The sequence below is a fragment of the Oncorhynchus clarkii genome, chromosome 31, assembly GCF_045791955.1.
Source record: "Oncorhynchus clarkii lewisi isolate Uvic-CL-2024 chromosome 31, UVic_Ocla_1.0, whole genome shotgun sequence".
Lineage (NCBI taxonomy): Eukaryota > Metazoa > Chordata > Actinopteri > Salmoniformes > Salmonidae > Oncorhynchus > Oncorhynchus clarkii.
This window is the reverse complement of record NC_092177.1, coordinates 18,067,774-18,139,862: the sequence shown is the minus strand read 5'-3', so window position 1 is coordinate 18,139,862 and position 72,089 is coordinate 18,067,774. Positions and strand designations below refer to the sequence as shown.

General features: G+C 44.4%; 2 protein-coding genes across 5 annotated transcripts; both read left to right on the top strand.

The window, feature by feature from the left end:
- The first annotated feature begins 21,495 nt into the window (after nt 1-21,495).
- LOC139391009 (family with sequence similarity 149 member A) lies at nt 21,496-41,980 on the top strand. Of its 4 annotated transcripts, none has more exons than XM_071138470.1 (16): nt 25,843-26,108; nt 26,837-27,197; nt 28,325-28,414; nt 28,717-28,849; nt 29,204-29,346; nt 29,559-29,690; nt 33,750-33,911; nt 34,085-34,278; nt 34,515-34,669; nt 34,871-34,974; nt 35,215-35,460; nt 35,811-35,937; nt 36,301-36,423; nt 37,699-37,777; nt 38,832-39,002; nt 40,101-41,980. In XM_071138470.1, exons 2-16 carry the CDS (start codon nt 27,052-27,054, stop codon nt 40,175-40,177), a joined length of 2,082 nt encoding a protein of 693 aa, XP_070994571.1. In that variant the 5' UTR covers nt 25,843-26,108; nt 26,837-27,051; the 3' UTR covers nt 40,178-41,980. The 4 variants fall into 4 exon arrangements, 3 of the variants coding, with proteins under 3 accessions (XP_070994572.1, XP_070994571.1, XP_070994570.1); XR_011629557.1 differs by having other exon boundaries at nt 25,918-26,108; nt 35,811-35,944; XM_071138471.1 differs by lacking the exons at nt 25,843-26,108; nt 26,837-27,197 and adding an exon at nt 21,496-21,787.
- A 202-nt stretch (nt 41,981-42,182) lies between these two features.
- Nucleotides 42,183-48,019, top strand: LOC139390601 (cytochrome P450, family 4, subfamily V, member 2b). The gene is made up of 11 exons (XM_071137826.1): nt 42,183-42,575; nt 42,669-42,781; nt 43,013-43,098; nt 44,049-44,239; nt 44,357-44,426; nt 44,527-44,653; nt 44,881-45,057; nt 45,280-45,382; nt 45,566-45,700; nt 46,296-46,475; nt 47,442-48,019. Exons 1-11 carry the CDS (start codon nt 42,383-42,385, stop codon nt 47,603-47,605), a joined length of 1,539 nt encoding a protein of 512 aa, XP_070993927.1. The 5' UTR covers nt 42,183-42,382; the 3' UTR covers nt 47,606-48,019.
- The last annotated feature ends 24,070 nt before the right edge of the window (nt 48,020-72,089 follow it).

Below are 72,089 nucleotides of genomic sequence, written 5' to 3'. Positions count from 1 at the left end.
TCTGATCTGCTATTTGTCAAACAAATCTGAAAAGATTTCAGCATGGGCCCTCAGATCCTCAAAAAGTTCTACAGCTGCACAATCAAGAGCATATTGGCTGGCTGCTTCCCCGCTTGGTATGGCAACTGCTTGGCATCCAACTGCAAGGCGCTACAGAGGGTAGTGCGTATGGGGCCGAGTTCCCTGCAATCAAGGACCTCTATACCAGGTGGTGTCAGAGGAAGGACCCCAAAATTGTCAAGGACTTCAGCTACCAAAGCCACAGACTGTTCTCTCTGCTAGTACAGCTGGTACAGCAAGCCATACTAGTGTACCAAGTCTGGAACCAACAGGACCCTGAACAGCTTCTACACCAAAGCCTTAAGACTTCTAAACAAGATGACTTACTAGCTAATCAAATGGCATCCCATGGTGGACATGGTGGCTGGTTCATTCCTGCAGCCCTGCAGCCCAGCAGGGAGGTAATGTTCTGTGATTGGGACATGGTGGTTCATTCCTGCAGCCCTGCAGCCCAGCGGGGAGGTAATGTTCTGTGATTGGGACATGGTGGTTCATTCCTGCAGCCCTGCAGCCCAGCAGGGAGGTAATGTTCTGTGATTGGGACATGGTGGTTCATTCCTGCAGCCCTGCAGCCCAGCGGGGAGGTAATGTTCTGTGATTGGGACATGGTGGTTCATTCCTGCAGCCCTGCAGCCCAGCGGGGAGGTAATGTTCTGTGATTGGGACATGGTGGTTCATTCCTGCAGCCCTGCAGCCCAGCAGGGAGGTAATGTTCTGTGATTGGGACATGGTGGTTCATTCCTGCAGCCCTGCACCTCAGCAGGGAGGTCATGTTCTGTGATTGGGACATGGTGGTTCATTCCTGCAGCCCATCAGGGAGGTAATGTTCTGTGATTGGGACATGGTGGTTCATTCCTGCAGCCCTGCAGCCCAACAGGGAGGTAATGTTCTGTGATTGGGACATGGTGGTTCATTCCTGCAGCCCATCAGGGAGGTCATGTTCTGTGATTGGGACATGGTGGTTCATTCCTGCAGCCCTGCAGCCCACCAGGGAGGTAATGTTCTGTGATTGGGACATGGTGGTTTATTCCTGCAGCCCTGCAGCCCAGCGGGGAGGTAATGTTCTGTGATTGGGACATGGTGGCTGGTTCATTCCTGCAGCCCTGCAGCCCAGCAGGGAGGTCATGTTCTGTGATTGGGACATGGTGGTTTATTCCTGCAGCCCTGCAGCCCAGCAGGGAGGTCATGTTCTGTGATTGGGACATGGTGGTTCATTCCTGCAGCCCTGCAGCCCATCAGGGAGGTCATGTTCTGTGATTGGGACATGGTGGTTCATTCCTGCAGCCCTGCAGCCCAGCAGGGAGGTCATGTTCTGTGATTGGGACATGGTGGTTCATTCCTGCAGCCCTGCAGCCCAGCAGGGAGGTAATGTTCTGTGATTGGGACATGGTGGTTCATTCCTGCAGCCCTGCACCTCAGCAGGGAGGTCATGTTCTGTGATTGGGACATGGTGGTTCATTCCTGCAGCCCATCAGGGAGGTAATGTTCTGTGATTGGGACATGGTGGTTCATTCCTGCAGCCCTGCAGCCCAACAGGGAGGTAATGTTCTGTGATTGGGACATGGTGGTTCATTCCTGCAGCCCATCAGGGAGGTCATGTTCTGTGATTGGGACATGGTGGTTCATTCCTGCAGCCCTGCAGCCCACCAGGGAGGTAATGTTCTGTGATTGGGACATGGTGGTTTATTCCTGCAGCCCTGCAGCCCAGCGGGGAGGTAATGTTCTGTGATTGGGACATGGTGGCTGGTTCATTCCTGCAGCCCTGCAGCCCAGCAGGGAGGTCATGTTCTGTGATTGGGACATGGTGGTTTATTCCTGCAGCCCTGCAGCCCAGCAGGGAGGTCATGTTCTGTGATTGGCACATGGTGGTTCATTCCTGCAGCCCTGCAGCCCATCAGGGAGGTCATGTTCTGTGATTGGGACATGGTGGTTCATTCCTGCAGCCCTGCAGCCCAGCAGGGAGGTCATGTTCTGTGATTGGGACATGGTGGCTGGTTCATTCCTGCAGCCCTGCTGCAAGGGGTAACAAACTCATTCCATGGAGGGCCTAGTGTCCGCGGGTTTTTGTTTTTTCCTTTCAATCAAGACCTAGACTACCAGGTGAGTGGAGTTCTCTACTAACTAATTAATGACCTTAATTCATCAATCAAGACCTAGACAACCAGGTGAGTGGAGTTCTCTACTAACTAATTAATGACCTTAATTCATCAATCAAGACCTAGACAACCAGGTGAGGGGAGTTCTCTACTAACTAATTAATGACCTTAATTCATCAATCAAGACCTAGACTACTAGGTGAGTGGAGTTCTCTACTAACTAATTAATGACCTTAATTCATCAATCAAGACCTAGACAACCAGGTGAGTGGAGTTCTCTACTAACTAATTAATGACCTTAATTCATCAATCAAGACCTAGACAACCAGGTGAGGGGAGTTCTCTACTAACTAATTAATGACCTTAATTCATCAATCAAGACCTAGACAAACAGGTGAGGGGAGTTCTCTACTAATTAATTAATGACCTTAATTCATCAATCAAGACCTAGACAACCAGGTGAGGGGAGTTCTCTACTAATTAATGAATGACCTTAATTCATCAATCAAGTACATGGGAGAGCGAAAACCCGCAGACAATCAGCCCTCCGTGGAAGGAGTTTTACACGTGTCTTAGGGAGCGAAAGCCGGCTCAGCTGGGTGTAAGAATGCGTCTCAAATGGCACCCCATTCCCTATATAGTGCACCCCTTTTGACCAGAACTCTATGGACACTGGTCAAAAGCAGAGCACTACAAAGGAAATAGGGTGCCATTTGGGATGTGGCCAAAGAGTCCCAGTAATACCCCCTATACATCCAAGCACTCTCACTCACTCATCCTATAGGCTTCAGATCACTGTGGGCCCATCTAGACAGTAATAATGTTAGACAGCTCAGTCATCTGAAGGGTAAACAAGTTAGGAATGTACAGAGGCTGGATGATCACTCTCCCTGGATACATGATCACTCAATAAGCCCCTCTCTCTGTCTCCTTGTTTTGAAGACAGATATTATAGTCTGTTTTACACGGAGTGTAAAAAATATTAGGAACTCTTTCCATGATGTAGACTGACCAGGTGAATCCAGGTGACCGCTATGATCCCTTAATGATGTCACTTGTTAAATCCACTTCAATCAGTGTAGATGAAGGGGAGGAGACAGGTTAATGAAGGATTTTTAAGCCTTGAGACAATTGAGACATGGATTGTGTGTGTGTGTCATTCAGAGGGTGAATGGGCTAGACAAAAGATTTAAGTGCCTTTGAATCGGGTATGGAAGTTTTGTGTCAAGAACTGCAATTCTGCTGGGTTTTCCATGCTCAGCAGTTTCCTGTGTGTATCAAACATGTTCCAAAGAACATCCAGCCAACTTGACACAACTGTTGGAAGCATTGGAGTAAACATGGGCCAACATCCCTGTGGAACGCTTCCGACACCTTGTAGATGTTCACGCCTCGATAAATTGAGGCTGTTCTGAGGGAAAAGGTGTTCTTAATGTTTTGTCCACTCAGTGTATATGCCCCTTCATGCCAGTTATCCTCCCCTCAGATATCTAGCACCATTTTAAACCAAGGATGCACCAGTCAGGCAGCACATTCTAACCCAGTACTACTCCACCTGCTGATTGTTATCCTTCATCATGACAAGGGCATTTTCTGATGGGTTACACAACAAGTTCCCATGTTTGGATCTTGAATTGAGTTTCGATTCAATTGTGCAATCACTTCCCAAGGCAGGACCTGTATATAGCCTACACGTCATCTTCAAATCCTAACCTATATATCATCTGAGAGTATTACGACATCTCTAAATATACAACCTGTTTCTTAGCACTGCTGTGTACATTAGTAACTAAATACAGGCTTCTGGATGGATATGAGCGCAGCTGGGCTGGCTCCCTACGAATCCAGAATCCAAGGCCCATACATTAGAACATGGTGCAAGCCAAGATATATAAACAGATGCAGTGTCTTTCTTGTATCTGTTACTGTTGGCGCTCCCGAGTGGCACAGCTCTCTAAGGCACTGCATCTCAGTGCTAGAGGCATCCTAACAGACCCTGGTTTGATTCCAGGCTGTATCACATTTGGCTGTGATTGGGAGTCCCATAGGATGGTACACAATTGGCCCAGCATTGTCGGGCTAGGCTGTGATTGTAAATAAGAATTTGTTCTTAACTATTTGCCTAGTTAAATAAAGGTTAAATAAAAAATAACATCTTTATAGAATTACAACGTAGTACCCTACATACCATTATGTTTAATCTCTGTTGTTGTAATGAACCCTAGAGATGAACTTATTCTCTTCTAGTTTCAGTATTACTGTAATGAAAATACCAGATTGTCTGCATAATAAAATAAAATTCAGCTCAGACATCCATAAATACCCCATTAGACATGCCACCAGGGGTCTCTTCACAGGCCCCAAGTCCAAAATGAATTCTTGGCAACGCAGAGTACTATGCAGAGTCATGATCCAATGAAACTCCCTTCCATCTCCAATTACTCAAGCAAACAGCAGAATTACCTTTAAAAAAAGATTAAACAACTTAATGGAACCGTGGGGACTGTGAGGGGACACACAAACACACGAACACTCAGACACACTCTAACGCGCACAATTGTTTTTTTACATCATTTTATTATTATTGTTTGTATATTGTTGTTTTCAATTTGTGTGACTGTCCTTGTTTATCAGTGTATCAGTGTTTTGTGACTTGTTATTGTTTTATGTTTTTGTGTGGCTGTCCTTGTTTATCAGTGTATCAGTGTTTTGTGACTTGTTATTGTTTTATGTTTTTGTGTGGCTGTCCTTGTTTATCACTGTATCAGTGTTTTGTGACTTGTTATTGTTTTATGTTTTTGTGTGACTGTCCTTGTTTATCACTGTATCAGTGTTTTGTGACTTGTTATTGTTTTATGTTTTTGTGTGAATGTCCTTGTTTATCACTGTATCAGTGTTTTGTCACTTGTTATTGTTTTATGTTTTTGTGTGGACCCCAGGAAGAATAGCTGCTGACTCTGCAAAAGCTAATGAGGATCCAAATAAACAAATAAATATTGACTATAGTCGCACATTAAAACGCATGGTGTCATTTGAACGATCAGTAAACAATTCCTCACGTTCTCAGGTAGAGATGCTAAAGTGAAAAAAATGGTAATCTGGATTACATCTCCACACTGGAGAACAGGAAGAAAACAAGTCTGTGTCATGTCAACATGTTGAAACCATACTTCACCCGCTACCATTGGGCGGAGAAGTCGGTGGAAACCGGTAGAGATGTTCTCTAAACCTAGAGTCCGAATTGAGTCCTAAGTCCCCTGTGCTTGAGTCAGAGTCCAAGTCGGAGTCACCAATGGTCGAGTCACTAGTTGAGTTATGAGTTCCTATGGCTGAAGTCCCCATGCTCGAGACCTGGTCCAAGTGCTCCAGTCTGAGTCACTGGGTGCACCTTATCTCAAAATAAAGATATAGTGTAGTGGCAAGAAGGATTTGGTCAATAAATTGTTTGCTATCCATTTTCCTTTTTTTTCTGTGCCACAAAATGTTTGCATATAGGCAACTGGTAATATTACCAGGCCCACGTTCAGTTGCAAAACATTCTTGAAAGCTGCAGATAGAAATTTCATGAATAGAGCCAATGTTATACCATATTCAACATGTCAGAGAGGCATGTTTGTTCTACATAGAATATTTATTTCTGAACGTTCCAAAACGTTGCGCCCTGCTGAACACACCCCAGGTTGTTAGCTGTAGCTAGCTAAAGAGGTAACATGAACAAACAAGATGTAGCCTAAACAAGGTGCGGTCTGCAAGTACCCACGTTTTAGAACGGCCCGGGATATGCTTTATGAATGCAAAATACGACCTGCCAATGCACAATAGAAAATAAAAAAACATAGCGCCGGTATTATGGGTAATATCTTTTGAACGGTAATGGCTAGAATCATGCCGTTTTCTCAGAGGAAAAAAGGGAGACTTGGCTAGTTCATTGGCTTGAGACTGAAGCTCAGCTGGTTCTCAACAGGCTGCTTGCCAAGTCACTAAGCTCTCTGTATCAACTGTAACATCCTGTTTCACCGACTTGTGGCTGAAGAAGAACATGGATAACATAGTTAGCTGGGTTTTCAGTGCATTGGCAAGACAAAACAGCAGATTCACCAAATTATATTTTGAAAGAGGATGTAAAGTACTTTAAGCATATGTTTTCGTTTGTCTCCATCTCCACTAACCAAAGCTAATTGTATGGATTTTCCCCCCTATTAATAATGTAAAATTAGCAGCTGTACAGAAAGACTCATGTGAAGGCCAAATTACAGAGGAGGAACTTCTTGATGCAATTAAAGCCTTTAAGTCCAGGAAATCTTCAGGGCTAGACGACGTACCAGTGGAGGTATTCCAAACATTTGTTGATATACTCAGAGGGCCATTATTAGCATGTTTTAACCACTCCTATATAAATGGTATATTATTAAACACTCAACAAGAAGGTCTACTTTCACTATTACTGTAACGGCTGATCTCTTCCTCTGAAGAGGTATAGCAAGGATCGGACCAAGATGCGGCGTGGTAAGTGTCCATGTTTTAAGAAGAAAAACTAACATGAACACAAAATACAAAAACAATAAATGTGATCAAACCGAAACAGTCCCGTGTGGCACAAACACTAACACAAGAAACAATCACCCACAAACCAACAGTGAAAAACAGGCTACCTACAGTGCCTTGCGAAAGTATTCGGCCCCCTTGAACTTTGCGACCTTTTGCTACATTTCAGGCTTCAAACATAAAGATATAAAACTGTATTTTTTTGTGAAGAATCAACAACAAGTGGGATACAATCATGAAGTGGAACGACATTTATTGGATATTTCAAACTTTTTTAACAAATCAAAAACTGAAACATTTGGGCGTGCAAAATTATTCAGCCCCTTTACTTTCAGTGCAGCAAACTCTCTCCAGAAGTTCAGTGAGGATCTCTGAATGATCCAATGTTGACCTAAATGACTAATGATGATAAATACAATCCACCTGTGTGTAATCAAGTCTCCGTATAAATGCACCTGCACTGTGATAGTCTCAGAGGTCCGTTAAAAGCGCAGAGAGCATCATGAAGAACAAGGAACACACCAGGCAGGTCCGAGATACTGTTGTGAAGAAGTTTAAAGCCGGATTTGGATACAAAAAGATTTCCCAAGCTTTAAACATCCCAAGGAGCACTGTGCAAGCGATAATATTGAAATGGAAGGAGTATCAGACCACTGCAAATCTACCAAGACCTGGCCGTTCCTCTAAACTTTCAGCTCATACAAGGAGAAGACTGATCAGAGATGCAGCCAAGAGGCCCATGATCACTCTGGATGAACTGCAGAGATCTACAGCTGAGGTGGGAGACTCTGTCCATAGGACAACAATCAGTCGTATATTGCACAAATCTGGCCTTTATGGAAGAGTGGCAAGAAGAAAGCCATTTCTTAAAGATATCCATAAAAAGTGTCGTTTAAAGTTTGCCACAAGCCACCTGGGAGACACACCAAACATGTGGAAGAAGGTGCTCTGGTCAGATGAAACCAAAATTGAACTTTTTGGCAACAATGCAAAACGTTATGTTTGGCGTAAAAGCAACACAGCTGAACACACCATCCCCACTGTCAAACATGGTGGTGGCAGCATCATGGTTTGGGCCTGCTTTTCTTCAGCGGGGACAGGGAAGATGGTTAAAATTGATGGGAAGATGGATGGAGCCAAATACAGGACCATTCTGGAAGAAAACCTGATGGAGTCTGCAAAAGACCTGAGACTGGGACGGAGATTTGTCTTCCAACAAGACAATGATCCAAAACATAAAGCAACATCTACAATGGAATGGTTCAAAAATAAACATATCCAGGTGTTAGAATGGCCAAGTCCAGACCTGAATCCAATCGAGAATCTGTGGAAAGAACTGAAAACTGCTGTTCACAAATGCTCTCCATCCAACCTCACTGAGCTCGAGCTGTTTTGCAAGGAGGAATGGGAAAAAATGTCAGTCTCTCGATGTGCAAAACTGATAGAGACATACCCCAAGCGACTTACAGCTGTAATCGCAGCAAAAGGTGGCGCTACAAAGTATTAACTTAAGGGGGCTGAATAATTTTGCACGCCCAATTTTTCAGTTTTTGATTTGTTAAAAAAGTTTGAAATATCCAATAAATGTCGTTCCACTTCATGATTGTGTCCCACTTGTTCCCACTTGATTCTTCACAAAAAAATACAGTTTTATATCTTTATGTTTGAAGCCTGAAATGTGGCAAAAGGTCGCAAAGTTCAAGGGGGCCGAATACTTTCGCAAGGCACTGTATGTATGATTCTCAATCAGAGACAACTAACGACACCTGCCTCTGAATGAGAACCATACTAGGCCGAACACAGAAATAGAAAGACATAGAAACACAAAACAGACTGCCCACCCCAACTCACGCCTTGACCATACTAAAATAAAGACAAAACAAAGGAAATAAAGGTCAAAAGGTGACAGTACCCCCCCAAAGGTGCGGACTCCGAACCTGAACCTATAGGGGAGGGTCTCGGTGGGCGTCTGCCCGCGGTGTCGGCTCTGGCGCTGGACGTGGACCCAACTTCAACATAGTTTTGGTACGCCTCTTAGCCCGCCTCCGTGGCCTCTTTAGAGCGGCGACCCTCGCCGCCGATCTTGGACTGGGGACCCACGCCACAGGTCCCGAATGAATGGTAGACTCCGGCAGCGCCGGACAGGCGGTAGACTCTGGCAGCGCCGGACAGGCGGGAGACTCCGGCAGCTCCTGGCTGACTGGCGGCCCCGGCAGGTCCTGGCTGACTGGCGGCCCCGGCGGCTCCGGGCGGCTCTGGCGGCCCCGGCGGCTCCGGGCGGCTCTGGCGGCCCCGGCAGCTCCGGACAGACGGGAGACTCTGGCGGCTCCGGACAGACGGGAGACTCTGGCGGCTCCGGGAGAGGAGGAAGGCTCTGGCAGCGCTGGAGAGGCGGGAGCACCTGTAGGGATGAGACGAAGAGACAGCCTGATGCGGGGGGCTGCCACCGGAGGGCTGGTGCGTGGAGGTGGCACTGGATAGACCGGACCGTGCAGGCGCACTGGAGGTCTTGGGCACCGAGCCTGCCCAACCTTACCTGGTTGAATGCTCCCGGTCGCCATGCCAGTGCGGCGAGGTGGAATAGCCCGCACTGGGCTGTGCAGGCGAACCGGGAACACCATGCGTAAGGCTGGTGCCATGTATGCCGGCCCGAGTAGACGCACTGGAGACACCATGCGTAAGACTGGTGCCATGTATGCCGGCCCAAGGAGACGCACTGGAGACCAGATGCGTAAAGCCGGCTTCATGGCACCTGGCTTGATGCCCACTCTAGCCCGGCCGATACGAGGAGCTGGAATGTACCGCACCAGGCTATGCACCCGCACTGGGGACACCGTACGCTCCACAGCCTAACACGGGAAGTTGGCGCAGGTCTCCTACCTGGCTTTACCATACTCTCTGTGTGCCCCCCCCAATACATTTTTGGGGCTGACTCTCGGGCTTTCATCTGCGCCGCCGTGCTGCCTCCTCATACCAGCACCTCTCCACCTTCGCTGCCTCCAGCTCTGCTTTGGGGCGGCGATATTCCTCTGGCTGTGCCCAGGGTCCTCTCCCGTCTAGGATTTCCTCGCATGTCCAGGAGTCTTGACATCGCTGATGCTGCTGCTGTTTACCACACCGCTTGGTCCTTGGTTGGTGGGTGATTCTGTAACGGCTGATCTCTTCCTCTGAAGAGGTATAGCAAGGATCGGACCAAGATGCGGCGTGGTAAGTGTCCATGTTTTAATAAGAAAAACTAACATGAACACAAAATACAAAAACAATAAATGTGACCAAACCGAAACAGTCCCGTGTGGCACAAACACTGACACAGGAAACAATCACCCACAAACCAACAGTGAAAAACAGGGTACCTATGTATGATTCTCAGAGACAACTAACGACACCTGCCTCTGATTGAGAACCATACCAGGCCGAACACAGAAATAGAAAGACATAGAAACACAAAACATAGACCCCAACTCACGCCCTGACCATTAAAATAAAGACAAAACAAAGGAAATAAAGGTCAGTACGTGACAATTGCTGAAACAGGATCCAAGTGGTAAATATAAAGATCCAGTTCATGAAAAAAATTTGGAGACCTCTTTCATTTCAGTGTTGTGATGCAAAAATTCTAGCAAAATGCTTAGCGCATAGATTTAAAAAAGGTATTGGGGGATATTATTCATCCTAATCAGATAGATTTTTTACATGGACGATACATTGGAGATAATATAAGACAAGTACTGGATAGAATACTATGAAACATCTGGGAAACCAGGTCTGGTATTCATAGCTGACTTTGAAAAGGCCTTTGATAAAGTATGAATGGAGTTAATATATAAATGCCTGGAATATTTCAATTTTGGTGTCCCCATACTCGGGGATGTGGACATCTTTCCCGAAAGAAAGACATTATCTCACTCCAGTAAATGTTAATAGAAAGTTTGCAAAAATAGATAAGATCTTGGAAAGGAAAATACCTGTATATTTGTGGGGGAAAAAATCACTCTGATTAACTCGTTAGTCATATCCCAGTTTACCTATTTGCTTATGGTATTGCCTACACCTAGAAAACTATTTAAATTATATGAGCAAAAAATATTCAATTTTATTTGGAATGGCAAATCAGACAAAATTAAAAGGGCTTATTTACACAATTAATATGAATTTGGAAGGCAGAAATGATTCAATATTAAAGCATTAGACCTCTCACTAAGGGTGTCAGTCATACAAAAGTTATACTTAAATCTGAACTGGTTCTCTAACAAATTAGTAAGAATGTCTGACCCCATGTTCAAGAACGGCCTTTTTCCCTTTATTCAGATTACAACCTCTCACTTTCGGTTATTTGAAAACGAAATCTCCAAAATATAGTTATTTTTAAAACAAGCCATAGAAAGTTGGTTACAATTTCAGTTTAATCCACCAGAAAAGACAGAACAAATAATACAACAAATATTGTGGTTAAACTCAAGTGGAAGGGGAAAAAGTGAGGAACATGTCTTTCGGCCCTGCATTAAAGACCAACATTGGTTAAAGAAAATGGTGGTAAATAAAAAGATACACCAGTTTACTTTAAGGACAATTTATTTTTCACAGCTGTGCCATATAGATTGCAAAATAGATTTTTGATGTACCGATTCCATGGCACATGGTTTATGAACTGATACACAAAACTAAAATTATTATTCAAAATTCTTGCAACCAATAGAATGTTATGTATATGGGGGAATACAACCTTCCCAGCTCTGCAGATTTTGCTGCGAAGAGACAGAGTCATTAGATCATTTATTTTGGTAGTGTCCATTTGTGGCTTGTTTTTGGTCACAGGTCCAGGAATGGCTGAAGAATTGCAACATTTACCTGGAGCTAACGCTGCACATAGCAATACTGGGTGATTTGATCGATCAATAATATAATACTTTTAGCAAAAACGTTTATCTTTAGTTTACAATCTGTAGAAACTATGAGAATAGAAAGGTTCAGTACTTTTGTGAAACATCACATCACACCTTAAAAATATATGACAAATAGAAATCCAATATGGATGGTGTTAAGAGATAGATGGGAGGGGTTTAATGGAGCTTAAGGGTGGAACTAATAACAACAAGATAACAAATGTCAAATATACTGTGTCTGTAAATAGGTTCAGAACTTTTGTGAAACAGCACAGTTAAAAATATATGGTCAAATTGAAATGAAACTGGATGGACATCAGAAATAGATGGGAAACAAGCTAAATGTCTTCTATGCTGCTTCAAGGCAGATAACACTGCACCAGCTGATCCGGACGACTGTGATCACACTCTGCGTAGCTGATGTGAGTAAGATAGGTTAACATTCACATGACTGCTGGGCCAGACTGATTACCAGGATGTGTGCTCAGAGCATGTGCTGACCAGCTGGCAAGTGTCTTCACTGACATTTTCAACCACAAGTAGACCACCATAGTCCCTGTGCTCAAGAATTCCAAGGTAACCTGCCTAAATGCCTACCATCCCATAGCACTCATATGTGTAGCCAGGAAATGCTTTGAAAGGCTGGTCAGGGTTCACATCAACACTATCATCCCATAAACCCTGGACCACTCCTATTTACATACCACCCCAACAGATCCACAGATTATCCCACATACCCAAGTCTACAACAGAGTACACCCACCACCCCCTCACCTGGCAGTAGGCTGATGGGCTTAATACAACAGAGTACACCCACCACCCCCTCACCTGGCAGTAGACTGATGGGCTTAATACAACAGAGTATACCCACCACCACCTCACCTGGCAGTAGACTGATGGGCTTAATGCAACAGCTCAACGTCCCAGTCAAACTGATGGCCTGCAGTCAGAACAACATTAAGATGAAGACAGAGCAGTCTGAGAGGGAGTTGAACAACTATGAAGGATTCTGATAGCTTGTGGTGCCAGTGAGAATGCATACACAGACATACTGTACACACTCAGAGATTGATACATATGTATATACAGTGGTTCTTCCTTTAAAAGTTGCGGCATACTGCAGCATAGCTTGCGGGGTGCCGTGGAATTCTATGGCACGTTGTTTAAGTGTCAGCCATTGTTGCTAGAATGACGCAATTTACCACAATCTGCCACCATTTACCACAAACGGTAAAATAAGCTCAAAACTTTTAAAAGAAGAACCACTGTATGTAAAGAAACACACTTAAACAGAAGACAGCACAGAAAGACGGTAACTGGAGCAGCAAGGATTGGCAGCCCGATCTGCATTTTCCGAGAGGAAGAAACCCACAACCAAGCTACTATTCGACCAGGGGTGCCTGAGAGGGGGTAGGATAAGCACCCCAGATGAACGGACAAAAGGACACCGACTCTTGGCAAAATAATAATGACTATGAGTACAGAATGTGGTTGCAGCATGATCTGCAAGAACCTGCGTGGCCTCAAAATGTGTGCAGGTGGTGCATTCGACAGAGTGCACAGGAACCACTTCTGTTGAGACGCAGGAGGAGTCATGGCTCAAACTCACCCCACAGTGCCAAAACCTCCAAATACTGAAAGCAGCTGAAAGCGGCTAAAAGTGGCTGAAAGGGGCTGAAAACTTAAACTCCATGCAGACCACCAGAACAGTGGCGGGTTAAGTGGCCTTTAGCCAAAAGGGAGAAAGAGTGGATCCAGATTCATGAAAAAGCTAACCAAGTCCTTGAAGCAACAGCCAAAAGGTGAAGCAGATAGACGTCTCCAGACAATGACAACAATCATTGTTACCCTGGCTGCAGAGAGGTTTGACACGGAGGAGAAAACAAAAGTGAAGGCCCCATTCACCATGAACAACAGAGCGGAAAAGATAAGTCAGATAAGAAATCCTGACGAACCATCAAACAGGCAACGCGTCAGTACAGCACTAAGTTTGAATCCTACCACACCAGCTCCGATTTGTCCTATCGGGCCGGACCTACCTGGTCGGCCTACCTACCTGACCTACCTATCTGGCCAGCCAGCCGGACCTACCTATCTGGCCGGCCAGCCTGACCTAATTGACCTGCCTGGCCGCCCAAACCGGACCTATCTGGCCAGCCATACCGACCCCACCTATCTGGTCGGATAGATCTGGCAGGCTGGCAGGCCAGCTGGATCTATTATCTGGCAGGCCGGCCGGACCTATTTGGCTGGACCTACCTGGCTTAAGACAGTACATGTTCAGGCCCGTCTGAAGTTTGCTAGAGAGCATTTGGAGGATCCAGAAGATGGTCAGATGAAACCAAAATATAACTTTTTGGTAAAAACTCAACTCGTCGTGTTTGGAGGACAAAGAATGCTGAGTTGCATCCAAAGAACAACATACCTACTGTGAAGCAAGGGGGTGGAAACATCATGCTTTGGGGCTGTTTTTCTGCAAAGGGACCAGGACGACTGATCCGTGTAAAGGAAAGAATGAATGGGGCCATGTATCGTGAGATTTTGAGAGAAAACCTCCTTCCATCAGCAAGGGCATTGAAGATGAAACGTGGCTGGGTCTTTCAGCATGACAATGATCCCAAACACACCACCCAGGCAACGAAGGAGTGGCTTCGTAAGAAGCATTTCAAGGTCCTGGAGTGGCCTAGCCAGTCTCCAGATCTCAACCCCATAGAAAATCTTTGGAGGGAGTTGAAAGTCTATGTTGCCCAGCAACAGTCCCAAAACATCACTGTTCTAGAGGAGATCTGCATGGAGGAATGGGCCAAAATACCAGCAACAGTGTGTGAAAACCTTGTGAAGACTTACAGAAAACGTTTGACCTCTGTCATTGCCAACAAAGGGTATATAACAAAGTATTGAGATAAACTTTTGTTATTGACCAAATACTTATTTTCCACCATAATTTGCAAATAAATTCATAAAAAATCCTACAATGTGATTTTCTGGATTTTTCTTTCTCATTTTGTCTGTCATAGTTGAAGTGTACCTATGATAAAAAATACAGGCCTCTCTCATCTTTTTAAGTGGGAGAACTTGCACAATTGGTGGCTGACTAAATACCTTTTTTGCCCCACTGTCTGAACGGGAGCGCATGGTATCCCAAACACTTTTAATGACAGTCAACTAGGCCGGACTCCTCTCACTGTCCCATAGCAATCCAATCTACTGCTTCTGATTGGTTTCTACCTGACGCCCTGCCGCTCAAATGCGGTTCCTTTCTAGGTCTATAACCTTCAGTGGCGTATCTCCTAAAGGATGATCAATGTCCAGTTTGTTTGCCTTTTGTTTGGCGTGCATACTAAAATGAAAATGCATTACACATTTAGTTGACATTTGTTTTAGTTATTGAGCGCTGTGGCACAGAGCGTTGCGGCTGTGCGGGGGGTGCTGCGCCTAGACTCTGGGGTCTTCAGGTAGCCTACATGTGGTGACACGTGCAACACAGCACCAAAACAAAAGTGCTTTTTGCGTCTCATGTTTGAGAAATACTTTAAGCTGCAGTCAGCGGCTTAGCCCAGCACAAAACCAATCAGAGTTCTGGCCTTGGCTTCCCCGGAATTAAATCAAAGCAGATGGGGATGGCAGTAGAATAGCCTACATTTGGAGGTGTTAGTTATTAGGCCTAATGGCAGTGCTCAGCTCAGTGAAACGCATGGCGACTGGTGATGGTGAAGTAATGCCCAGTCCATTGGCCATCGAGGTAACCCACCTGCCTCTTATAAGACCAGATATTCAGAGAGTGGTGTGTGCGTCAAGGACCATTGCAGAATAATAAGTCTGCAAGAACAGAATGCAGCATGGGATCCTGAGAGGAGAATATCAATGGTAAAAATGTATTTTTGCTCTATTTTTTTGCTCTATCTATTACAATGTACTACCAGTTTACTGGACATGACACATTCATCCACTCAATGTCAATCCACTGATCTTGTCGTTCCGCCAAGAAAGTGTCAGTTGGAATGTGAAACAGGAATCTGATATGATGACACCTCATTGTTTCACAGCCTGAACAGTGGCGTTCCAAGCGGACTACATTGCATCTCTGAACCTCTTGATAGACATGTGTTTAACATATCAGCTAATCACATCATATGATATAGCAATCTGGTGCCCGACTGTGTAGTCAATGACATGGCACGCAACCAATAGTTGATGAAATACAAAATCTGCAATGTAATCGGCCTGGAATGTAATGAATCATGTCCTGGGTTTCTCAGTTGGTAGAGCATGGCGCTTGCAACATCAGGGTTGTGGGTTTGATTCCCATGGGGGACCAGTATGGAAAAGTATGAAAATGTATGCACTCACTATACGTTGCTCTGGATAAGAAGTCAAAAGTAAAAAAGTAATACACACCTATTATAGAGTCTGCAGGTGAGCAAGAAGAGGGTCAAAGAGCCAATCAGCCCAGTGCAGGGTGGAGTAAGTCTAGCAATCTCTCCCATGCTAATTCCTGAATAGGCTTAACAAAGATGTAAAAGGGAGGCCACTCAGGCCGGGCAGCAGCACCTGAAAGGGAGGGAGCAGTAGGGATCCTCCCCAGGGCTGAGTTATGGCTGTATTGATTTCACCATGACCTCCCCCCCCCCCCATGGTGAAACCATCCATCTCACATCTCCACCTCCCCGGCGGCAGGATTCACAGCTAGCTTCAGCCTGGCTCGGCTGGCTTGGACGGCTCCTCTGTCACTATTTATACCTGCCCACATAAATAAGCCTGTCACTTAGGCACTCTGAAGGACCAGAGAGGGGGAGGGGGTCTCTCTCCCACTGCTGCACCTCCCTCCAGGGGATCCTACCTGAGTCAAGGATATAGTGCTGTGAGAAAGTATTTGCTTCCTTTCTAATGTTCTCTACTTCTGCATGTTTCTGATACTGAATGTTATCAGATCTTCAACCAAAACCTAATATTAGATAAAGGGAACGTGAGTTAACAAATAGAACAATGACCTACATATTCACATTTTTTCATAATCAAAGTTATGCAACACCCAATGCCCCTGTGTGAAAAAGTAATTGCCCCCTTACACTCAATAACTGGTTGTACCACCTTTAGCTGCAATGACCACAACTAAACACTTCCTGTAGTTGTTGATCAGTCTCTCACGTCGCTGTGGAGGAATTTTGTCCCACTCTTCCACGCAGAACTGCTTTAACTCAGCGACATTTCTGGGTTTTCAAGCATGAACTGCTCGTTTCAAGTCCTGCGACAACATCTCAATTGGGAATAGGTCTGGACTTTGACTAGGCCATTCCAAAACTTTAAATGTGTTGCTTTTTAGCAATTTTCATGTAGACTTGATTGTGTGTTTTGGATCATTGTCTTGCTGCATGACCCAGCTGCGCTTCAGCTCACAGATGGATGGCCTGACATTCACCTATAGGATTCTCTCATACCGAGCATAATTCATAGTTCCTTCTATTAAGGCAAGTCATCCAGGTCCCGAAGCAGTAAAGCATCACCAAACCATCACAATACCACCACCATGCTTGACCGTTGGTATAAGGTTCTTACTGCGGAATGCAGTGTTTGGTTTTTGCCAGGCATAATGGTCCCAAAGTCGTCCAAAAAGTTATACATTCAACAGCCTAGATTGTATTTTTTATTGATTCTAAACAAAATAACTTTTTGGGGGAGGGGGGTCCTCATACGCTTACAATTATGTTTTGATTCTTGCTTGAACAGTCGCTAAGATTATATTTGTTTGTGATCTTAGCAAAATAACTATTTTGGATGCAACAGTTGTTAGCTAGAATGCTAACGCTCATTGATATAGGCTGTAGCAAAAGCTAACCAAAGAGCCATTTTACTGGTGGAAGTGTTTTTTTAAGTATAACGCAGGGGATTTGCGATGATGACACAAACATTATATTAAGCAGGACATTCACAAGAGCCTTAAAATCCGATTATAATCCAAAAGTGGTGTGAAATGCACTCATAAGCAACATGTAAATAGAGGCTTTTTTTTGCTGGGATTCCAGAAGAACCCAACCTCGTTCTGCCACCAACTTGCTGCAATGTTTGCAAACACAGAAAGCTCTATAGCTCCCCCTGGTGGTCAAAGGGCTGCATATAATTTTTAGGTAGGCTACTGTTTAAACCATTAACAGTAAATGCAGAGGTTGTTTGGTTTTGGGTCTGCCTTATATTCTTCCACATTGGCTAAAATAAAAAGTAAAATTATATAATTCAGACTATACATAGGTCTACCCTAAAAGGTATAATACATACAGTGCCTTCGGAGAGTATTTAGACCCCTTCACTATTTCCACATTTTGTTAGGTTACAGCCCTATTCTAAAATTTATTAAATTGCTTTTGTCTAATCTACACACAATACCCCATAAAGACAAAACAAAAACAGGTCTAGAACATTTTGCAAATGTATTAAAAATAAAGCTGAAATATGGCTTTACATAAGTATTCAGACCCTTTACTCAGTAACTTGTTGAAACACCTTTGGCAGCGATTACAGCCTCGGGTCTTCTTAGGTATTACACTACAAGCTTGGCACACCTGTATTTGGGGAGTTTCTCCCATTCTTCTCTGCAGATCCTCTCAAGCTCTGTCAGGCTGGATGGGGAGCATTGCTGCACAGCTATTTTCATGTTTCTAGAGATGTTTGATTGGGTTCAAGTCCGGGCCCTGGCTGGGCCACTCAAGGACATTCAGAGACTTGACCCAAAGCCACTCCTGTGTTGCCTTGGCTGTGTGCACAGGGTTGTAGTCCTGTTGGAAGGTCAACCTTCGCTCCAGTCTGAGGTCCTGAGCGCTCTAGAGCAGGTTTTCATTAAGAATCTCACTGTACTTTGCTCCGTTCATTCTTTGCCTCCATCCTGACTAGTCTTCCAGTCCCTGCCGCTGAAAGACATCCCCACAGTATGATGTTGCCACCACTAATGCTTCACCATAGGGATGGTGCCAGGTTTCCTCTTGTTTCTCATGATCTGAGAATCTTTAGGTGTCGTTTGGCAAACTCCAAGCGGGCTGTCAAATGCCTTTTACTGAGGAGTGGCTTCCGTCTGGCCACTCTATCATAAAGGCCTGATTGGTGAAATGCTGCAGAGATGGTTGTCCTTCTGGAAGGTTCTCCCATCTCCACAGAGGAACTCTGGAGCTCTGTCAGAGTGACCATCGGGTTCGTTAGGTCACCTCCCTAACCAAGGCCCTTCTCCTTCGATTACTCAGTTTGGCCGGGTGGCCAGCTCTAGGAAGAGTCTTGGTGGTTCCAAACTTCTTCCATTTAAGAATGTTGGTGGCCACTATGTTCTTGGGGACCTTCAATGCTGCATACATTTTTCTGTACCCTTCCCCCGATCTGTACAGTGACACAATCTTACCTAGGATCTCTACAGACAATTCCTTCAACCTCATGTCTTGGTTTTTGCTCTGACCTGCACTGTCAACTGTGGGACCCTATATACATACAGTGGGGCAAAAAAGTATTTAGTCAGCCACCAATTGTGCAAGTTCTCCCACTTAAAAAGATGAGTGGGACACTTCAACTATGACAGACAAAATGAGAAAAAAAAATCCAGAAAATCACATTGTAGGATTTTTTAGGAATTTATTTGCAAATTATGGTGGAAAATAAGTATTTGGTCAATAACAAAAGTTTATTTCAATACTTTGTTACAGTATATATGCCTGTCTATATATACAGTGGGGAGAACAAGTATTTGATACACTGCCGATTTTGCAGGTTGTTCTACTTACAAAGCATGTAGAGGTCTGTCATTTTTTATCATAGGTACACTTCAACTGTGAGAGACGGAATCTAAAAACAAAACTCCAGAAAATCACATTGTTTGATTTTTAAGTAATTAATTTGCATTTTATTGCATGACATACGTATTTGATCACCTACCAACTAGTATGAATTCCGGCTCTCACAGACCTGTTAGTTTTTCTTTAAGCAGCCCTCCTGTTCTCCACTCATTACCTGTATTAACTGCACCTGTTTGAACTCGTTACCTGTATAAAAGACACCTGTCCACACACTCAATCAAACAAACTCCAACCTCTCCACAATGGCCAAGACCAGAGAGCTGTGTAAGGACATCAGGGATACAATTGTAGACCTGCACAAGGCTGGGATGGGCTACAGGACAATAGGCAAGCAGCTTGGTGAGAAGGCAACAACTGTTGGTGCAATTATTAGAAAATGAAAGAAGTTCAAGATGACGAAAGATCACCCTCGGTCTGGGGCTCCATGCAAGATCTCACCTCGTGGGGCATCAATGATCATGAGGAAGGTGAGGGATCAGCCCAGAACTACACGGCAGGACCTGGTCAATGACCTGAAGAGAGCTGGGACCACAGTCTCAAAGAAAACCATTAGTAACACACTACGCAGTCATGGATTAAAATCCTGCAGCGCACGCAAGGTCCCCCTGCTCAAGCCAGCGCATGTCCAGGCCCGTCTGAAGTTTGCCAATGACCATCTGGATGATCCAGAGGAGGAATGGGAGAAGGTTGTGTGGTCTGATGAGACAAAAATAGAGCTTTTTGGTCTAAACTCCACTCGCCGTGTTTGGAGGAAGAAGAAGGATGAGTACAACCCCAAGAACACCATCCCAACCGTGAAGCATGGAGGTGCAAACATCATTCTTTGGGGATGCTTTTCTGCAAAGGGGACAGGACGACTGCACCGTATTGAGGGGAGGATGGATGGGGCCATGTATCGCGAGATCTAGGCCAACAACCTCCTTTCCTCAGTAAGAGCATTGAAGATGGGTCGTGGCTGGGTCTTCCAGCATGACAACAACCCGAAACACACAGCCAGGGCAACTAAGGAGTGGCTCCGTTAGAAGCATCTCAAGGTCCTGGAGTGGCCTAGCCAGTCTCCAGTCTCCAGACCTGAACCCAATAGAAAATCTTTGGAGTATTGCCCAACGACAGCCCCGAAACCTGAAGGATCTGGAGAAGGTCTGTATGGAGGAGTGGGCCAAAATCCCTGCTGCAGTGTGTGCAAACCTGGTCAAGAACTACAGGAAACGTATGATCTCTGTAATTGCAAACAAAGGTTTCTGTAACAAATATTAAGTTCTTATTTTTTGATGTATCAAATACTTATGTCATGCAATAAAATGCAAATTAATTACTTAAAAATCATACAATGTGATTTTCTGGATTTTTGTTTTAGATTCCGTCTCTCACAGTTGAAGTGTACCTATGATAAAAATGACAGACCTCTACATGCTTTGCAAGTAGGAAAACCTGCAAAATCGGCAGTGTATAAATACTTGTTCTCCCCACTGTGTATATATATATATATATATATATATATAGACAGGTGTGTGCCTTTCCAAATCATGTCCAATCAACTGAATTTCACAGGTGGACTCCAATGAATTTGTAGAAACATCTCAACATTAATAAATGGAAACAGGATGCACCTAAGCTCAATTTCGAGTCTCATGGCAAAGTGTCTGAATACTTATAAAAATAAGCTATTTTAAATTTGGATTTTTAATACATTTGCAAAAATGTCTAAACCTGTTTGCGCTTTGTGATTATCCTATAATTTGTGTCGATTGCTGAGGATGTATTTATTTGTAATACATTTTAGAATAAGACTAAGGTAACAAAACGTGTAAAAACTCAAAGGGTCTGAGTACTTTCCGAAGGCACTGTAACTCGTCTGTTTTTTCGCCTACCAACACGGTCCTATTTTACTTTGGTTATAACTAACATATTGAATGCAAAGCAGGAATAGAATACATTCAGTGGAAGTCTCTGATGTAGTAGGCTAGATCAAAGCCTGATACAGTAGCGAAGTTCCTTGGTCCAATCAGATTCCCCACATTTGTTTGGCGTAGCAACCACCTGCATCTGGCAGGCACACGTGCTGCCAGGCTCGGTTCATTTGGGATGCGAGGCTGCCGTCGCATTCCCATTCATAGTTAACGTCTCCGACACCGAGCCGACCTGGGATCATTTGAAAGTAGGGACTAGGACGAGTTTAGGCTTTTTTCATGACGGTCCAGGCACAGACAACGCATATAAAGGATCTGCAGGCTCCATAGCCCATGGAGTGTTTGTTAGAAATAATGTATCTTAACTCCGACAAATGGTTCCTGCTTGACAGAGATCAGTATCAATGGAAGAGGCCGAGCACAAGCAGACTGCAACAGATGCAACAGAAGGATGACAGTTCAAAGTAAGATTCCCTAAATGCATAATGTTAAGCTTTTTTTCTTCTAATTTATCACAACCAAAAGTTGGAAATACTTTTGCTTTGTGGAATTATTTCAAATGTTGTGATACTCACCTTCCACTGTGTAAGTATTTGTTGTTTAATGTAAAGTTGATAGAACTTCTTATCTCGTTCGCCAGACACTTTCCGTTCTAAGTCAAGCACTATGGAGGTTAATGAAAAAAACGTATAATGTGCAGATGTCTTCTGACCCCTTTATTCATTTCCTCATCAACTGGTCTGCTCCATTTGTCCCTCAATGGCATCTTGATATGACTAATTAATACAGGGCCAATGTCAGAGAATCAAGGTGTAGTCTTTCCTTTGCCACAGCTATATCTAATTGCTCCATCTACCCTGATAGCATGGTTACGGCATAGTTACGGCTTAAATACCCCCTGAGTACCTCTCTGTCTCAGATAATGAGACGAGGGACTGCTATTGCATTCACTTAATTTGATTTGAAAAGAACGTTAATGCGGGCTATATTTTTAAGCAATAAGGCCCGAGGGTATGTGGTGTAAGGCCAATATACCTTGCTAAGGGATAGTATTATTATTATTATTATTATGCACGACGACAACAGCCCTTAGCCGTTGTATATTAGCCATATATCACAAACGCCAGAGGTGTCTTTTTGCTACGTATTATAAACTGGTTACCAACCTAATTAGAGCAGTAAAACTAAATGTTTTGTTATACCTGTGGTATACGGTTTGATATACCACTGCTGTCAGCCAATCAGCATTCAGGGCTCGAACCATCCAGTTTATAATTGTTGTTAAATAGTCTCTCAGTTGTAGCCATTGCATGAATATGGATTTAATTGAAATCACGGCAGTAGTATGTCTGCTATATTTTGTGTGGTAACGTAATCCATAGGGGTTAGGCAAAGTGACGCTCCAGCAGTTTGATAAATGATATTTTAGTGACCTCTTGTGAAAATAATAGAGAATGAGGGTTCTGAACTTTTAAAGGGAAATTTCAAAAATGTTCATATTCATCATTTCCAGCAACACGCCAGTCAAAAAGAGAGGAAGATAAGTGTTTCCAATGACATCAACAACCAATTAGTAGACAATTAGAAGGGAATTATTAGGCACTGCCAACTCATAATTGGTTAAAATCACATGATGCACATTAACAGAAAGTAGCCTATGGGTGAGAGGCTAGGAGCCATTTTATGTGTTGTATATTTTTTGTGATGTCACATTTTGCCACTGTGAAGGGAAGGATATCTAGTCAGTTGCGCAACTGAATGCATTCAACTGAAATATGTCTTCCGCTGCCTTAATCGACGTTGACTGGAAAGCAGTATGTTGTTGCAGGGGGTTAGTTGCCTTGCTCAACGGCAGAATGGCCACCTTGCCTTCTCAGGGATTCAAATCAGCAACCTTTCGGTTAATGGCTCAATGCTTCTAACCGCCAAGCTACTTGGACAGTAATGCATAAGGTGATGGGTCAGGTCATAGGTTACGTTATCTTTAAAGGTAGACTCAGAGAAATGACAGGAGATTTAGCTGCACCAAGTAAACTAGTAGTAGTGGATACATTTCCTCACATTTCCGACCATCGTCGGTTACCGCTTTTCAAGGAGTGTTGCATTCTAGGGATAGCAATTGTCTGACTGAGGACTGCGTAGCGCATGGGGATGTGTAAAATGTACTCCGCAGCCTGAAGTGTCCCCGCCAGAGAATTGCTAGCTTTTAGCCTGGCGCAGACTGGTAACACACTTTAGAAGGCCGGTCACTAGTGCTAGCAAGGCAGAGGTCCTGGGGTCGAGCCTCGGTGTGAGCCGAATCATGAGGAAGTGGTACTCACTAAGCAAGCATCCTTTACACCTACATGTACTTTACAAATATCATGCAATTAAAGGACATGACGTTTTGACTGCCAGTTTCTGCAGTTGCACCATGCAGCCGCCGCCTGCACTGTGGGAGGCTCTATTGTCACGCATTAGGGAGTCTGTGCGAACGTGACCAAAGACATGACTGAAACAAGAACACATTTGCAGGGATTTATGTGGACGGTGGATATACTGTATACAAATAAATGTAATATTTGAGGTGCTCTCTCACTAATTGATTGTACAATGTACACACATACTATTATAATTTCAGTTTGTGAGTGTGTGATATGGGGGTTAGATACGTGTTTATTTCGACGCCATCTTGCTGAGTCTACCTTTTAAATGACAAAGTCAGTGTCAATGTGACCTGCCAGATTAAGAAGTTTGAAAACCCCATTTGATTTTTGCCCCCCCAAAAAAACTGAAAATACTTCATTTTGTTTTTTATTTTATTTTAATGGTTTTAGAGTCAAAGATAATAGTTTCAGTATAGTTTTAGTTTTTCAAACCGGTTTGTTAATCATTTTATTTCAGTTTACTGAATAGTTTTTTCATGATTTACTTTTCGTTTTCATTTACTATAATAACCTTGGTGGTCACTCAATTGACAGAAAAGCAGATATGGAGCAGCAGAGATCTCACAGGGATGGTTGCTCAAGCCCTATGAAATCACTGTACTATTGTTGCCTCACAAAGGCCTGGGAGAAAACGACTCCATTTCAATTAGGTGGGCCTTTCTGTACCCGTGCTGTTGCTGAAAGTTTGATGAGCATGTGTTGGCTGGGTTGTGTTCGGCTGGTTTGGCATTTGCTCTGTGAGGGAAATGTGAGCTGTCTGGCTGCGACGTCCACCCTCCTCTTTGACCTCCACCAACCGTTAAGCCGCCTGCATCACTCTCTCGCTAATTAGTTTTCCTTTGCCATCCATACCACACAGGAGGGTTTTTGTTCTTGTTTACTAGAGGGTGGTAGTGTGTGGTGTTTACAGGAAGTATACAGGATCCCCCTCACATTCAAGTTAAGGTTGATTTCTTTTGCGGAAATTAAGCTTTTCCCCCACATGCATCTTTTCCTCTGTGCTTTTATTATTTTAATGAACGAGCTATAGGAAAATGATGAGGACAGCAGTTTCATTGTGCTGCTAGACTCTCTGCCCAGGGGGAGAGAATGACAAAGATAGCAAGGTGTGGTTTTTCTACATGAACGCTCTACTGAACCACAGGTGGGACCGGCCGGTCTTCCACTCACTGGGGCTCAACTGTTGCTGTGGGAGCCAAGGAAATAAGGAAACGGAGAGAAAGATGTATGGATAGCATTTGTTGCTATGGGATGGAGAAGGATTCAGGGAGAAAAGAATGAGAGAGAGATGAGTTGAAACAGAACAGGAAAAGGTAGGAAGAGAGATGAAGACAGGAGTGATACGGTGTACTAGTAAGTGTGTGTGTGTGTGTGTGTGTGTCTGTGTCTGTGTCTGGGTGTGTGCACGCGCATGCAACTAATGAATCACTGAACTGCCTGTCCCCAGCAGACCAATAGACATAGTAGAGACAGAGCAGGAAGGGGGAGAGAGAGGAAGAATGGGGGGAGGATAGATGGGAGGAGGGGAGGGAGGAGAGGGATAGAAGGGAGGAGGTGATAGACGAGAGGGGAGGGATAGACGAGAGGGGAGGGGGAGGGATAGACGGGAGGGGGGAGGGATAGACTGGAGGAGAGGGATAGATGGGAGGGAGGGGATAGACGGGGGAGGGGAGGAGGGATAGGAGGGGGAGGGATAGACAGGAGGAGTAGACAGGAGTAGGGGGAGGGATAGATGGGAGGAGGGGGATAGACGGGAGGGAGGAGAGGGATAGACAGGAGAGGGAGGGGAGGAGAGGGATAGACAGGAGAGGGAGGGGAGGAGGGATAGATGGGAGGAGGGGGATAGACGGGAGTAGGGGGAGGGATAGATGAGAGGGAGGAGAGGGATAGACAGGAGAGGGAGGGGAGGAGGGATAGACAGGAGGAGGGGGAGGGATAGGAAGAGGGGGATAGACGGGAGGAGTAGACGGGAGTAGGGGGAGGGATAGATGAGGGAGGAGAGGGATAGACAGGAGAGGGAGGGGAGGGATAGAGAAAGAGAGGAGGGACGTCAGCAGGGAGTTTCAACCATGGTCAGACCGTAAGAAGGTATCAGAGTCATCCGGTGATCTGAAGGGGGGGGCTTCGGAGGCGGGGGGGAAGATGAGAAGACTGTCACCTTGTGCGTGGCCAGCACCCTGGGGTTTGCTCTGACCTTTACTGTACCAGCCAGAGAGGAGGCAGGAGAGGAGGTGGGGGAGGAGGAACCTTTGGCTGGAGATGCGTGAGTGTGGGCTGAGGTGTGCCGGGCAGAGAGGAGGCAGGAGAGGAGGTGGGGGAGGAGGAACCTTTGGCTGGAGATGCGTGAGTGTGGGCTGAGGTGTGCCGGGCAGAGAGGAGGCAGGAGAGGAGGTGGGGGAGGAGGAACCTTTGGCTGGAGATGCGTGAGTGTGGGCTGAGGTGTGCCGGGCAGAGAGGAGGTGGGGGAGGAGGAACCCTTGGCTGGAGATGCGTGAGTGTGGGCTGAGGTGTGCCGGGCAGAGAGGAGGTGGGGGAGGAGGAACCCTTGGCTGGAGATGCGTGAGTGTGGGCTGAGGTGTGCCGGGCAGAGAGGAGGTGGGGGAGGCGGAACCCTTTGCTGGAGATGCGTGAGTGTGGGCTGAGGTGTGCCGGGCAGAGAGGAGGCAGGAGAGGAGGTGGGGGAAGAGGAACCTTTGGCTGGAGATGCGTGAGTGTGGGCTGAGGTGTGCCGGGCAGAGAGGAGGCAGGAGAGGAGGTGGGGGAGGAGGAACCTTTGGCTGGAGATGCGTGAGTGTGGGCTGAGGTGTGCCGGGCAGAGAGGAGGTGGGGGAGGAGGAACCCTTGGCTGGAGATGCGTGAGTGTGGGCTGAGGTGTGCCGGGCAGAGAGGAGGTGGGGGAGGAGGAACCCTTGGCTGGAGATGCGTGAGTGTGGGCTGAGGTGTGCCGGGCAGAGAGGAGGTGGGGGAGGCGGAACCCTTTGCTGGAGATGCGTGAGTGTGGGCTGAGGTGTGCCGGGCAGAGAGGAGGCAGGAGAGGAGGTGGGGGAGGAGGAACCTTTGGCTGGAGATGCGTGAGTGTGGGCTGAGGTGTGCCGGGCAGAGTGCTGGGGTGGACAGCCAGGTCAGACAGCTGAGGAGGAGGCAGTGGACAACCCCTGGCTCTTTGGCTGGAGATGCGTGAGTGTGGGCTGAGGTGTGCCGGGCAGAGTGCTGGGGTGGACAGCCAGGTCAGACAGCTGAGGAGGAGGCAGTGGACAACACCTGGCTCTTTGGCTCCAGGCACCTCTAGGGAGGGAGAGTAGATGCCTGCGGCTGCCGTTACCCAGGGTGTTTCCCTCAACCTGGGGGCCCTGCCTGGCTCCAGCCTCCCACTGCTGGTCCACCCGCTCCACACGGACTACTGTAGGCTAGGGGAACACAGCAGGGGCAGGGCACTTATCGTCATAGGGTAAGTCAAGTTGGGTTTTTTTTGTAAGGAAGCTATAGTTAGTTGATTATAAAAAATGCATATTTGAGACATTTATCTCCACTCCATTCATCTGTATCACCTGATGGCGTCTAGTTTCAATGACATTTTTTTCAGTGCTTGACTTGGGCAGGAGATCACCAGAGTTGAGAACTGGCACCTGACATTTTCCACAGCTTGAGCTCCTGTTCCTCTTTATAGAATATTAGCTCAAAGTATTTGTGTAGCTCCTGCACCTAAATATAAATAGTACCAGCACCCAAAATGAGTACCGGCACCTATTTCAGTCCAAGTCGAGCACTGATTTGGTTTCAGTTTCCATCTTGTAATGACTTTTCAGCGGTTTAACATTTCCATTGCTCTATGACATAGTTAATTGTAATATTTGTAGCATGCTGTGTATGTTGCAATAGTGTCAGGACACGCTGTTCATTATCCCAGCCGAAAACTCAGCAGGGACTAGAAGTGGCATTATCAGACGTTGTACATTTACCTCACACCAGTTTGTGCTATTCTCTCCTTAGATTACATTGTGTACAAGAGACATTTAAATGGAAATTCAGGGACATATTATGCAAGAAATTGAAACAATATGACATGTGGATATGAATTTAAAATATATATTTCAATGTTTTTATTCTAATTCTGTCTATCCATCTTTATTTCAAACAAACAACAAAAGATGAAGTAGTAGACTAACTCATTCAGGCATGTAATTGTCGGCATATTTATTACCGTGCCTTGTTCAGGTTGAATTATTGATGTCATAACTAGCAGGAGGATTAGGGGGGTAGTCAGTCAGTGGAAGAAAGCTGGCTGGGGTGCTGTTGTACGGGCTGGGTGAGGGTTTGTTACCATCAGCGTGCTAATGTTGCTGGTGTCCTTTTGAACGGGACATCTGTTTGGCACTGTCACTCATCAGGTAAGCATGGAGGTGACGTATCAGGTGTGACTTGACTGTTATGTGGTGTATGTGGTATGTATAATGTATGCAAGATAATCACATAGGTATGTAACTTCCTCATCTGCCTTCCATCTACCTACCTACTATACTTCCCCACAAAGCAAAAACTTTAAACATTGCCAGCTTTTCTTTGCATTTGTTCCAGGAAAAAGCTGGTCAGCGAGAAGAGCATTTTCTCAAACCCTTCCCTCTTCACCCGAGGCAGTCAAGGAGTGGCCATTGCAAGTCAGCTAAGGTACTGTGCTTCAAATCAATCATGTGTTACGTTGTAATTTTCCAATGATAGAAATCGGTAGTAAATGTTTTAACAGTAGATTTAACAGATAAGTAACATTTAATATAACGACTTGTTTCATAATGGACAACCAGGTCTGCTTCTCCAATGGCACCCTATTCCCTCTATAGTGCACTACCTTTGACCACTACTTTTGACCAGAGCCCTTGGTCAAAAGTTGTGCACTATATAGGGAATAGAGTGCCATTTGGGATGCAAACATTGTGGGTGAGGTCTTCTCTGATGCTAATGTATTCCTCCAGTGAGTTGTCTTCGTACCAGTCTTCCTGTGGAGGAGTGACCCCTGAGAGACTCCTCACCTGCTGGTCTGAGACTCAGAGCTGTGATACAGGCCTCTCTACTGAACAGAGCTCTCTCTACTCATGGAGATATGATGTATGAGCGCACACACACACACACACACACACACACACACACACACACACACACACACACACGCAGGGTAGCCTAGTGGTTAAGAGTGTTGGAAGGTTGCAAGTTCAAAACTCCCGAGCTGGCAAGTCTGTCGTTCTGCCCCTGAACAGGCAGTTAACCCACTGCTCCTAGGCCGTCATTGAAAATAAGAATTTGTTCTTAACTGACTTGCCTAGTTAAATAAAGGTCAAATAAAAAATAAAATAAAAAACACACACACACACACACACACACACACACACACACACACACACACACAGAGCCCTTTGCAGTAAAGAAGGTCTTGTGAGTGTGTGCCTCCTGTGGTGTGTTCAGGAGTTTGACAGAGTGAACACCCAGCATGTGCGTCAGCTATTCAGTGATGTGGACGAGCTGCTGTATGAAGGGAGGGTGAACAGCAGCTCCCTGGGACTGCAGGAGGAGTGTCAGGAGTGGAACGGACACTCCCCACACCTCAGGTACACCAACAGCATGGCCATGTCCCAAATGCCTATCTATACTGCACTTCTTTACCCTATGGGCCCCTGTCAAGTGTAGTGCACTACATAGGGAATAGGGTGCCAGTTGGGATGCAATAAAGTCCTTCATGTGAAAGTGTTTAATTTAATTGACTCTCCCTCTGTGTCTCTTTCCAATACTTTCTTATGTTGTTTCTGTCTTTCCTTCACAGAATTCTGGGTAATCAGCTGGAGTCGCCCAATCAGGAAGGGTTTCAGTACGTTCACAGGAGAGTGGAGGCCAGTGGAGGGAGAGGGAGTGCAGTGCTGCCCCCGTGTGTGGACAAGAGGGAGAACTCTGGAGAGTAAGGCCTGGCTCCTTGTGTATACTACACAAAAACAACAACATGGCGCTAACATCTCACCTTCAGTTGGTTTCCCATGGCAACAGAGCAGACTTGAGAATTTTGTGGTATTATGATTGTGTGTTCAGGTGTGTGTTGTGGAGGTGAGCTCTGTGGCAGTGGGCCAGCTAAGGGACAGATGGCATAATGAGCAATCTGCCATGGTTCTGGGAATAACATCCAGGCAGTCTGTCTCCAGGCAACACAGTTGTTTGTTTACTAATCAATTCCAAACGAGGATTTACCTTATTAAACACACCTACTTAAACACACCTATTACTGCCTTGTTTGTTCAGGATTCAGTGAGGGAGCCAGACTAGTGGGAGAATGACTGTCTGGCTGCATAAATACACATACTGTAGTATGGTATGAATACAATGCAAGTGGTAGCACAGTATGCTTTCAAAGGTGATCCAAAACAATGATCTAGAAATGATCTAGTAAGGAGAAATGCCAAAAGACCTAATCCAAGTACACGTCAAGATGAACTCTGAAAGATTTAAACAACCTTGATGTTTTCTCAGATAGCTAACTAAAATCCCTTTTATATCAAAACCTGACTTTCTTTACCATACTGTCTGCCTTGTACAGTGCCTTCTGTTTTTTTATATCTGAAAGGGGCAGGGAGTAAAACATGTGGTTCATGAAATCCCGCATCGAGACACAGTCATGGTTGTGGTATTTTCTTACAAAAAATCCTTCGATGCCTCTGAAAACTTGTCCCAGCATTTTATTTTATTGTTTTAGCAAAAAATAAATTGCATATTTTTTATTAACAACAAATCAATACAAAAAGTACATGGGTAACACAGGTACAGTTGAGGTCGGAAGTTTACATACACTTAGGTTGGAGTAATTAAAACTCGTTTTTCAACAACTCTACAAATTTCATGTTAACAAACTATAGTTTTGGCAAGTCGGTTAGGACAGCTACTTTGTGCATGACACAAGTCATTTTTCCAACAATTGTTTACCGACAGATTATTTAACTTATAATTCACTGTATCACAATTCCAGTGGGTCAGAAGTTTACATACACTAAGTTGACTGTGCCTTTAAACAGCTTGGAAAATTCCAGAAAATTATGTCATGGCTTTAGAAGCTTCTGATAGGCTAATTGACATCATTTGAGTAAATTTGAGGTGTACCTGTGGATGTATTTCAAGGCCTACCTTCAATCTCAGTGCCTCTTTGCTTGACATCATTGGAAAATCAAAGGAAATCAGCCAAGACCTCAGACATTTTTTTGTAGACCACTACAAGTCTGGTTCATCCTTGGGAGCACTTTCCAAATGCCTGAAGGTACCACGTTCATCTGTACAAAAATCATACCATCATACCGCTCAGGAAGGAGACGTGGTCTGTCTCCTAGAGGTGAACGTATTTTGGTGCGAAAAGTGCAAATCAATCCCAGAACAACAGCAAAGGACCTTGTGAAGATGCTGGAGGAAACAGATACAAAAGTATCTATATCCACAGTAAAATGAGTCCTATAACCTTAAAGGCCGCTCAGTAAGGAAGAAGCCACTCCTCCAAAACCGCCATAAAAAAAGCCAGACTACGGTTTTCAACTGCACATGGGGACAAAGATCGTACTTTCTGGAGAAATGTCCTCTGGTCTGCTGCAGGAGGGACTGGTGCACTTCACAAAATAGATGGCATCATGAGGTAGGAAAATTATGTGGATATATTGAAGCAACATCTCAAGACATCAGTCAGGAAGAACTTCTTAGGGATAGGTTCTAGTTTCCTGAATTTCCGCCTGACTGATGTGCCCCAAGTAAACTGCCTGTAACTCAGGCCCAGAAGCCAGGATATGCATATAATTGGTAGCATTGAATAGAAAACACTTTGAAGTTTCTAAAACTGTTAAAATAATATCTGAGACTATAACAGAATGGATATGGCAAATGAAAATGTGAAGAAAAACCAAACAGATATTGTTTTTTTAGGCCCCAGTCTCTTACAATGGAAAGCTATGTAATTCCGTCTCCCAGATTGCAATTCCTATGGCTTCCACTGGATGTCAACAGTCGTTATTGAAGGTATCAGGCTTGTCTTTTGAAAAACAAGCAAGAATTTGGAGATTTGGTGAACAATAGAGGGCGCGCTTACTAATTTTGCTTTCCTATTTAACATACTACTTTCCGTATGAAATATTATAGTTTATTTACATTTTAGAGAACCTGAGAATTAAATAGAAAAGTCGTTTGACTTGTTTGGATGAATTTTAGCAGTAGCTTTTTGGACTCCTTTGTCTGCAACAGTGACATATTTTTTTACTGGCAACATAGCATGAATTCTGTCTGAAATAGGTATACTGTGGCCTGTGAAAGTATTCACCCCCTTGGCATTTTTCCTATTCTGTTGCCTTGCAACCTGGATTTAAAATGATTTTGTATCATTTGATTTACACAACATGCCTACCACTTTGAAGATGCAAAATATTTTTTTCTTGTGAAACAAACAAGAAAACAGAACTTGAGCGTGCATAACTATTCACTCCAAGTCAATACTTCCACCTTTTGCAGAAATTACAGCTGCAAGTCTCTTGGGGTATGTCTCTATAAGCTTTGCACATCTAGCCACTGGGATTTTTGCCCATTCTTCAAGGCAAAACTGCTCCAGCTCCTTCAAGTTGGATGGGTTCCGCTGGTGTACAGCAATCTTTAAGTCATACCACAGATTGTCAATTGGATTGAGGTCTGGGCTTTGACTAGGCCATTCCAAGACATTTGAATGTTTCCCCTTAAACCACTTGAGTGTTGCTTTAGCATTATGCTTAGGGTCATTGTCCTGCTGGAAGGTGAACCCCTGTCCCAGTCGCAAATCTCTGGAAGACTGAAACAGGTTTCCCTCAAGAATTTCCCTGTATTTAGTGCCATCCATCATTCCTTCAATTCCGACCAGTTTCCCAGTCCCTGCCGATGAAAAACATCCCCACAGCATGATGCTGCCACCACCATGCTTCACTGTGGGGATGGAGTTCTCAGGGTTTATTTATTTATTTTTATTTCACCTTTATTTAACCAGGTAGGCTAGTTGAGAACAAGTTCTCATTTACAACTGCGACCTGGCAGAGGTGATGAGAGGTGTTGGGTTTGCGCCAGACATAGCGTTTTCCTTGATGGCCAAAACGCTCAATTTTAGTCTCATCTGACCAGAGTACCTTCTTCCATATGTTTGGGGAGTCTCCCACATGCCTTTTGGCGAACATCAAATGTGTTTGCTTTTTCTTTAAGCAATTGCTTTTTTTCTGGACACTCTTCTGTAAAGCCCAGCTCTGTGGAGTGTACGGCTTAAAGTGGTCCTATGGACAGATACTCCAATCTTCCCTGTGGAGCTTTGCATGTCCTTCAGGGTTATCTTTGGTCTCTTTGTTGCCACTGATTAATGCCCTCCATGCCTGGTCTGTGAGTTTTGGTGGGCGGCCATCTCTTGGCAGCTTTGTTGTGGTGCCATATTCTTTCCATTTTTAAATAATGGATTTAATGGTGCTCCAGGGGATGTTCAAAGTTTCTGATATTTTTTTATAACCCTACCCTGACCTGTACTTCTCCACAACTTTGTCCCTGACCTGTTTGGAGAGCTCCTTGGTCTTCATGGTGCCACTTACTTGGTGGTACCCCTTGCTTAGTGGTGTTGCAGACTCTGGGGCCTTTCAGAACAGGTGTGTGTATATATACTAAGATCATGTGACACTTAGATTGCACACAGGTGGACTTTATTTAACTAATTATGTGACTTCTGAAGGTAATTAGTTGCACCAGATCTAATTTAGGGGCTTCATAGCAAAGGGGGTGAATACATATGCACGCACCACTACCATTTGGATTTTTTTTTTACGGTTTTTTTCCCACTTCACCAATTTGGACTATTTTGTGTATGTCCATTACATGAAATCCAAATAAAAATCTATTTAAATTACAGGTTGTAATGCAACAAAATAGGAAAAATGCAAAGGGGATGAATACTTTTGCAAGGCACTGTACTCATAATAATCTGCTTTCCTGACTGCAGGTTATGTGTTGAAGGTCACGGTCTTTCCCCAACTCCCTGCACATTGCAGGGGGCAACCCCTCTCTCCCACTCTCTCTGTGATCATTCATCCCTTCTACAAGAAGAGGTCTACGAGGCAGAGGGAAGGATGGAGGAATTTCTTGCCTATGATGCCAAAGACACGTAAGGCATTTGAACTTTACTTTCTAAGCATAATATTTCAAGATTATGTGGAAGCATGTAACAGCCTGTGGGAGAGAGAGAGAGGGAGTGTGCGTGTGTCTGTGTGCAAGCCTGTGGGTGGAACGAGGGCCTTATTTCTCCAGTGTGTCGTGACGTCAGTGTTCTCTCCCCAGGGAGGATGAGTGGGTGAGTCAGAGAGGAGTCTCGGGATCTGTGGGGGCAGCAGGGAGATCCGGGGTACCCCCTGTGTCTCCCCACACCTGTATCAGGGATGCCGTGGCTGACGAGGCCTTTGATGACATGTGGAGGGAGGTGGTGAACTCTCTGGGGGAGCTCCTCCACAAACACTGGCAGAGACAAATCACTGGTCTGTCTATCTACAAACCACTGTATTACAGAGCTGCCATAGTACTACATGAATACCAATGACGATATGCCTATTATACACAGCAATCATAGTACTGCACACCAACTCTCTTTTAACTGATGCTTTTTGTTATGCTGTGTTATGAATTGGGCTAGGAGTTTGACCTGATCACTTGACCTGGCCAGGATAAACTCTGGGTCCTAGTTAAGAATCAAAGTATTTTGTTTTTACCGGAGGTGGAGCAGGTCACAGAGGAGTTTTGGAGGCTCTTGGTGGAGTCTTGGGTGATCCCTCTCCTCACATCAACAGTAAATGTCAGCGTGTCCCTCTCTCCAGGGGCTCCAACACACGTAGCATGCTGCTGTGGTCCAACTGTTGCCCCAGTACACAGGTGAGAAGTCTGCCAGCCACCAAAACAGTGTCAGCTGCTGCCATTGACTCTCTAGAGGAGCTTGTGCACTTCTGGCAACAACACCATTCAATTGAATTAACATTTATCTCAAATACAATTATTACAATGGCCTCAAAAGAGGAGCCAAGGCCCCCTTAAAACAAGCCTTGAGCTATATTTATTTACTTATTTTTTTTCTAGGCCTCTCAGGTATCAAGTACCTTCAAGATGAATTTAAACGGTGTTATGACAATCCAAGCCAAGCCTCTTCAACAAAGACAACATGGATTTGCAGAGAAGTCTCAGTAAGTCTGTCTGAATCCCCAGCTATAAGCTCGGGTCTGATCCTGAACAAACACAACCATTCCTGTTTCTCTTTGGGGCTGGACAGGGTACCATTTGGGATGGAGCCTTTCTGTTAGGCTTTGAGATGAGTACAAATAAGAACTCCAACATCTAAAATAGATTAGAAAAGAAATTGACACACTGGTATGACTTTAAGTAATGTCATTAGTATCACTACTTTTTTTTTTACTTTTCTGTAGTTGTGATCTGGAGGACAGACCCAGCAGAGCTCCAGCCCACACTATGTCTCCATCCAGGAGAGTATGTAGTACGCCCTCCCACAGAGCCCCAGGCCCAGCCCAGCGAGACCTGCCCCTGCCCAGGCTCCATATCTGCTCCAGACCCAGCTCCACCTCCAGAAGTACCAGCTCCAGGGGCAGGGCCAGGAGCTGCCTCAGCCCCAGACACACTGTCCCCAGACACCAGGTCATCAGAGGAACCAGACTGTGAGATATCTACTGTATATATTAATAAGTAAGCTAGGCTGATGTTTAATTGCAACACAATAATAATTGGTATATGCAACTACATTAAATGATTAGGACTTGGTTATGGTAATATTGACATTTTTAGGTCAAATAATAAAATTGCAGTTTTGTTCTAGAGAAGTGTTACATAATTTAGCAGACTCTTATCCAGAGCAGCTAGGGTTAAGTGACTTGCTCATAGCCATACCGAGGGATTTTTCACCTAGTTGACTGGGATTTGAACCAGCAACCTTTCAGTTACTGGCCCCATTGCTGCCTGCCGTCCAACTATCATAACAAGGCTGTAATTGTCCTGGTTTGTACTGTAGGACCACAGTGACAGAAGGACAGCCGTCCCCAATCCTCAGTTCAATACAGAACCAGAGGCTCCTCCCCCTCCTCCATGCTGACCAATCAGAGCTGGAAACCTCAGTGTGTACTGCTGCACCCATGCAGGTACCAGGTGACCTACTGTTTCGTCAATGTACTCAAATGCCAGTACAGGAAGTTAGTAAATCAATGTGTCAATTCTAATGCAGGTTATAGTAAATTACATTTGCCTGAATACCATAATAAATGGGTAATGATGACATGTCTTTTAAATTACTTGTCATTCTGACCGAACGTAAATTACCATATTGATTCCGCTTCTTGCATTTGCATGGACATGGAAAGCAAATATGTGTTGGCTTGGCTGACCTTGCAAACATGCGTATTTCCAGTACAAAGAGCAGGTGTGTGCTGCTGTAGGGCAAGTGAACTTTGGTCTCTCTGTCTCTCTCAATTCAAGGGCTTTATATCTCTCGCTCTCTCTCACAGCTCAGGGGGAGGATTCTGCAAGGAGGACATACCACTGTACCCATCTCCATCCTTCCACCCCTCAGAGAGCCCACTCTGCTGTTGGAGTCCCTGTCTCGTCCCAACACCACACACACACTCCGGGTACGAGACACACACACACAGTGGTGGCGTGGTGGGGTTGTCTGTGGGAGTGGTAGTGGAAGAGATTGTATTACTGTCTGTTGCATAGCAGATGCCCTTATCATTATATCAAGGGTACAGAGCTGTCTCCTTTGCAGCGTGGTTTATTGCTCGACCTTGGTCAACTCGTTATTGGAAAAGAGAATGTGTTCTTAATGCCCCCTAGAGTCGATGTCTGCACCCCTGTGGACATCTAATTAGCATAATAAAAACATCCCCATTTAAAATCTGTCAATTTAAGTTAGAGATCTGTTTTTGCATTGGATGCGTCTCAATCCACCACATCCGCCGATATTTCACTTCTGCATCTGAGGTGAAAGGTGGCAGAGCTAGAGCGGTGTTTGTCAGACCATGATGTAGCATGGAAAGATGAGACTCTCACAAACACGATGGTGTTCTCCGTTTTACTCTGAGGTACAGCCGATCTGTCAAGTTATGTCTGTAGCGTCTGAACAGATTGGGCTACACACAAATACGAGACTGTCACAAACACGTACATGTCGGTTGTTTTACTCTAGGACGCCCACAGGCCTCACAAGACTTGTCTGAAGGTCCCCCGGTACCAGTTTAAAAAATGAATGGAAGTATATGTGGAGACAGTTTAGTGGCAAGAATAAGAGGTTAAATACATGTAAAATAATTTGGTTTTATATCTCTCAGTAGGACAGATTTTTTTGGGGGACTATCTTTCGTTTCATGTAGTGAAAATGTTATTCAACGTGTTTATGTGGGCTAATATCAGTAAGTGTCACGCATACTCCCTCTCCGACCTCTAGATCATCAGGCTGCTGATTATCTCGCACACCTGTCACCATCGTCTCGCGCACCTGCACCTCATAACACTCACCTGGACTCCATCACCTCCTTGATTATCTTCCCTATATCTGTCACTCCCCTTGGTTCTTTCCTCAGGTGTGATTGTTTTCATGTCGGTGCGGTGTTTGTGTTTCGTGGTCATTGAACTTGCTTCCCGACTCTCAGTGCACTCGTTACAGTAAGGCTTAGTCTGTAGAGGGTTTATTTACCTGGTTAAATAAGGGCTAAATCAATAAAAGCTGTCTACCTTTTTGTACAATGCCATGGTAATTATGGTAACATAATAGATTATTATCCTTGTTTTAACTTGGATTACTGTAGTGTAGGTTCCATATTACCACTATTTATCTAGGTGTGTTTGCTCAAATACTATCCTTTTTCTTTTAACATGTGACTTGAAAGCAGCTATTTGTTTTCTAGTCAGACACACCCATGAAGCGATTGTTCACTCCCATGGATTTCACCTGCCACATGAAGACTGGGAAAGGACCTCACCCAGGTGACTGCAATAGTACTGTGTACTCATGTGTCTAGCCAACAAATGACAGGACAGGTGTCCAGTGCAGGGGGATCTATAAGTATTATGTACATTGTAAATATTGTTTTAGATAATTTTGACTAAGCAGGACAGTTTATTTTTTCAGTGCGTGTTGTCGGAATTCATTATTTATTATTACAGCCTTTGAGGAAAGTGGAGGTTAAAGGCAGAGGCAGAATGTGTTATTGGCCCTGGTTCAAAGTAGTGCATTAGACAGAGGCTGCGGTTCAACTCATAAAAGACACCCTTGTCCACTTACCCTCGCCTTATGCCCTTGGGGGAAACCCCACGGCCATATTTGTTGTTGGTCCAAATTATTAGCCAAGAAAGGGAAGTTTGCAATCTAAGCCCTTCAGCCCTCGTTCTTAATGGAGTTTGCGAGTATACAATTATGTTGGGGCTGGAACAGCCCATAATTCAATTAGCGATGATTGTACATTCACTAAGAAAAGTCAGCCGAAACCTCATCGTCAATATGGAGTCAACATACAAAGTGTAAGTAAAAACATATGTAAGTAAGTTAGAAATTGTGCTACTAATGCACAAACACGTCTCGTAAAATTAACTATGTTTTTGTTTGTTTAGCTTTTGGAAATTGTAGAAAACATTTTCCTTAAGTTCCAGCTAGGAAGGCCAACGTGAGTTAGCTAATTAATTTGCTATCTATCATACAGTAGCCGTATATTAATAGTTCTATAGTAGACATGCAATCATAATTGACTGTAGCACATATAAAGCACCCACAAACTACCGGTGGCTGAAAACCCAATCATCGCAGGATGAATGAATTTCCAGCCAAGGGCAGTCCATTTAAAAATAATTTCTTCCTCCCTTGCCCTGCAAGTGTACTCGTCAGACATCATGATACATCATCAGAAGTGTCCACTTAATTTGAGGGGCGAGGGTGTGGAATCTTAAGTGTTGGAATGCAGCCAGAGAATAGGGTGCCATTTGGGATGATACCTGTGTCAGCGTTAGACGGGCATGTCGTAATGCGTCACATATGGTCTCCTAGGTGACTGTGCTCCGATTGGAGTGACAGGCTTTGGCGTGACAGGCTTTGGCGTGGGTATCACCTGCTCCGGCTCCAGCGGCTTCTCCGAGAGCACCATGACAACGATGAGACGCCAGCGCCCGCTTTCCTCCTCCGCTGAAGGAGAGAGTGGGACCGAACCACTGCTCTTAGGTAAATACTGTATAAAGGGCAAATGACTACATGGAGTTATTAGGAGGAAAGTGGAGAGGGTACTGCATAGGCCTGGGAATTGCTAGGGACCTCGCAATACCATATCACCACCATACTGAGGGACCTCATGATACCATATCACCACCATACTGAGGGACCTCATGATACCAAATCACCACCATACTGAGGGACCTCATGATACCATATCACCACCATACTGAGGGACCTCATGATACCATATCACCACCATACTGAGGGACCTTATGATACCATATCACCACCATACTGAGGGACCTCATGATACCATATAACCCCCATAACTGAGGGACCTCATGATACCATATCACCCCCATACTGAGGGACCTCATGATACCATATCACCACCATACTGAGGGACCTTATGATACCATATCACCACCATACTGAGGGACCTCATGATACCATATAACCCCCATAACTGAGGGACCTCATGATACCATATCACCCCCATAACTGAGGGACCTCATGATACCATATCACCCCCATACTGAGGGACCTCATGATACCATATCACCCCCATAACTGAGGGACCTCATGATACCATATTACCATCATACTGAGGCACCTCTATAATATTATCACCATAGTTAGGTGTCGATACGATATGTATTGCGATTCGATACTGCTTTTTTTCCCCCCGATTTGATGTTCCAGACATCGCTCACCAGAGGGCAATGAGAACATGAGTTTTGATCAGTCAGGGAAATATATAAGTGGCGATGGAAAACAAGCTATAGGATGAAAAATTCCAGTTTTGGCACAGGTACTGCCAACTAGCGCTAGCTAAAGGTTCATGTAACCATATAATAAACTATATTGCGATATGTAACTATTGATTTTTTTTTTCTTCCTCCATCACTAGTAAGGTTTAGTGCAATGTGCAAGAGAACGGGGCTGCTCGTAGATTGATGTGCACAGGAAAATTGCTAGTAGGTAGATAAGTAGAGGGAGATGAGAAAAGTTATGGATAAGGAAATTATGCATGTATGCATTATGCATGCAGTAATTAAGCATGTGTCATTTCTACTGTAGTTTAACGGAAGTATAAAACTTATCCAGGTGTTCCTCATCAACGTAAAGTGTTTGGTCGGTTTCCTGGTCATGTGAAGAAGAGACTCCAGGTGGTGTTGTCATAGCAGCACAGTCCAGACAGGAAGACCAGAATGCATCAGGAACACCAACACTTGGAATTAATGGGTGTGACTTGATGAAGTACAGCTACGGTGAGATTTACCATAGAACTAACACAAGAGTTTGGACTTACGTTTTGAAGCCATTGCTATGGTGATAGCTAGCTAGCCTCCCTGACAGTGGCTATCTAGAGGTAAGACCGCAATGTGCAGATAACTGGTGGACAATAAGGACAGGGTTTTAATTTGAAAATACCACATTTAGGTTGCAATGGCATTTAGCAGGACAAATCTGCTTGGTTATATTTTATATCTGCTGTTTTAATTAGATACATTGTAGCTTATTTATGTGGCAAGAGCGATTACAGGATAGGACAAATGTGATTAAATACATTGTTCACTACTGTTTGTTTTTGCAAGCTAGCTAGCATTGTGAAGCAGTGTCTATGCATACAAGCAATCGTACGCTGATATTTCATCCAAAATAAACAATCGCCAGTGAAATATTGATAGTTTTTTTGTGAAAATCTAAGTGATATCAAATACAGTACAATATGAGGCCTCCCGAGTGTCGCAGCAGTCTTAGGCACTACATTACAGTGATTGAGTTGTCACTACAGACCCAGGTTAAATCCCATGCTGTGTCGCTGCCGGCCGCGACTGGGCGACCCATGAGTTGGGCAGAATTGGCCTAGCGTTGTCCGGGTTAGAGGTTTGGCCGGCTGGGATGTCCTTGTCACATCACCCTCTAGCGACTCCTTGTGGCAGGCCAGGCACCTGCAAGCTGACTTCAGTCGCCAGCTAGACGGTGTTTCCTCTGACACATTGGTGCGGCTGGCTTCCGGGTTAAGTGAGCAGTGTGTCAAGAAGCAGTGCGGCTTGGCAGGGTCGTGTGGTAAAAAAAGTTGTAAAAAAATGTATTCTCCAATAGCCTACAACTGTGATCAGGGCTTTCTATGTCATGGCGACGTTGGCTAGCTAAGCTCGTGCAGAAACACATCAGGTTTAATGGTCGTCACGTGCCGAACTGCGCATGTGCATACCATCAAATCAAAGGGACTCCTTTAATATAAAAGTATTTTTGACTAAAAGGAAAACGTGTCACTTTCACTTGGTTGGAGTAATAACATGTTCAACTACTTAAGACATTGTCTCAAATATAAGTTGTGCCTTTAGATTTCGGGAGAACTAAGGAATAATTTTTCTCTTCTCTCATGGACCCCAAACCCTGGCCTGGTCTGCTTGGTCTTCTATAAACCCCAAACCCTGGCCTGGTCTGCTTGGTCTTCTATAAACCGCAAACCCTGGCCTGGTCTGCTTGGTCTAGTTCTCAAGCATTCCCGGAAGTCTCGCAATGTTGCGCATGTGGCGATATCCAACTCAGACTCATCTGGTCTGCGGTAGTTCAATGGTAAATCTCATCCGTTGCTGTATTCTATGTAGTCATAACCAGAATTTATGGAAACAACAGGAAGAAAGGTCCAATTGGATTTTCATTTGGCTAAATTATTCTCAATGCAATGTGTTTTATTATTACATTGATTGATGAAACCATAACATTTATACAGATTATTAGCTGCTTCTTAACACGAGGTCATTACTAAATCTAAATTCAATGTGGCTAAATGCATTTGGTAAATGAGCCATGTTAGGAGGAAAAACATGAACTAGGTCCTACTTGTATGTTTTCTACAGAAATGTCAATGTCTTGAATAACCTAGGTTTTTCAAGGAATGATCATTCATTCAAATATTGTTTTGAAATTGTAACAATATAATTTTGTTATGCAATAAATGGCTATTTCTGTTACATGCACATTTGTATTTCTGGAGTGGAAGGAGCTTATCTAATCAGTGTGCAAATGATACTGTAGTTGTGGTTTGACCCCATGAGTCAATGTCAGAGGAGAAGAGAAAATAACTATTAACTACTACATGCACACACACACACAGATTGTGTAATTGCTATCATTACACAGCCAACCTTTGTTTTCACATTACCCATCCCCATCATTCCACCCCTCACTTAACTGCTGCAGCCAACATGACCCAGTTTCTCACACTGTAGCTGCATGAGAGTCGAGGTTCCAGTACCCGTACGGTTAACTGTGCCAAAGGAGAAGTGCATAACCAGTCTAAAGTCCGTCAAAAGCTGCTCCGCATACAGATCAGAGGGATTTCACAACATAGCAGACTGCTACGTTAAACCAAGATGGTGATTATGTCTGGAACATACACGCTGGGGATCATATGTCTGGTCCTTCTGATTGTTCTGTTGGCCTGCATCATGTACCATCCACTGAAGAAATACTTTCAGGACTGGAACGATTTGAGGCCAATCCCTGGAGTGGATGGAGCTTATCCAATCATTGGGAATGCACTTCTGTTCAGCACTAATGCAGGAGGTAAGATCCTCTCCTCTGAGCTGTATTTAGGTTAGGCTATCTAATATTTTCCAAGTAACAAATGCAATAGCAGTACTTTTTATTTTTTGGTAGATTTCTTCAACCAGATTATTGAAGGCACTAAGGAGTTCAGACATTTACCATTGCTGAAGGTTTGGGTTGGACCCCTGCCATTGGTGGTCTTGTTTCATGCAGAGACTGTGGAGGTAATCACCACACTGCTGGGACTTTTTTACTACCTGTATTACTGCTGACTGGATAATCATCAGATACTGTCAGATATAGCACATTACCTATCCATTGAGCATAACTTTAATGTTTAAGCTTAATTCGGATCCCCATTAGCTGACGTCATGACGACAGCTAGTCTTCCAATCTTTTGTTAATTCTGGTCTGTTTTTCTGGATCTGTTCTCATTTCATTTGTTCTCTTCCAAGGGGATTCTGCACAGTTCCAAACACATAGACAAGGCCTATTTCTATAGGTTTATGCAGCCTTGGCTTGGGACTGGCCTGCTCACCAGGTAGGTAATTTTCCTCTTCCTTCCCCCCATTATCAAAAACCGTATTGGGACTGAGGACTTTAAACTGATTACATAAATATCGCTGTCGATTTAAGGCAGCCCTCTGCACCCCTCTGATTCAGTGTTGGTTGCATCCCAAATGGCACCCTATTCCCATTATAGTCTAATTATAGTCACAAATTATAAATACATTTTTGTTATATCCAATTGGTAGTTAGTCTTGTTCCATCGCTGCAACTCCCATACTGTCTCAGGAGAGGCGAAGGTCAAGAGCCATGAGAGCCAAACACGATCCTGCCAAGCCGCACTGCTTCTTGACACACTGCTCGCTTAACCCACAACCCAGCCGCACCAATGTGTCAGAGGAAACACCATCTAGCTGGAAACCGAAGGCAGCGTACATGCGCCAGCCTGCCACAAGGAGTCGCTAGAGCGTGATGGGACAAGGACATTCCAGCCGGCCAAATCCTCCCCTAACCCGGACGACACTGGGCCAATTGTGCACCACTTCATTGGTCTCCTGGTCACGGCCGGCTGCGACACAGCCCAGGATCGAACCCGGATCTGTAGTGTTGCCTCTAGCACTGCGATGCAGTGCCTTAGACCGCTGCACCACTCGGCAGGCCATAGTGCACTACTTTTAACCAGGGCCAATAGTGCTGTATAAAGAATATGGCTGTAAACAATTGGGCTGTATAAAGAATAGGGCTGTATAAACAATTGGGCTGTATAAAGAATAGGGCTGTATAAACAATTGGGCTGTATAAAGAATAGGGCTGTATAAACAACTGGGCTGTATAAAGAATAGGGCTGTATAAAGAATATGGCTGTATAAACAATTGGGCTGTATAAAGAATAGGGTGTCATTTGGGAAATACTCAAGGTAATTCTCTGTCCTGCCTCTAACAGCACAGGGGTAAGTGATTTTCTCTCTGTCCTGCCTCTAACAGCACAGGGGATAAGTGGCGTGGCAGAAGGAAGATGTTGACCCCGACGTTCCATTTCTCCATCTTGGCTGAGTTTCTGGAGGTGATGAATGAGCAGGCTGAGGTTTTAACACAGAAACTGGAGAAGCAGGCTGGAGGAGATCCATTCAACTGTTTTAGCTACATCACACTCTGTGCTTTGGACATTATTTGTGGTGAGTGACTGATTTTGGAATGGCACTGTAAAAATCAACTCTCCAAATCTGATCAAAGTCATTTGTAATAAATGCTAATGATACAATGTTTCCTATTTTTTTTTGTTTTTGTTTCAGAAACGGCAATGGGAAAGAACATCTACGCACAAAGTAACAGCGAGTCTGAGTACGTCCGCAGTGTGTACAAGTAAGTGTTAATAAACTATCATGACATAGTCTTATACACGGTCTACATCCTGTCTACATTCCTTGGTGTTTCTGTTATATTTACTGAGCTTTCTTTACAGAATGAGTGACATCATCGGTCGTCGCCAGAGAGCTCCCTGGTATTGGCCAGACTTCATCTACAGTCTGTTATGGGAGGGGAAGGACCATGACAATAGACTGAGGATCCTCCATTCATTCACTCAGAGTGTGAGTAGATCTACTGAGGTCTGTAAGGAACCTATTGTATGTCCAAGTGTTTGTGGTTTGGACTGCCAAAAATTATCATGCTAACAAAATGGATATAACAATATATAACAGATAAGAAAGGATTCCAGTCGACTGACTATCATCTGTTATATATTGTAATAATCATCTTGTTGGCATGGCTATTGGCACAGATATACATGTATGGTATTAATGTTTGTAATCTCCAGGTGATCAAGGAGAGAGCAGAAAGCATGGAGAATGCAGGTTCTGACAGTGAATCTGACCATGGCATCAAAAGGAGAAGACTTGCCTTCCTGGACATGCTGTTAAAAGCCACTGATGAGGAGGGAAATTACTTGAGCCATAGTGATATCCAAGAGGAGGTGGACACCTTTATGTTTGAGGTAGTGTAACGAAACCCAACACCAATATGCTCACACATTTAGCATGTGACTCCACTGAGGCCCTTTGCAATCGAACAACATTTCATACTGTAGGTGGGATAGTTCCTCTTTTACTTGAAATTACTTGATGTACATTAGACAACTGCACATGGGTTATGTCCCAAATGGCACCCTATTCAACACAACCCTAATGCGCTCTTCTGAATTATTGTGTGTCCATAGGGCCATGACACCACAGCAGCCTCTATGAACTGGGCCCTTCACCTACTGGGATCCTACCCTGAGGTCCAGACCAAGGTCCAGGAGGAGCTCCAAGTAGTGTTTGGTAAATATACTCCTTTTCATTCATATTCCTGTTCTCTCCTCATCCCATGTGACAGTTGTATTACATATAGCCACGTATCTCTGTCTCACTACTGCTTTACATTCATATTCCTGTTCTCTCCTTTTCGCATGTGACCATTGTATTATGAAATCCCATCCATATGTCCCTCTTTTACCCACCCAGGTTCCTCCAACCGTTCCGTCACCGTCGATGACCTGAAGAGGTTACGTTACCTTGAATGCGTCATCAAGGAGACCCTTCGCCTCTTCCCCGCCGTGCCCATGTTCGCACGCACCGTAAGCGACGACTGTCACATCAGTAGGTGGCAGCAGATTGTCCCAAAGTGCACCTTTACCTGTAAAACGGCAGCAGACTAAGATCCTCACTGTTTGAATCCATGGGTGTCATCTCCATCTCATTGAAACGGCACATGTCAGGACTTGTATTTGTCAGCTCTGGCAGCCTGTTCTCCATTCTCTCCGCTTGCAGTAAAAGTATTTTCTGATAGTGTAAAACCAAGGCGGAAGCAGATGGATGGATTTCACTGTTAGACTAATTAGAAAATTATATGCACTTCCTGCTCTCTGAATATAAGCATAACTGTAGTTTGAGGAAATACAGATTTGTCGACAGATTTGTGGTGAAATCACAGTGTTAGTAATCCGGTCTTCCTTCTCAGGGTGGGCAAGCATCTGTTAGTCTGAGTATGGGTACATGTCACTCTTTGCCAAAGGACTGAGCTTTGATTCCACTGTGTGACCAAGCAACATCCTTGCTTAATACAAGTCAGTGTTTTTCTGCAGGTAGAAAATATTGACATAATGTTCAATGCAACTGTCAGTACAATGAGCCCACAGTTAGAAATTAATAAAATGTAATTCCATGACTGATACTTAATATCCTCCCATTGCAGATGGCTTTAAAATTCCTAAAGGAGTGAATGCCCTGATCATTCCCTTCGCCCTGCACCGCGATCCACGATACTTCCCGGATCCCGAGGAGTTCCGGCCAGAGCGTTTCCTGATAGAGAACAGCACAGGACGACATCCCTACGCATACATCCCCTTCTCCGCTGGACCCAGGAACTGCATCGGTTCGCTCAGGACATATTACCATTCATATCCCTCTCTCCTCTTAATATGGGTCTAATATACGAACCATGATCTATCAAAATGATTGCAATGGTACAGACAAAGGGCAAGGACCTAGCTAAATGATTTTGACCCACAGTCTGGCTTCAGGAAGTGGAGAAGAAACTGAAAGGAGAAGCTCAATTTAGAAGCAGGGCGCTGCACCTTCCCTGATGGGTCACATTACAATAAAGCCAACACTTATTATGAAACAGCTTCCTCACTTACCTCTTTTACGCTCCCATTCCCTTTAAGAGCCCACTCTTCCTCAAGAATCAATCATCCATTTAGCGAGGAGGAGCAAAGGAGCACTGACTCTCCATCTCCTGAGAGTAGAGCCGCTGCCGCCAATCAGCCCTGTCTCCCACACACTGAATGAGACAGATTGTCTCTCTCCTCAAGATGATAGAGTGGGGGGGTAGAGAGGACCGAGAGAGTGACAAAGAGAGAGACTCACAAAAGCTGAATGAAAGGAAACAATTTTACGGTCAGATTGTTGTCTACTGTATGTCTGACTCTGTATTGCCTACTACTTACTAAAACTACAGACTGTGTACTAATACTACATATTATTTTGAACATACTGTTCAGTAAAAAAGTATGCAGTAAGCAACTCACCCATACTGAGAAGGCTTCATCTGAATGCGCAAGTGAGCTTGATTCCCGCCATTCATTCATTTTTGTAGAGCGTGTCCCCTATTTTGATTATCTGCTATTTGAAACACCTGTGAGGGTGCAGCAAATAGTGTGCAGCAAATTCTACTTGATAAAAATACAAAATTAGTATGACATTTTAAAGCATACTCAAATGTCTAAATGTCTCATACCCAAAAAGTCTACTATTTAGAACACAAGTATGGGTATTCGGAAAAGGCCTATGTCAGTGTATGGTGTCCTCACATGCATGTCTGTATGTCCTTTGTCTCCAGGCCAGCGGTTTGCCATGATGGAGGAGAAGGTGGTGCTGTCTTCGGTGTTGCGTCACTTCTCAGTGCGGGCCTGCCAGAGCCGAGAGGAGCTGAGACCTCTGGGTGACCTCATACTCCGACCAGAGAAGGGTATTTGGATTACGCTAGAGAAGAGACAATGCTAGAGGAGAGATGCTAGTCTCCCCCGGCAAACAGCTCTACTATAATACTATGGTACTTTGTCATGTTGTAATACATTGAGAAAGAGGCTACAACAAAACAATCTTGTGTTTTTATTATAGCAATTTTTTTTTAAATAAATACAAATGATGTATGAAGGTTAAATTATTTTCTTTAGTTGAATAAAGTAAAACAAAGGGATTCTGGTTGGATAAATATATTTGCTAAATCAGTGTTTCTGACCTAATGATTCAGCTCCAGTGGCAACCCTTAATTCAGGGCAGGTGAGGCAGAGCCCCGTTCAGCAAAAATTAAAAAGTGCCTGTTATTTTGGCTTTAATATGTATCACATCAGTTTGCAAACAATGTAAAAAAAACAAAAACAGAATTGAGTTAATAAAGCCGCTAACAAACATGGTCTCTTTTGCTTTCTTGAGTAAGGCAGCTCCAAAATGCAGGTGTTTCAGCCTAGCTCAGTGCTTTCTGTGGTGGTGGTGCAGCCAGTGGAAAATACGGAGCGTTGGGGTTGGTAATGTTCTCTAGTTGCGCCATGGTTGGCTCAGTGTTCTGTTACTCATGGAAACACTACGTCACAGCAAAATTTACGGGCAGAGCTCGAAAAATCAGGCCCCTTGGGTGCTGCCATATAGTTACATTAGTGCCCATCCAAGAAGGCTCAAGGTGATTGGCCACAGACAATGTCAAATCACGTTATATCTACCGTAGCTTTGATTGGACTGTCAACATCATACATTCAATCTTAGCTAGCAGTCACCATCATGAATCAAGACGACAATCTACTGGCAAATCTTTTTTAATCCTTGTCATATGTAGAGAAATTATAGATCAATACGTTTTCAATGGTCATCCAACTCAGAATTCCAATTTGGGAAATCGGGCTTTTTTCTAGCGCTCCGACCTAAAGATCACTGACGTCAGTGTTCCCAGTTGTCTTGAAAGCACCGTAAATCCAGAAAATGTTAGACTTTGACAAAGTTTGATGACAATTTGCCCACAAAGGACCGCCGCACCACCTTCCTGTTCAAAGCACAGCACAAGGTGAGCCCAACAATGTCTTGTATGCTGCTGCATAAATGATGTAAAATGCCAGGGAGATATGTATACTGTAGCTAAGAAAGTCCTACTAAGTGTATGTTGTGTAGTAAGCTGTTGGTGGTGCACATGTAGCCTGTTTTAGAGAAATGTCAGAATATTGTAAGAGCTTTCATTGTCTGCTTATATGCCCCCTTTATTTATCCTACGGTTCTGACTTGATGTACATGAAGAATACTGTAAGAACGGCCCATGTTCTGAATTCTGTCACTGTATATTTCAGAAGTGCTGAACAAATAGTTATATTGACTATGTCCGTTCAAGCTCGCTCATTAATGTATTAATGGAAATTATGAATTGCCTCTTATCTGCTCATCGTCCCCTTATGCCATAGTTTGTACATCTCAATTCACAGTAGAAACCATATTTGTTTAAGCAAGTCATCCATATCAGCTATGTTTTTTTTTAAAGGAGGTAAATGAGGCTGAATGAACTGTTTCGCTGCCAGACAAGGCTCCACTGATAGCCAGGTGTAGCAGTGGCAAGGATTCACTCCATTGTGCTGAAAAGAGAGCTCTGCTGTTGGTACAGCTTTATGTAGGCCCAAACAGTTTGTGGGAACCTTTTTTCACTGTTATGGTGCAATTAATGTGTTGTGTTGTGTAATGGCTTAGCTGGCATGCTTCACATTTTTTGTTGTTGAGTTTGCCCCGAACCAATATTTACATGCTGTTCAGCTCTGAGATGCTGGGTATTACCTGTAATGAATTCCATCATGATGGGCTTCAGATTGGCAGCTCTGCCCTCTCTGGCTCTCTGATGCCCCATTTCCAACATAATTTGCAGGATGTCCAAGTAATAAAGAGACTGGCAGGAATCTTCCGTCATTAGTTGGATTCCAGGTGGTTGTGAATGCCTCAGGTGAGAGCTGGTCTCCTGGGAAACTGAGCTGACTAATGCAAAACTCAATATGCCCACTTCACAGTGGCCATGCACCACCAAACTTTACCACACTCTAGACACCAGAGTGAACGTTTGAGGATTGATTATTTAATTGGAACCCATCCAAATGGATCAAAATGGCACCCTCCTGAGAAGGCTTGTTTGAAATAACGCAGATGTCCACCGTGGGCCAGTATTGCACCTCATCAGCAGTGATGTAGTGGTTAAAAATAATTGTTGGGTAAACTAATTGCCGGTCACAGTGAAAAAAGCTCCCTATACTCACAATTCATTTTTTCCACAAAAGGTGGGTAAACTGCAATACAACACTGCTCATCAGCTGTTCACTCTCCTCAAGGCAACAGATCGGGTGCAAGTCAGGGTCCATATCCACAAAGAATCTTAAACTAGAAGTGCTGATCTAGGATCAGGTCCCCCCCCTGTCCATGTAATCTTACTCATTGTGATATAAAATGCAAAAGTGATCCTAGAACAGCACTCAGACACACTAGCCCAGTTTATACCTGATTCAAACGTGTCCTGGTCTTGTCCACATTCTGATTCTGCCCGTCATTCTTAGACAAGTGCAGACCAATCAAAAGACACATTGTGATCAGATCTCCCTGCCAACCTCCGGAGGAAGTCAGGGACTCATTGTGTCTAGATATCTTACAAGTCTAGACAGATCTGGACAATGAAACCATTTAAATCATCATTATTTCACTCTCTAAAATCATTGACCGGTGGCACCATTGACTTGATTTCTCTTTAAAAATATATATATATATATATATATATATTTGACAGAATATCTATAAAAATAATGTGCATACAGGGAGGGACCAGGAAATCCTTTCACAATGTGGATGCAGTGGATGGATAAGAGACATTTTAATGCCATGTGTAAATGCACTGGCTTATATGTGGGCACAATCAGAGTGTGGATGAGATCAAGACAAAAGACGAATGTTAAAACCAGGTATAAACAGGACTTTTATAATCCAGGTCAAGGGCTCCAGTCTTACTCATACCCAACTGAGCATATTTGTCCATTTAACATCTATTCCACGTTGGTTCAACGTCATTTCATTGAAAGGACATTGAAACATTGTTTCAACGAGTGTGTGCCCAGTGGGAAATGGACACTCCAAATCAGCAAAAGTTGAATGTGAAGAGTGGAGTCCCACAGTCAAATAATGTAATGCATTAGATTTAGTGCCTGGCTAACATAATGCCTCTTCGAGGAAGTATAAAGCTGACAACATTCCAGATCCCTTCTTGAATGGATTTCTCAAACCCTGTTGAAACAGAAGTTCCATGGCCATGACGATGTTTACAGGGGCCTATTCATTACGGCCATTCTGTTGGAAAATAGAAGCAAATGGAACGAGGAGGGACCTGCCTGAATTTGTCCAATGGAGACTCTTGTTTTGCAGTTTGCTACCATTTGGTTGTAAAATGGTCAATAATTTCCATAACGAATACACCCCAGGTAGTGAAGTGATGCTCATGCAGTAAAAGGCTCTATGTTGTTGTATGGTGAAAAGCTGTTGTTTCATGACACCTCCTCTACAACATCCACTCCCCTAAAATAATGTGAGGCCCAACCGAACAACTACACAATAAAATGAATAACACAATGAATAGGGTTAGGTAGGGCCTCCTGAGTGGCACAACGGTCTAAGGCACTGCATAGCAGTGTGAGAGGCGTTACTACAGACCCGGGTTCATTCCCGGGCTGTGGAAAAGGAAAGTGCACAATTGGCCCAGCGTCTTCCAGGTTAGGGGAGGGTTTGGCTGGTGGGGCTCATTGTGCCCTAGCAACTCCTTGTGGCCTGCAGGCTGACCCCGGTTGCCAGTTGAACAGTGTTTCCTCCGACACATTGATGCTGGTGGGTGTTAAGGAGGTCATGTTTCGGAGAACGCATGGCTCCTCTCCCGTGACCGTTGCAGCAATGAATAGGTGTCAGGTGTTAGCAGTGTTGTGGTGTTCTAGGCATTAACACAACCTCAACACTGTCCCTTTGGTAAAATTAGATTTGTTCCAGACAGAAAGAAAAGAGATTGATTTAGAGTGGAACACACAGCCTGATTCTTTTGAAATGTGTTTGAAGGACAGCTCAGCTCACTGAGCCGCATGCAAACAGTCCACAACCTGTGATACTGAGTGGGTAGGGTAGATGTGCCTCCCAAATTGCACCCTATTCCCTATATAGTGCACTACTTGTAACCAGGAGCAACCTCTGTGACCAAGACCCAGTGCTAGCTGCTGTCTGGTTAGGAGGTAGCCCGTCATTACCACATTAGGAGATTACAGCAGATAACACCAGGACTTCAGTCTTCTTCATCAAACGCCTCTACATACGACTGACACTGCACAACGAGGGGAGATCAATGCCATCCAAAACATAGAGGGAGGATGTTAAATCTCCTGAAATAACTAGCTGGAAAACCTCTCTCTGTTGATTGTTCTCCTGAAGGGAGAATCCATCTTCAAACTTTTAGTTCACAGGATTTTTTGAAATAGCAGCAGCAGAGTTGTGAAAAGAATGTGTAACAGCGTTCACAGCGTTATACCTGCCAAAATAAAGTGCTTATGGTGTCCCAACGCGCTATTACGACCCTTTATGTTGGTGTTTCCATTATTTTGGCAGTTACCTGTACATTTCAAGTGAGGAGTGACTTAGGTTTGTGTTTTGATGAATGCACAGCTACAGATGTAGGATCTTAATTGAATCACTATTTTGTTGCTGAGAATCTTCCTGTCAGTATTGATAGTTTGTGGAGAGCGATTTCTCCAACTTTGTACAAGACAACAAAACCTGACCTTGCTGAATGAAAATTCAGTTGCGGACACCAACGTCTTGCTTCTGGACAGGCTGAACACATTCTTCGCTCGCTTTGAGGATAATACAGTGCCACCAACATGGCCCGCTATGAAGGACTGTGGGCTCTCCTTCTCCATGGCCGATGTGGGTAAGACATTTAAGTCTGTTAACCCACGCAAAGCTGCCGGCCAAGAGGGTATCCCTAGCCACGTCCTCAGAGCATGCGCAGACCAGCTGGCTGGTGTGTTCACAGATATATTCAATCTCTCCCTATCCCAGTCTGTTGTCCGCACATGCTTCAAGATGGCAGCCATTGTCCATGAACCTAAGTAAGTAAAGGTAATTGAACTAAACTTTTGTTATTGACCAAATACTTATTTTCCACCATAATTTGCAAATAAATTCATAAAAAGTCCTACAATGTGATTTTCGGGTTTTTTTTTCTCTCATTTTGTCTGTCATAGTTGAAGTGTACCTATGATGAAAATTACAGGCCTCTCTCATCTTTTTAAGAGGGAGAACTTGCACAATTGGTGGCTGACTAAATACTTTTTTGCCCCACTGTACACTACCATTCAAAAGTTTGGGGTCACTTAGAAATGTCCTTATTTTTGAAAGAAAAGCAAAAATGTTTGTCTATTAAAATAACATAACATTTATCAGAAATACATTGTAGACATTGTTAATGTTGTAAATGACTAGTGTAACTGGAAACGGCATATTTTTTATGGAATATCTACACAGGCGTACAGAGGCCACCATCAGCAACCGTCACTCCTGTGTTATAATGGCACGTTGTGTTAGCTAATCCAAGTTTAGCATTTTAAAAGGCTAATTGATCATTAGAAAACCCCTTTGCAATTATGTTAGCATAGCTGAAAACGGTTGTTCTGATTAAAGAAGCAATAAAACTGTCCTTCTTTAGACTAGTTGAGTATCTGGAGCATTAGCGTTTGTGGGTTCGATTACAAGCTCAAAATGGCCAGAAACAAAGCACTTTCTTCTGAAACTATTCTTGTTCTGAAAAATGAAGGCTATTTCATGCGAGAAATTGCCAGGAAACTGAAGATCTGGTTCAACACTGTGTACTACTCCCTTCACAGAACTGTCTCTAACCAGAATAGAAAGAGGAGTGGGAGGCCCGGGTGTACAACTGAGCAAGAGGACAAGTACATTAGAGTGTCTAGTTTGAGAAACAGATGCATCACAAGTCCTGAACTGGCATATTCTTTAAATTGTCACACCCTGATCAGTTTCACCTGTCCTTGTTATTGTCTCCACCCCCTCCAGGTGTTGCTTGTTATCCCTGGTGTATTTATCCCTGTGTTTCCTATCTCTCTGTGCCAGTTCGTCTTCTATGTTTCAAGTCAACCAGCGTGTTTTTCCGGTGTTCCTGCCTTTTCTATTCTCTTTTACTAGTCCTCCCGGTTTTGACCCTTGCCTCTTTTAGAGACACTGTACCTGCCTGCCTGACCATTCTGCCTGCCCTGACCTTGAGGCTGCCTGCCACACTGGACTCTGAACTGGTTTTGACTTTTTGCCTGTCCACAACCATTCTCTTGCCTACCCCTTTTGGATATAATAAATATCAAAGACTCAAACCATCTGCCTCCCGTGTCTGCACCTTGGTCTCGCCTTGTGCCCTTATAGTACGAACTGGCCATGACAGACCCAGCAGACTTGGACCAGCTCCCTACAGGGAGCCACCATTGGGAAGCATGAGGAGCTACTGCTGGACCTTTTGGAAGGGCTTCGTTCCCTGACGGAACGTCACGACCAAGGGTTCAAGGCTATTATGGAGCGAATCAGTGAGTTAGCTCATAGGTAGCCTGCCACCTCCGAGACCTCCCAACCACCCAGTAACCGGCTCCTCAAGAACCCTGCTTTCCTCCTCCGGAGTGATATTCTGGGGATCCTGGAACCTGCCAGGGTTTTCTTTCTCAATGCTCCCTTATTTTTAAGGTGCAGCCATCTTTGTTCCCTTCGGACCGGTCAAAGATAGTGTATATTATTACAGTCATGTCATATAGGGCGCTCTCCAGGGCTACGATAGTTTGGGAGCAACAATCCGCCAGTTGTCATCTGGAGAATTTCATGGCAGAGGTGAGGAAGGTGTTCGATTCTCCGGTATCCGGGAGAGAGGCGGCCACTAAACTTCTTGAATTACATCAAAACTCCCATAGCGTGGCAGAATATGCGGTTGATTTTCGCACGTTGGCCGCCGAGAGTGCCTGGAATCCGGAGTCTCTTTTTGATACCTTTCTTCACGGATTATCTGAGGTGGTAAAAGATGAGCTAGCTGCTCGGGAATTACCGGTGGGCCTCGACTCCCTCATCGACCGTCACCATTAGAATTGATGGACACCTAAGGGAATGCAGGAGTGAGAGGAGGTCTGGTCTCAGACACTCGTTCAGCCACTATGGCTCGCTCATCTTCGAAGGAATCTGGAAGTTCCCAAAGGCAGTTTTTCCGAGAAGACCTGAAGCCACCCGAGCACTCTCGTGAATCATCAACGATGGGTGAGTTGGATATTCCTGAGCCTATGCAATTGGGACGAACTAGGTTATCGGTTGGGGAACGCTCACGTAGGCTGAGTTCAAACTGTTGTCTGTGCTATGGAGGGGCAGGACATTATATAGCTACCTGCCCTGTTAAGAAACCCTTGTCTCTGGTGGGTACAAAAATTCCCATCAAACGCACACCTTTTTTTGTGCTTTTGCTGTGGGAGACCAATCTAAGTCTCTCCGAGTACTCATTGACTCTGGGGCTGATGAAAGTTCTATGGATGCTACTATTATTTCTGCGCTAGGGATTCCCACTCAATCTCTCTAGGTTCCCGTAGGTGCTAGGGCACTGGACGGCCACTCCATAGGTAGAGTCACCCGTAGTACTGTGCCCGTTCATATATGGGTTTCAGGTAACCACAGTGAGACCATACAGTTCCTCCTCAATGAATCTCCCCATGTTCTGGTTGTCTTAGGATTTTCATGGCTCCAAAAACACAACCCTGTTATGGACTGGACCACAAGCTCCATCCTGGGTTGGAGCCCATTTTGCCATTCCCACTGTCTTCAAGCTGCACAGCCTTCCCTGAGACGTCTTCCTCAGGACGTTAGCAAAGCTTTGGATGTTTCTGCCATTCCCACTGAATACCATGACCTCATTGAAGTTTTCAGTAAGGCACTTGCTACTTCCCTTCCCCTGCACCGTCCTTATGATTGTGCCATTGATCTTCTCTCAGGCACCACACAACCTCGGAGTCGGATATATTCTTTATCTGGGCCGGAGACCAAAGCTATGGAGGAGTACATAGAGGAGTCTCTGGCTACTGGGGCCGTCCTTCAGTTTGCATCTCCTGCCGGCGCAGGGTTTTTCTTTGTGGAGAAGAAGGACAAGACCCTGGTCCGTGCATTGACTACCTGGGACTGAATGACATTACGGTTAAAAATCGGTACCCCCTACCACTCCTCTCCTCGGCTTTTGAACCTCTCCAGGGGGCCACCATTTTTTCTAAGCTGGACCTTCGGAATGCCTACCACCTGGTTTGAATACGCGAAGTGGATGAGTGGAAAACAGCCTACGACACAGCCAGTGGACATTATGTCTTCCAGGCTTTGGTAAACGATGTGCTCCGACATGCTGAACTGTTTTGTGTTCGTCTACCTTGACGACATCCTGTTTTTTTCCCGGTCGGCCCAAGAACGTTCTTCATGTCAGGCAGATCCTTCAGAACCAATTGTTCGTGAAAGCCGAGAAGTGTGAGTTCCACCGCTCTACAATCGTCTTTCTGGGATATGTCATTGCTGAGGATAATGTCCAGATGGATCCTGGAAAGGTGAAAGCAGTGGTGGATTGGCCTCAAGCTACGTCTAGGGTGCAGTTAGAACGATTCCCAGGCTTCGCTAATTTCTACCGCCGTTTCATTCGGGTTTACAGCACGCTGCCTTGGCCAGGTCGATGAATACAGCTGCACAGTATTGTCTCTTATCGATGTTGGTTATGATATCGTTTAGGACCTTGAGCGTGGCTGAGGTGCACCCATGACCAGCTCGGAAACCAGATTGCATAGCAGAGAAGGTGCGGTGGGATTCGAAATGGTCGGTCATCTGTTTGTTAACTTGGCTTTCGAAGACCTTAGAAAGGCAGGGTAGAATAAATATAGGTCTGTAGCAGTTTGGGTCTAGAGTGTCTCCCCCTTTGAAGTGGGGGATGACTGCGGCAACTTTCCAATCTTTGGGGATCTCAGAAAGAGAGGTTGAACAGGCTAGTAATAGGGGTTCCAACAATTTTGGGGGATAATTTTAGAAAGAGAGGGTCCAGATTGTTTAGCCCGGCTGATTTGTAGGGGTCCAGATTTTGCAGCTCTTTCAGCTATCTGGATTTGGGTGAAGGAGAAATGTGGAAGGCTTGGGCAAATTGCTGTGGGGGGTGCAGTGCTGTTGACTGGGGTAGGGGTAGCCAGGTGGAAAGCATGGCCAGCCGTGGGAAAAATGCTCATTGAAATGTTCAATTATCGTGAATTTATCGGCGGTGACAGTGTTTCCTAGCCTCAGTGCAGTGGGCAGCTGGGAGGAGGTGCTCTTATTCTCCATGGAATTTACAGTGTCCCAGAACGTTTTGGAGTTTGTGCTACAAGATGGAAATTTCTGTTTGAAAAAGCTAGCCTTAGCTTTCCTAACTGCCTGTGTATATTGGTTCCTAACTTCCCTGAAAAGTTGCACATCCTGGAGGCTATTCGATGATAATGCAGTATGCCACAGGACATTTTTTCGTGCTGGTTAAGGGCACTCAGGTCTGGAGTGAACCAAGGGCTATATCTGTTTCTAAATTTTTTGAACGGGGCATGCTTATTTAAGATAGTGAGGAAAGCACTTTTAAAGAATAACCAGGCATCCTCTACTGACGGAATGAGTTCAATATCCTTCCAGGATACCCGGGCCAGGTCGATTTAGAAAGGCCTACTCGCAGAAGTGTTTTAGGGAGCGTTTGACAGTGATGAGCGGTGGTCGTTTGACCGCAGACCCATTACGGACGCAGGCAATGAGGCAGTGATCGCTGAGATCCTGGTTGAAGACAGCAGAGCTGTATTTAGAGGGCAGGTAGGTTAGGATGATATCTATGAGGGTTCCCTTGTTTACGGATTTGGGGTTGTACCTGGTAGGTTCATTGATAATCTGTGTTAGATTGAGGGCATCAAGTTTAGATTGTAGGATGGCCGGGGTGTTAAGCATGTCCCAGTTTAGGTCACCTAACAGCACGAGCTCTGAAGATAGATGGGGGTCAATCAATTCACATATGGTGTCCAGGGCACAGCTGAGGGCAGAAGGTGGTCTATAGCAAGCGACAACAGAGAGAGACTTGTTTCTGGAAAGATGGATTTTTAAAAGTAGAAGCTCAAATTGTTTGGGTACAGACCTGGATAGTAAGACAGAACTCGGCAAGCTTGTATGTTCCAAGTCAACCAGTGTGTTTTTTCCTGTGCTCCTGTCTTTTCTATTTTCTAGTCCTCCTGGTTTTGACTCTTGCCTGTTTTTTGGAATCTGTGCCCGCCTCCTTGACCATTCTGCCTGCCACACTGTACCTCCTGGACTCTGAACTGGTTTTGAGTTTTTTTCCTGTCCATGACCTTTCTCTTGCCTACCTCTTTTGGATATAATAAATATCAAAGACCAAACCATCTGCCTCCTGTGTCTGCATCTGGGTCTCGCCTTGTGCCCTTATATAAATAGTACCCCGAAAAGTACCCCGTGCTATAAATTCTCAGGCAACACAAAGATTCCTTGATGCCCTTCCTTGATGCCTACCCAAGGACGTCAGAGGACAAAAATCAGTTAACCAACTGAGGAACTCAATTTAACCTTGCGCAATACCCTAGAAGCAGTTGCACCCCTAAAAACTAAACATTTGTCATAAACTAGCTCCCTGGTAAACAGAAAATACTCGAGCTCTGAAGCAAGCTTCCAGAAAATTGGAACGGAAATGGCGCCACACCAAAATGGAAGTCTTCCGACTAGCATGGAAAGACAGTACCGTGCAGTATCGAAGAGTCCTCACTGCTGCTCGATCATCCTATTTTTCCAACTTAATTGAGGAAAATAAGAACAATCCGAAATGTATTTTTGATACTGTCGCAAAGCTAACTAAAAAGCAGCATTCCCCAAGTGAGGATGGCTTTCACTTCAGCATTAATAAATTAATGAACTTCTTTGAGGAAAAGATCATGATTATTAGAAAGCAAATCAAGGACTCCTCTTTAAATCTGCGTATTCCTTCAAAGCTCAGTTGTCCTGAGTCTGCACAACTCTGCCAGGACCCAGTATCAAGAGAGACACTCAAGTGTTTTAGTACTATATCTCTTGACACAATGATGAAAATAATCATGGCCTCTAAATCTTCAAGCTGCATACTGGACCCTATTCCAACTAAACTACAGAAAGAGCTGCTTCTTGTGCTTGGCCCTCCTATGTTGGCTCTCTATCCACCGGATGTGTACCAAACTCACTAAAAGTGGCAGTAAGAAAGCCTCTTGAAAAAGCCAAACCTTGACCCAGAAAATATAAAAAACTATCGGCATATATCGAATCTTCCATTCCTCTCAAAGTTTTTAGAAAAAGCTGTTGCGCAGCAACTCGCTGCCTTCCTGAAGACAAGCAATGTATACAAAATGCTTCAGTCTGGTTTTAGACCCCGTCATAGCACTGAGACTGCACTTGTGAATGTGGTAAATGACCTTTTAATGGCATCAGACCGAGGCTCTGCATCTGTCCTCGTGCTCCTAGACCTTAGTGCTGCTCTTGATACCATCGATCACCACATTCTTTTGGAGAGATTGGAAACCCAACTTGGTCTACACGGACAAGTTCTGGCCTGGTTTAGATCTTATCTGTCGGAAAGATATCAGTTTGTCTCTGAATGGTTTGTCCTCTGACAAATCAACTGTAAATTTCGGTGTTCCTCAAGGTTCTGTTTTTAGGACCACTATTGTTTTCACTATATATTTTACCTCTTGGGGATGTCATTCGAAAAAATAATGTTAACTTTCACTGCTATGCGGATGACACACAGCTGTACATTTCAATGAAACATGGTGAAGCCCCAAAATTGCCCTCGCTAGAAGCCTGTGTTTCAGACATAAGGAAGTGGATGGCTGCAAACTTTCTACTTTTAAACTCGGACAAAACAGAGATGCTTGTTCTAGGTTCCAAGAAACAAAGAGATCTTCTGTTGAATCTGACAATTATTCTTGATGGTTGTACAGTTGTCTCAAATAAAACTGTGAAGGACCTCGGCGTTACTCTGGACCCTGATCTCTCTTTTGACGAACATATCAATACTGTTTCAAGGACAGCTTTTTTCCATCTACGTAACATTGCAAAAATGTCCAAAAATGATGCAGAAAAATGTATCCATGCTTTTGTCACTTCTAGGTTAGACTACTGCAATGCTCTACTTTCCGGCTACCCGGACAAAGCACTAAATAAACTTCAGTTAGTGCTAAATACGGCTGCTAGAATCCTGACTAGAACCAAATAATTTGATCATATTACTCCAGTGCTAGCCTCCCTACATTGGCTTCCTGTTAAGGCAAGGGCTGATTTCAAGGTTTTACTGCTAACCTACAAAGCATTACATGGACTTGCTCCTACCTATCTTTCTGATTTGGTCCTGCCGTACATACCTACACGTACGTTACGGTCACAAGACGCAGGCCTCCTAATTGTCCCTAGAATGTCTAACAGCTGGAGGCAGGGCTTTCTCCTATAGAGCTCCATTTTTATGGAATGGTCTGCCTACCCATGTGAGAGACGCAGACTCAGTCTCAACCTTTAAGTCTTTACTGAAGACTCATCTCTTCAGTGGGTCATATGATTGAGTGTAGTCTGGCCCAGGAGTGTGAAGGTGAATGGAAAGGCTCTGGAGCAACGAACCGCCCTTGCTGTCTCTGCCTGGCCGGTTCCCCTTTTTCCACTGGGATTCTCTGCCTCTAACCCTATTACAGGGGCTGAGTCACTGGCTTACTGGTGCTCTTTCATGCCGTCCCTAGGAGGGGTGCGTCACTTGAGTGGGTTGAGTCACTGACGTGATCTTCCTGTCTGGGTTGGCGCCCCCCAGCTTGGGTTGTGCCGTGGCGGAGATCTTTGTGGGCTATACTCAGCCTTGTCTCAGGATGGTAAGTTGGTGTGGTTGAAGATATCCCTCTAGTGGTGTGGGGGCTGTGCTTTGGCAAAGTGGGTGGGGTTATATCCTTCCTGTTTGGCCCTGTCCGGGGGTATCATCGGATGGGGCCACAGTGTCTCCTGCCCTCTCCTGTCCCAGCCTCCAGTATTTATGCTGCAGTAGTTTATGTGTCGGGGGGCTAGGGTCAGTTTGTTATATCTGGAGTACTTATCCTGTCTTATCCGGTGTCCTGTGTGAATTTTAAGTATGCTCTCTCTAATTCTCTCTTTCTCTCTTTCTTTCTTTCTCTCTCTCGGAGGACCTGAGCTCTAGGACCATGCCTCAGGACTACCTGGCATGATGACTCCTTGCTGTCCCCAGTCCACCTGGCCGTACTGCTGCTCTAGTTTCAACTGTTCTGCCTGCGGCTATGGAATCCTGACCTGTTCACCGGACGTGCTACCTGTCCCAGACCTGCTGTTTTCAACTCTCTAGAGACAGCAGGAGTGGTAGAGATACTCTTAATGATCGGCTATGAAAAGCCAACTGACATTTACTCCTGAGGTGCTGACTTGCTGCACCCTCGACAACTACTGTGATTATTATTATTTGACCATGCTGGTCATTTATGAACATTTGAACATCTTGGCCATGTTCTGTTATAATCTCCACCCGGCACAGCTAGAAGAGGACTGGCCACCCCTCATAGCCTGGTTCCTCTCTAGGTTTCTTCCTAGCTTTTGGCCTTTCTAGGGAGTTTTTAGGCTGGGTTTCTGTACAGCACTTTGTGATATCAGCTGATGTACGAAGTGCTATATAAATAAATTTGATTTGATACATCTGTTTCTGAAACTAGACACTCTACTGTACTTGTCATCTTGCTCAGTTGTGCACCGGGGCCTCCCACTCCTCTTTCTATTCCGGTTAGAGCCAGTTTGCGCTGTTCTGTGAAGAGAGTAGTGCACAGCGTTGTTCGAGATCTTTACTTCCTTGGCAATTTCTCGCCTGGAAAAGCCTTAACCTGTTTTTCCACTTGTCCTTCAGACGAGGAGGTGACTGAAAATGTTGTTGTGTTGTTTGATGCAAAAAACTACTTAGCAAAATAAAATGCATCATTATTCCCATACCTTTATTACAGTGAATCAGAGAAATTATGCTACGCTCTGCCTATTGGCTACTTAGCATATTCAAGCTTGTCTCAAAATACAGAACTGCCCCTTTAAGACAGGGAAGCGGTACCGGAGTGCCAAGTCTAGGTCCAAGAGGATTCTAAATAGCGTCTCCCCTCAAGCCATAAGACTCCTGAACATCTAATCAAATGGCTACCCAACCTATTTGCACTGCCCCCCCCCCCTCCCCCCATATAGCTTCACTAATGTTATTTTACTGCTGCTCTTTAATTATTTGTTACTTTTATTTCTTAATTTTGTTAGGTGTTTTTCTTAAACTGCATTGTTGGTTACGGGCTTGTAAGTATTTCACTGTAAGGTTGTTGTATTCGGCGCATGTGTCAAATACAATTTGATTTGATTTTGATTTGATAAAAAAGCTCTTTACTGGCCGCGACCGGGAGATCAATGGGGCGACGCACAATTGGCCTAGCGTCGTCCGGGTTAGGGAGGGCTTGGCTGGTAGGGATGTCCTTGTCTCATCGCGCACCAGCGACTCCTGTGGCGGGCCGGGCGCAGTGCGCACTAACCAAGGTTGCCAGGTGCACGGTGTTTCCTCCGACACATTGGTGCGGTTGGCTTCCGGGTTGGATGCGCGCTGTGTTAAGAAGCAGTGCGGCTTGGTTGGGTTGTGTATCGGAGGATGCATGACTTTCAACCTTTGTCTCTCCCGAGCCCGTACGGGAGTTGTAGCGATGAGACAAGATGGTAGCTACTAAAACAATTGGATACCATGAAATTGGGGAGAAAAAGGGGTAAAAAAAAAATATTAAAAAAAAGCTTTTTACCTGACTTGCTTTTCAAAGATATCTAGTAATGCACACATTTTGTGCTCTTGTAGGAAGCAATCACGCCCCCATTGCTGACTACAAATGATCTATAACTGCGATAACTCACTAACTAGCGAAGGATGTGAACAAGTATTCAAATGTGCACATGTCGCTACATGTAGCTCTTGTTTTGATCTCAAATGAAGCGCATCTACTTTTCTAATTCTGTAGAAAACAGTCCAGTTCAAAGTGAATGGCACAGATACATACAATTGAAGTTGGAAGTTAACATGCACCTCAGCCAAATACATTTAAACTCAGTTTTTCACAATTCCTGACATGTAATCCTAGTAACAATTCCCTATCTTAGGTCAGTTAGGATCACCACTTTATTTTAAGAATGTGAAATGTCAGAATAATAGTAGAGAGAATGATTTATTTCAGCCTTTATTTATTTCATCACATTCCCAGTGGGTCAGAAGTTTACATACACTCAATTAGTATTTGGTAGTGTTGCCTTTAAATTGTTTTACTTGGGTCAAATGTTTTGAGTAGCCTTCCACAAGCTTCCCACAATAAGTTGGGTGAATGTTGGCACATTCCTCCTGACAGAGCTGGTGTAACTGAGTCAGGTTTGTAGGCCTCCTTGCTCGCATACGCTTTTTCAGTTCTGCCCACAGATTTTCTATAGGATTGAGGTCAGGGCTTTGTGATAGCCACTCCAATACCTTGACTTTGTTGTCCTTAAGCCATTTTGCCACAACTTTGGAAGTATGCTTGGGGCCATTGTCCATTTGGAAGACCCATTTGCTATCAAGCTTTAACTTCCTGACTGATGTCTTGAGATGTTGCTTCAATATATAAACATAGTTTTCCTTTCCTCATGATGCCATCTAGTTTGTGAAGTGCACCAGTCCCTCCTGCAGCAAAGCACCCCCACAACATGATGCTGCCACCCCGTGCAACACGGTTGGGATGGTGTCTTCGGCTTGCAATAATTACTATTTTTCCTCCAAACATAACAATGGTCATTATGGCCAAACAGTTCTATTTTTGTTTCATCAGACCAGAGGACATTTTTCCAAAAAGTACGATCTTTGTCCCCATGTGCAGTTGCAAACCGTAGTCTGGCTTTTTTTTGCCGGTTTTGGAGCAGTGGCTTCTTCCTTGCTGAGCGGGCTTTCAGGTTATGTCGATATAGGACTCGTTTTTACAGTGGATATAGATACTTTTGTACCAGTTCCCTCCAGCATCTTCACAGGGTCCTTTGCTGTTGTTCTGAAATTTATTTGCACTTTTTGCACCAAAGTACGTTCATCTCTAGGAGACAGAATGCATCTCCTTCCTGAGCGGTATGACGGCTGCGTGGTCCCATGGTGTTTATACGTACTATTGTTTGTACAGATGAACGTGGTACCTTCAGGCGTTTGGAAATTGCTCCCAAGGATGAACCAGACTTTGGAGGTCTAAAAAAAATATCTGAGGTCTTGGCTGACTTCTTTTGATTTTCCCATGATGTCAAGCAAAGAGGCACTGAGTTTGAAGGTAGGCCTTGAAATACATCCACAGGTACACCTCCAATTGACTGATACGAAGCTTCTAAAGCCATGACATCATTTTCTGGACTTTTCCAAGCTGTTTAAAGGCACAGTCAACTTAGTGTAAGTAAACTTCTGACCCACTGGAATTGTGGTACAGTACAAAACTATAGTTTGTTAACAATACATTTTGTGGAGTGGATGAAACATGAGTTTTAATGACTCCAACCTAAGTGTAATGTAAACTTCCGACTTCAACTGTATATGTCAATGGTCTATTTGCATGTAGACCTACTGCAGCTTTGATTGGTTATGGGTCACCGGTCTGTGTAGGATACTATCTTGCAAGTCCTACCTGTCAATACAGTAGAATCCTACTCGGATGAGTTCTGCCTACAACAAAATCTCTTGCATAGTTAGTTTTGTTTAGTTGTTTTGTTCCGGTGTAATGTTGCATTGATTCGATCACAATTCCCTCAGGAAAGGGAAACGTTGATAGTGTTAACTAATGGAGAAAACTAGCAAGTTGTGTGAAATTCAATCTTGCGCTTCTCTGCGCAGGCTGATATTTCATCTGCAGCTTAGAGGGAACTTTTCTCACAAGGTAATATATATTTTGTACATTACATTTAGAAGATATTCTTCTACAGAGCTTCTTACTACGCCACCTGTTCTGTAATGGTCTTGATAAAACAGCTGGTCTACATGCTGTCTATGAAAATGAAAATCTTAGTTTTCTGCCCTGTGATGGAATAGTTCATCCTTATTGATGAGGTTGTGAGCATAGAGATCAGGAGTGTCTGAACAGTCATGCAGAGGACTCTTCAGGCCCAGAGGAGGAAAGGCTGATTTAAACAAAGATTCTGTAACATGAAAGGGGAGGACTTCTGTAACATGAAAGGGGAGGACTTCTGTAACATGAAAGGGGAGGACTTCTGTAACATGAAAGGAGAGGAATTCTGTAACATGAAAGGGGAGGACTTCTGTAACATGAAAGGAGAGGAATTCTGTAACATGAAAGGGGAGGACTTCTGTAACATGAAAGGAGAGGAATTCAGAAACATGAAAGCTGAGGAATTCTGTAACATGAAAGGAGAGGAATTCTGTAACATGAAAGGAGAGGAATTCTGTAACATGAAAGGAGAGGAATTCTGTAACATGAAAGCTAAGGAATTCTGTAACATGAAAGCTAAGGAATTCAGAAACATGAAAGCTGAGGAATTCTGTAACATGAAAGGAGAGGAATTCGGAAACATGAAAGCAGAGGAATTCTGTAACATGAAAGGAGAGGAATTCGGAAACATGAAAGCAGAGGAATTCTGTAACATAAAAGAAGAGGATATTTTTTTCTGGATGCTACTTTCCATAATTAGACTATTTAAATTCCTCCAAATCCCCCTTCTTTCCTCCACCCCTTTCTATCTCTCCACCCCCCACCCCTCCATCCCTCGACGACACCCCTCCATTCCCCCATCATTCCATTACTCCACCCCTCCTTCCTCCACATTTTCCCATTCAACCCTCCACCACGGCATTCCCTCCACCCCTCCATTTTCCACACCTCTCCACCCTCCATCCCTCCATTTCCTCTACATCTTCTCATTTTACCACTCCATTCCCTTCTGAAGACACTGGTCAAAAGTCTATCCACACAGACTATTATGGACATATAGTCTCTGATTGGCTGATCATTGGTAAACATCATGGATCGATTACACTAAAAGAGAAGTTTAGAGTGAGCTCATCAACAAGTGGTGTCCCAAGTGTCACCCTGTTCTCTATATAGTGCACTAATTTTGAACAGAGCTCATCCGGAGTTGGTTAAATAGCTGAGATTGACAGTATGAGATCGAGAGCATGAGGCTAGAAACATGGCAAACCTCTGAGCAAACTCATATACATCATTTAAAGCTGGAATCCGTAATGATGAAACTGCCATGTCCATTTGCAATATTACAACGACAAAGGAGTTTCTTTAAACAATGATCACGTTTTTTCCCCCTCGTACATCATTGAACATCATTGAACGTGTGATAGAACAGCTATTTCTTTTCTACCACAATGCTGGATGCTCCTCTCCTCCGTTTACTCAACAAAAAAACTATCACAAATGTGCTAGGGCGAACAGTGGTGCTGTTTCACCTTATGCAGATTTCAGCTTTAAGATAATCCACTTCAACGACTAATGATTTGAAATGTGTGTTTTTGTCATGTAATAAGAGGAAGGGCTTTGACTCAGAACATAAAGGTCCCTCTATCTATAGATACTGTTTCATCAGTATTGTATCGTAATCATTCTGAGATGACGTAAAACAAGTGCTGCATGCCAGGATGCATTTTGAGGATATATAGAGGATATATACTTTTCTTACACAAACTAAATGAGACATTAGTAAGGCCCTCACATGCAAAAGGTGACGTCCTACAGAGGGAATCTGCTGCAACCTTTCCCCTCGGAGACAAGCATGAGATCAGGGCTGGCATTTGGAAGGTTGCAGTGCTGCTGAACACCTAAGAGCAATGTCATCGCCTCTGTCACAGAGAAAAGGTCAAATCCTCCCAAGTACAGCTTCATAATTGTCTACAAAGGTCTTACCCCATCCATTTTCCCAACTTCTACTACTAACCCTTATCTTAATCCTTATCTTAACCTTCATCAGGTTACTACTGGATTATAGCCGTGTCACTTTATCGTTAACCATAATTTTCAGTTACTGTAGCTTTGCTCCAGATCTTTGCCTTGGTGATGAATTGATTGCGATTTAAAAGAGAATAGATCATGAGGAAGGCTGATGAGATAAGATTAGAACTTGTGGTTCACATTTGTCACACCCTGATCTGTTTCACCTGTCTTGTGATTGTCTCCACCCCCTCCAGGTGTCACTTATTTTCCCTGGTGTATATATCCCTGTGTTTCCTGTTTCTCTGTGTCAGTTCGTCTTCTATGTTTTTCAAGTCAACCAGCGTTTTTCCCGTACTCCTGCTTGTATTCTCTTTTGCTAGATTATACTGTAGTTTCTTTAAACAATGATCACGCTCTGGCCAAGGCTTTCGACTCTGTCAATCACCACATCCTCATCGGCAGACTCGACAGCCTTGGTTTCTCAAATGATTGCCTTGCCTGGTTCACCAACTACTTGTCTGATAGAGTTCAGTGTGTCAAATCGGAGGGTCTGTTGTCCGGACCTCTGGCAGTCTCTATGGGGGGTGCCACAGGGTTCAATTCTTGGACCGACTCTCTTCTCTGTATACATCAATGATGTCGCTCTTGCTGCTGGTGATTCTCTGATCCACCTCTACGCAGGCGACACCATTCTGTATACTTCTGGCCCTTCTTTGGACACTGTGTTAACAACCCTCCAGGCAAGGTTCAATGCCATACAACTCTCCTTCCGTGGCCTCCAATTGCTCTTAAATACAAGTAAAACTAAATGCATGCTCTTCAACCGATCGCTGCCTGCACCTGCCCACCTGTCCAACATCACTACTCTGGACGGCTCTGACTTAGAATATGTGGACAACTACAAATACCTAGGTGTCTGGTTAGACTGTAAACTCTCCTTCCAGACCCACATCAAACATCTCCAATCCAAAGTTAAATGTAGAATTGGCTTCCTATTTCGCAACAAAGCATCCTTCACTCATGCTGCCAAACATACCCTTGTAAAACTGACCATCTTACCAATCCTCGACTTCGGCGATGTCATTTACAAAATAGCCTCCAATACCCAGCTCAACAAATTCGATGCAGTCTATCACAGTGCCATCCATTTTATCACCAAAGCCCCATATACTACCCACCATTGCGACCTGTACGCTCTCGTTGGCTGGCCCTCGCTTCATACTCGTAGCCAAACCCACCATGTCATCTACAAGACCCTGCTAGGTAAAGTCCCCCCTTATCTCAGCTCGCTGGTCACCATAGCATCACCCACCTGTAGCACGCGCTCCAGCAGGTATATCTCTCTGGTCACCCCCAAAACCAATTATTTCTTTGGCCGCCTCTTCTTCCAGTTCTCTGCTGCCAATGACTGGAACAAACTACAAAAATCTCTGAAACTGGAAACACTTATCTTCCTCACTAGCTTTAAGCACCAGCTGTCAGAGCAGCTCACAGATTACTGCACCTGTACATAGCCCACCTATAATTTAGCCCAAACAACTACCTCTTTCCCTACTGTATTTATTTTATTTTATTTATTTATTTATTTTGCTCCTTTGCACCCCATTATTTTTATTTCTACTTTGCACATTCTTCCACTGCAAATCAACCATTCCAGTGTTTTACTTGCTGTATTGTATTTACTTTGCCACCATGGCCTTTTTTTGCCTTTACCTCTCTTATCTCACCTCATTTGCTCACATCGTATATTGACTTGTTTCTACTGTATTATTGACTGTATGTTTGTTTTACTCCATGTGTAACTCTGTGTCGTTGTATTTGTTGAACTGCTTTGTTTTATCTTGGCCAGGTCGCAATTGTAAATGAGAACTTATTCTCAACTTGCTTACTTGGTTAAATAAAGGTGAAATAAAAAATGTTAAAAATTCCGGTGGACATTTACACTTAATTAAACTGAATTAGATCCCTTTGTTCTTGCAGGGCTGTATCTTTGTTAACAGGAGCTCTATGAGGCTGAGGTAACATCATCCATTCCCACGCCTCTGCACTACAGAGGCTGCCCAAGATAGGATGACCTCAGACTGGGTATTGATTGTCCTTGCGCTGGCTACTACTCTGGGACCATTCCCGCTCAGATATAAGCATATCTGAATCACAACGACTTAGAGCGGATTAGCAACTTGATCTCCTCAAAAAAATATCTAGAGAGGAACAATGTTAACAGGCAACGTAGGCTACTGTATAATGAATAGCTCTTGCTAGGGACAATTTGACACAAGTGAAGGGGCCGACCCAGCATCATGTCTTGCATCAATCAAAACCACATATAGAGTCTTACACCAGTTAGAGACAGACATCAGATAGATAGAGACAGACATCAGATAGATAGAGACAGACATTAGAAGGAGACAGACATCAGATAGATAGAGACAGACATTAGAAAGAGACAGACATTAGATAGACAGACATATGAGAGAGAACGACACCAGAGACAGACATTAGATAGAGACAGACACCAGATAGAGATAGACATTAGATAGAGACAGACACCAGATAGAGACAGACATTAGATAGAGACAGACATCAGAAAGAGACAGACATTAGATAGAGACAGACACTAGATAGAGACAGACATTAGATAGAGACATACATTAGATAGAGACAAGTATCTGACAGAGACAGACATTAGATAGAGACAAGTATCCAACAGAGACAGACATTAGATAGAGACAGACACTAGATAGAGACAGACACTAGATAGAGACATACATTAGATAGAAACAAGTATCCGACAGAGACAGACATTAGATAGAGACAGACACCAGATAGCGACAGACACCAGAGACAGACACCAGAGACAGACACCAGATAGAGACAGACACTAGATAGAGACAGACATTAGATAGAGACATACATTAGATAGAGACAAGTATCTGACAGAGACAGACATTAGATAGAGACAAGTATCCAACAGAGACAGACATTAGATAGAGACAGACACTAGATAGAGACAGACACTAGATAGAGACATACATTAGATAGAAACAAGTATCCGACAGAGACAGACATTAGATAGAGACAGACACCAGATAGCGACAGACACCAGAGACAGACACCAGAGACAGACACCAGATAGAGACAGACACCAGATAGAGACAGACACCAGATAGAGACAGACACCAGATAGAGACAGACACCACAGACACAGACAGACAGACAGAAACCAGATAGAGACACCAGAGAAAGACACCAGATAGAGACATGCACCAGAGACAGACACCAGATAGAGACAGACACCAGATAGAGACAGACATTAGATAGAGACAGACATAAGAGACAGACATTAGATATTGACAGATATTAGATAGAGACAGACATCAGAGACAGACATTAGATAGAGACAGATATTAGATAGAGACAGACATCAGAGACAGACATTAGATAGATACAGATATTAGATAGAGCAGCCATCAGAGACAGATATTAGATAGAGACAGACATTAGATAGAGACAGACATTAGAGAGACAGATATTAGATAGAGCAGCCATCAGATAGAACAGCCATCAGATAGAGACAGACATTAGATAGAGACAGACATTCGAGAGACAGACATTAGATAGAGACAGACATTAGAGAGACAGATATTAGATAGAGCAGCCATCAGATAGAGACATACATCAGATAGAGACAGACATTAGATATTGACAGATATTAGATAGAGACAGACATCAGAGACAGACATTAGATAGAGACAGATATTAGATAGAGACAGACATTAGATAAAGAGAGACACCAGATAGAGACAGATATTAGATAGAGACAGACATTAGAAAGAGACAGACATTAGAGAGACAGATATTAGATAGAGCAGCCATCAGATAGAGACATACATCAGATAGAGACAGACATTAGATAGAGACAGACATTAGAGAGACAGATATTAGATAGAGACAGACATTAGATAGAGACAGACATTAGATAGAGACAGACATTAGATAAAGAGAGACACCAGATAGAGACAGATATTAGATAGAGACAGACATTAAATAGAGACAGACATCAGAGACAGATATTAGATAGAGACAGATATTAGATAGAGCAGCCAGAGGGAGGGATGTAGATGGCTGCATGGGAGGGAATGAGATGGCTGCCTGTGAGGGGGAGGGAGGGAGACGGCTGCATGGGAGGGGGAGGGAGATGGCTGCATGGGAGGGGGAGGGAGGGAGATGGCTGCATGGGATGGAGGGGGCGGGAGATGGCTGCATGGGAGGGAGGGGGCTGGAGATGGCTGCATGGGACGGGGAGGGAGTGAGATGGCTGCATGGCAAGGAGGTGGTGGGAGATGGCTGCATGGAAAGGAGATGGCTGCATGGGAGGGGGAGGGAGATGGCTGCATGGGAAGGAGGGGGAGGGAGGGAGATGGCTGCATGGGAGGGAGGGGGAGGGAGATGGCTGCATGGGAGGGGGAGGGAGATGGCTGCATGGGAAGGAGGTGGAGGGAGATGGCTGCATGGGAAGGAGATGGAGGGAGATGGCTGCATGGGAGGGAGGGGGAGGGAGATGGCTGCATGGGAAGGAGATGGAGGGAGATGGCTGCCTGGGAGGGAGGGGGAGGGAGATGGCTGCATGGGCGTGAGGGGGAGATGGCTGCATGGGAGGGAGGGGGAGGGAGATGGCTGCATGGGAGGGAGATGGAGGGAGATGGCTGCATGGGGAGGAGATGGAGGGAGATGGCTGCATGGGGAGGAGATGGAGGAAAATGGAGGGAGATGGAGGGAGATGGAGGGAGATGGAGAGAGATGGCTGCATGGGGAGGAGATGGAGGGAGATGGCTGCATGGGGAAGAGATGGAGGGAAATGGAGGGAGATGGAGGGAGATGGAGGGAGATGGCTGCATGGGGAGGAGATGGAGGGAGATGGAGGGAGATGGCGGGAGATGGCTGCATGGGGAGGAGATGGAGGGAGATGTCTGCATGGGGAGGAGGTGGAAGGAAATGGCTGCATGGGGAGGAGATGGAGGGAAATGGAGGGAGATGGAGGGAGATGGAGGGAGATGGCTGCATGGGGATGAGATGGAGGGAAATGGAGGGAGATGGAGGGAGATGGCTGCATGGGGAGGAGGTGTAAGGAAATGCCTGCATGGGGAGGAGATGGAGGGAGATGGCTGCATGGGGAGGAGGTGGAGGGAAATGGCTGCATGGGGCAGAGTTGTTCTCTATATGGTCCACTACTTTTGACCAAAGCCTTATGGGTCCTGGTCAAAAGTAGTGCACTATAAAGGGAATAGTGCCAATTGGGACTCAGAGATAGGAGAGGAGAACACAAGAGAAGATTATCCTCCCAAAGAATACAGAGGGGAGATAAACAAAGATGCGTGTTGATTTCAGAGCACAGTTCAGTGGTCAGT

What these genes read in the sequence shown, in the direction of transcription:
- LOC139391009 (XM_071138470.1), top strand. Translation starts at nt 27,052, where the DNA reads ATGCCTGCGGCTGCCGTTACCCAGGGTGTTTCCCTCAACCTGGGGGCC. An exon ending in TCTACTCATGGAGATATGAT is followed by an intron (nt 28,850 to 29,203) that starts GTATGAGCGCAC and finishes TGGTGTGTTCAG; the next exon opens with GAGTTTGACAGAGTGAACAC. An exon ending in CTGGCAGAGACAAATCACTG is followed by an intron (nt 34,279 to 34,514) that starts GTCTGTCTATCT and finishes TTTTTACCGGAG; the next exon opens with GTGGAGCAGGTCACAGAGGA.
- LOC139390601 (XM_071137826.1), top strand. Translation starts at nt 42,383, where the DNA reads ATGGTGATTATGTCTGGAACATACACGCTGGGGATCATATGTCTGGTC. An exon ending in GTTCAGCACTAATGCAGGAG is followed by an intron (nt 42,576 to 42,668) that starts GTAAGATCCTCT and finishes ATTTTTTGGTAG; the next exon opens with ATTTCTTCAACCAGATTATT. An exon ending in TTCATGCAGAGACTGTGGAG is followed by an intron (nt 42,782 to 43,012) that starts GTAATCACCACA and finishes TTCTCTTCCAAG; the next exon opens with GGGATTCTGCACAGTTCCAA.